This window comes from Melanerpes formicivorus, unplaced genomic scaffold (assembly GCF_026170545.1).
Source record: "Melanerpes formicivorus ecotype bairdi unplaced genomic scaffold, bMelFor1.0.p_v2 SCAF_26, whole genome shotgun sequence".
In the NCBI taxonomy this organism is placed as follows: domain Eukaryota; kingdom Metazoa; phylum Chordata; class Aves; order Piciformes; family Picidae; genus Melanerpes; species Melanerpes formicivorus.
In genome coordinates, this window is record NW_027142378.1 from 8,117,373 (window position 1) to 8,189,194 (window position 71,822).

The 71,822-nt window shown below is 47.6% G+C and overlaps 1 protein-coding gene across 1 annotated transcript; it reads right to left on the reverse strand.

Annotated features, from left to right (window-relative positions):
- Positions 1-18,918: 18,918 nt before the first annotated feature.
- Positions 18,919-52,216, reverse strand: DUSP10 (dual specificity phosphatase 10). The gene is made up of 4 exons (XM_068153524.1): positions 52,082-52,216; positions 49,645-50,490; positions 26,538-26,915; positions 18,919-21,498 (listed from the first exon to the last, which is right to left on the reverse strand). The coding sequence occupies exons 2-4, from the start codon at positions 50,444-50,446 to the stop codon at positions 21,233-21,235; spliced, it is 1,446 nt and encodes a 481-aa protein (XP_068009625.1). The 5' UTR covers positions 50,447-50,490; positions 52,082-52,216; the 3' UTR covers positions 18,919-21,232.
- Between the last annotated feature and the right edge of the window lie 19,606 nt (positions 52,217-71,822).

Below are 71,822 nucleotides of genomic sequence, written 5' to 3' on the forward strand. Positions count from 1 at the left end.
CTGGTTAATTCTATTCTATTCTAAAAGCAAATTAGTCTCTCTCTCCATCCTTGTGCCTCCCTCTCCTCCTGGAAAGACAGCAGTTGTTATCTCCTCTGTTTTTCCATCCTTCCTTCTGCCCACAAACACTTCAGAGGCATTGAGTAATTCAGTCACTGCTTTCTCACAGCTGCCTCCCTGCCCACTGTGGGAGTGTACTTTGAAAAAAGAACAAATAGTGAAAGGGTGCCCTTGAGGAGTTGAGGAAGCCTGAATGCACACGCTTCATACAGGCATGAAACCAGGCCTCATTCTCCCTGAGCACCTCAGCTCCTGAGGGAAAGCATTTGGAATGTCAGGTCTCTTGGAAAAATTCACCATGACTTTAGGATGAACTAGAACAGTTATCACAGTATTTGGAACAGGTATCTTCAGGTAAGGTGCCGATATCCCAGACCCAAGACTGTTTCCAAGCCCCTTAATTAAGCACTGCATAACAGTTGTATCAACGACCTTGATGAGGGGATGGGGTGTACCCACAGCAAGTTTGTTGATGACACAAAACTGGGAGGGGTGCTGCCATCCAGCATGACCTGAACAGGCTGAAGAGTTGGGCAGAGTAACCTTATGAAATTCAACAAGGGCAAGTGTAACATGCTGCACCTGGGGAGGAATAACTCCATGCATCAATATGAGTTGAGGGATGACCTGCTGGAAGGCAAGTGTGTGGAAAAAGACCTGGAAGTCTGTGTGGGCAATAAGAGGACCATAGCCTGCAATGTGCCATTGTGGCTAAGAAGGCCAGTGGAATCCTGGGATGCATCAGGAAGAGTGTGGCCAGCAGGTTGAAGGAAGTTCTCCCCCTCTACTCTGGTGAGTACTGGGTCCAGTTCTGGGCTCCCCGGTTCAGGAAGGACAGGGAACTGCTTGAGAGGGTACAGCAAAGGGATGCAAAGATGATTAGCTGACTAGAACATCTCTCTTATCAAGAAAGGCTGAGGGACTCAGGGCTTTTTAGCAGGACAAGAGAAGACTAGAGGGTTAACATATCAACATGTATAAATGCTTCAAGGGTGGGTACCAGAAGGATGGGGCCAGTCTTTTTTCAGTGGTGCCCAGTGACAGGACAAGAGGTCATTGGCACAAACTCTAAACATAGGAAGTTCCATCTAAACATAAGGAGGAACTTCTTCCCTTTGAGAGTGTTAAAACACTGGAACAGGCTGTCCAGAGAAATGATGGTGTTCCTGTCTCAGAGTCATTCAAAACCTGCCTGGATGTCGTCCTGTGCAAGCTGTTCTCGGTGAACCTGCTCTGGCAGGGGGGTTGGACTGGATGATCTTCAGAGGTCCTTCCCAACCTCTCATTGTGTGATTCTGTAATTTTCATCATTTCCTCTGATGGAAAAAAAAGTCTCATTCCTGACTCCTATTTGCACCCTTTCCAATCAGTCAGAAAAATGCTGCTTCTTGTGCAATCTCAGTCCTAACCTATGTCCTCCTAACCAACTACCCCCTTCATAATCAGCCAGGGACAGATGTGAGGAGAAGACCACGGTTCCATTTATTATCCAGAAAACTACTACTTTGAAAAATGTCCTTTGTTCAAGATATTTAATCCAACCCTCTCTCACTCTGTATTTTGTGCCACTCAGAAACACTCTTCAGCCCTGCCCACCAGCAATTAACCACGGCCCGAGTTTGTTCCAGGGTTTATGAAAAGGCTTCTATAGATCCTGGCAGCAGAATCTGTTTGTTATTTTTGTGTTAACATTCATAGACTGCAAGAGATGACTGAGGGCAACAGTGTTATTGCCAAAGAATTTCTCCCAGGTTGGCAGGAGCACAATATTACATTTAAAATAAATACCAGCTCAGTTTCCCTGCCCCTGCACCCAAGACCAAGAACAACAATGCCTTTAGATTAAAACTATGCAGATTGATACATCACTTAGTAAAGGGCTAAGACACTAAAAATAATCAATAAATAAGTAAAATGTGTCTATTTCAATAGACAACTACAGGTCCCAACTTACATTGGGGCTTTACCTGATACTGAAATCCATTCACAACCCACTGCCACCTTTCACATATGTCATTGGTATTTCTCATCTTTTCATAGAGTGGCTTGAATTGGAAGCAACCTTAAAGATCATCTAGTTCCAACCTCCCTGCCATGGGCAGGGACCCCTCCCACCAGACTGGGTTGCTCAAAGCTTCATCCAGCTTGGTCTTCAACACTTAGGTGTTCAAGAGGAGATTGGACGTGGCACTTGGTGCCATGGTCTAGTCATGAGGTCTGTGGTGACAGGTTGGACTCGATGATCCCCGAGGTCTCTTCCAACCTCAGCGATACTGTGATACTTTCAGGGATAAGGCATCCACAAGGATGATCAGAGGGCTGGAGCACCTCTCCTATGAGGACAGACTGAAGGAGTTGGGGCTGTTCAGTCTGCAGAAGAGAAGGCTCCGAGGTGACCTCATTGTGGCCTTCCAGTATCTGAAGGGGGCTACAGGAAGGCTGGGGAGGGACTTCTCAGGATCTCAGGTAATGATAGGACTAGGGGGAATGGAATGAAGCTGGAGGTGGGGAGATTCAGGCTGGATGTGAGGAGGAGGTTCTTCAGCATGAGAGTGGTGAGGCCCTGGAATGTGTTGTCCAGGGAGGTGGTCGAGGCCCCGTCCCTGGGGGTGTTTAAAAGCAGGCTGGATGAGGCTCTGTCCAGCCTGATCTAGTGTGGGGTGTCCCTGCCCATGGCAGGGGGGTTGGAACTAGATGATCCTTGTGGTCCCTTCCAACCCTGAATAAAACTATGAAACTTTCCTGGGCAATTTGTTCCAGTGTCTCACCACCCTCATAGTAAAGTTCTTCCCAAGGTCTAATCTATATCTACTCTGCTCTAGTTTAGAAGTGTTACCTCTTGTCCTGTCAACATAGGCCCTTGTAAAAAGTCCCTCCCCAGATTTCCTGTAAGCTCCCTTCAGCTACTGGAAGGCCACTACAAGGTCTCCCTGAAGTCTTCTCTTCTCCAGGCTTAACAGATGCCACTTGCACAGCCTGTCCTCACAGGAGAGGTACTCCAAGCCCACTGATCATCTTTGTGACGGTGATCTTTGTGACTGTGGTAGCTTTAGGCTCTGCCTCTCAATTTTTTTCACAGAGCTTGAGCAGAAGAGTAGTCAAATGTAAATAAATCACTACTGGATGTGAAAAGGAAAACAAAGATGATTCTCAAGAGTCCCATTGGAGAGATATCTACCATAAGATTGGTTGTACCAAAATAATTCCTCCTTCTCATCCTTTCTCTTCTCACTTAGTGGCTCTGAAGAGATACTAACTTGCTTCTGCTTGACCTTGGCTGCATTGTTTTGGTTAAGACTAACAGCAACTTTCTCTGCTCTCTCCCTCTCTCTCTCTCCTTTCTTTGGCCAGGGGAGTCTGGGTGGGCAGGGAGAGAGAAGCTGGTAGCTTCTTCTGGTTTCTGACCAGGGGAGCTCTCGTGCTGTTTGTTAATTGTCAATATCTGTAAACATTGTGTATTTTGTACGTATTCATTGCATTCCACTGTGGATTGTAGTTTTGCTTGTAAATACAGCTTTTTTGCTTCCAAATGAGCTGGTCTGACAAAGTGAATGTTGGGGGGGGAGGGGGAATTTCAACCCACCACAGTGACCCTCATCTAGACCTTCTCCCAACAGTCTGATTGTTTTGAGAGCTCCAGAGCTGGCCACAGTACTCCCAGTGGGGTCTCATAAGAGCAGAATAGAGCGGGGGGGGAGGGAAATCCCTTCCCCTGACTTGCTGGCCACATTTTGTTTGATACAGTTCAGGATAAGGAGGGATTTTTGGCTTTTGGAATCTAACTGGCTGGACTGGATTTGATAAGTGACCTGACAAAACAGTTTGACTTACCCCATCTCCCTTCTGCCGTGCCGCTTGATCACCAGAAGATACAGCAGTAACCCTCAGAGCCAAATTAGTTTGTTAAGACAGAAAGACTGCTTGCTGGGAAGGCAGGAGAGCTCAGGAACATGGTGCTTCAAAAAAAAATTGAATTTATCAGGTCAGAGCAGCTCCAGAAGCAAGCAAGGAGGCTTACTTCTTTCTGACTTAGAAGTTAATTCAAGTTATTCATCGACATGTCAAAAGCCAGCGTTGCTAACGGGACTGTAACGCAGGGAGGATTAAAACCACCCCAAACCCTCAGCATAATTAAGGTGAAAATATTTGTAAAGCACATTAATAAAATAATAACAGCATTCAATAATTACCCCTTTGTTTGCACCAGAAGAAAAAGAAAGCCTTTCAAGGCTTACTGAATGAGCTTGACACAAAATGAGTCAATCAGCCAGCTTTTGCATGTTGTTAAGACGACAGAAAGCAGGCTAGCTAATTGTGTGTGGAGGGTTATTTCTCTGGCATTCAGCCTCAAGGTCTCTTAAGGAGATGATGAAGGAGCAAAGCTAATCAAGAGCGAAATAAACAGCGCGAGCTACCACCAGTGGGGAAAATATGCTTGTTGTGGATTGAGAGGGGTCAAACTGTGTGCATGACCAGTTGGTCATCACCATCCATGGAGTCTGGGACTAAGCAAGCAAGTGATAAAAAGCTGGTGCTAAACATAAATCTAGGTGCTTAAGCCTTGCCATAAGTAGCCACTTTCCAATAGGTACATGGAGTTCGGGCTGAACTTCCAAAATGAGTGAGTAATTTAAAAAGCATGGGTACTGAGAGGCAGGCTCATGTTGTAATCACTCCAGCACTGTGGGCTTGATAACTAGACTGGAATTTGAACTTTCACTGATTTCTTTTCTGGGTTAGAGTGAGGATGATAAGGAAGGGGGGGGGGGAAATGATCACCTTTTCTGAGAAATATTGCATTCTGCCTGGAAGAGAGGAATTGAGTGATCAAAACATAATGTGTAGGAGTGGAGCAATCCAGAAAAGCCAAAAAGACAGACATATTTTTCTTTATAAATCATCTAAGTTTCCACAGTCAGGGCATGGGGAGAGAGGAGCAACAGGAACCAGGTGTGTAGAAGCAGCATCAAAGCCTCCAACTCCCTGAGCGCTTCAGCTTCAGGCAGCATTTGCAGGGCTTTTGAGATTGGTAGCTTGAGAAGATTTCAATTTGAAGGTGCTTAAAAGCTTTGAAGACTTTCAGCCCCAAGGCAGTAAAAAGGAAAAGAACATGCTTAAAAGGAGATCCATAAACTCATCTGTCACAAGCACAAGACTATCTCTAGCGAGATCATTTCCCACCACTGAATCTCACTGGGGTGAAAAATCATCTCTCTTGGACTACTGAGGATGCCCATGCTGCCTTTGTTGGGTCACCAGCCTGAGAGGTGGGACACCTTATCTGTATCTGTTTTCCTGGTCTCTGAACTGGTGTTATGGTCAATGGGATGGAGTCTAGTTGGAGACCTGTGTCTAGTGGAGTCCCTCAGGGTCAGTACTAGGACCAGTACTGTTCAATACATTCATTGATAAGATGGATGAGGGCACCGAGAGCACTGTCAGCAAGTGTGCTGCCCACACAAAGCTGGGTGGAGTGGCTGACACACCAGAAGGTTGTGCTGCCATTCAGTGAAACTTGGACAGGCTGGAGAGCTGGGCAGGCAGAAATTTGATGAAGTTCAATCAAGGGCAAGTGTAGAGTCTTGCACTTGGGAAGGAACAACTCCATGCACCAGCACAGGTTGGGGATAGAGCTGCTGGAGAGCAGTAAAGGGACCTGGGGATCCTGGTGGATGGAAGGATGACCACGAGCCAGCAGTGTGCTCTTGTGGCCAGGAAGGCCAATGCCATGCTGGGGTGGATTAGAAGGGGTGTGGTTAGTAGGTAGAGAAAGGTTCTCCTCCCCCCCTACCCTGCTCATGCCACATTTGGTATGCTGTGTCTAGTTCAGGGCCCCTCTGTTCAAGAAAGACAGTGAGCTGCTTGAGAGAGTCCAGGGCAGAGCCATGAAGATGATGAAGGGAGTGGAACATATTCCATATGAGGAGAGTCTGAGGGAGCTGAGGCTCTTTAGCTTGGAGGAGACCAAGGGATGACCTCATCAATGTTCATAAATATGTAAAGGGTGAGTGCCCAGGGGATGGAGCCAGACTCTGCTGGGTGATGCCCAATGACAGGACAAGGGGCAATGGGTGGAAGTTGAGGCAGAGGAAGTTCCATGGAAACATGAGGAAAGATTTTTTTCCCTGTGAGGGTGACAGAGCCCTGGAACAGGCTGCCCAGGGAGGTTGTGGAATTCTCCCTCGCTGGAGATATTCAAAACCTGCCTGGATGTGTTCCTGTGTGATCTGGTGTAGGTGATCCTGCTCTGGCCAGGGGGTTGGACTAGATGATCTCTTAAGGTCCCTTCCGGCCCCTGTGATTCCCTGATGCTTGAATATTTGGGCAAGTTTTAACCAGGATCTTCCAAGAAACCACGCACCTCTTTCCTGAGGACACTGTTCAAGTGCTCACATGTGGAAAACACCACAGCAATAAGACAGGCTCCAGCTTTCCCAAAACAAACCAACCAACCCTCAAACTGCTAATTGCAAGGATGCTTTTGAGGAAATCAGATTGCTGCTGGTGTGAGAACAGGTCTGCAAAGACCTCACTGGTGACTTCTGAAGGAAAATAAAGATGCTGTAAGCTTCTACAGAAGGATTCAGAGGCGGCAATCCTAGCCTCGTCCCCGCAGAATCAAAACTGTGCAAAGGAGACACAGAATTCTGACATTTGCATTTCAATGGGGGAATGGTGCTGTGGGATTATTGTAAATGATCCTTTTTACCTCATCAGTGCAATTATCTGCCTGAAACGGAGCAAAAGCCTCCTGGTAGCTGTCTTGGCAAACAATAAGCAGCAACTTTCAAAAGAAACAAGAGGCAAATTGCCAGCTAAGGAGGACGGATCTGTGTCACCAAGGTATTAAAACCTCTTTCTGCCTCAATTTGCTCGCTTCTAACTTGACCTTAGATGGCAGCTTCTTCACAGGACTGGTTTTAGCATCATTATGAACCATTTTGTTCTTTCCAGCACGTTTTCAGTTGGTTTGCTTGCATTGTACTGCAGGTCTTTAGCAGCTTTTACCGCTCGTGCTCTTTTATCACAGAGAAAACAATGCACTTCTTCCTTCCTTTTGCACTTTCTTGGCTATGTTAAACATCAAGTCTCCTTTAATTTAGCACTAACCATCCCCGGTGAATATTGCTGCATCTCTGACTGACCCAGGATAATTATGCACAAAGGCATAAGGGGTGGGGAGGGGAGTCATACAGCTGAAAAGAGAAGAGAATTCATCCTGTGGGGGAAAAGCCATTTCAGTGCTCTGCATTACAAAAGCCTTGTGTTGCCTTTATCTCTAGCCTGGTGTTCAGGCATACCTTGATTCCTCACTAGCATCTTGCAGAAGGAAAAATATGTTTCCCCTGGAGGTCAGATCAAGCAGAGCACAAGGCTTGTTGGCACAGCTGAGCGCTAGGGAAGTGGAGCTGAACAAGTCAGTCATGGGCAGAGTGAGGCCCTTGGCTTTCAAGCACACAAATTTTGCTACTCCCTACTTCTTGAACTGCTCTTTGGCAACTGAAAGCACTATATTGACTTTGGTTGCATAATACTGTTGCACAAGCACATTAATGTTCCTAACTCTCATTAAGAAGCGTTCCTACCACATTACCACATCCAGCATTGACTGAGTGCTCTTCAAGTGCTTGCAGGGCAAATCCAGAGAAGTTCATCAGTACTTGCTCCTTAGGGGCTATGGCTTCTCTTTGAGGAATAGAACAGAGTAAACCAGGTTGGAAGAGACCTTCAAGATCATAGAGTCCAACCTATCATCCAACACTATCTAATCAACTAAACCATGGCACCAAGCACCCCATCCAGTCTATTCCTAAACACCTCCAATGATGGTGTCTCCATCACCTCCCCAGGCAGCACATTCCAATGGCCAATCACTCTCTCTAGGAAGAATTTCTTTGTAACATCCAGTCTAAACCTCCCCTGGCACAGCTTGAGACTGTGTCCTCTTGTTCTGGTGCTGGTTGCCTGGGAGAAGAGACCAACCCTGGCCTGTCTATAAGCTCCCTCCAACCTAATTTCTTCCATTCACGTTTTCTGTGAGGAGGACTAGACTCCAAGACACAAGCCATTGCCTCCCCTTGTCTTACAGCTCAGAATGCTGGAGATGAGAATTAAGAGCACACTTCAGCACAGAAAGCTGACCAGAGAGACGACCAGAAACAAGGAAGCCTTCCCTAATGTTCCCTGAATGGAAGCATTCACTGACCAGAAGGCTGTGCTGCCAGTCAGCCAGACCTAGACAGGCTGGAGAGTTGGGTGGGAAGAAATCTAATTAAATGCTAGAAGGGCAAGCATAGAGTCTTGCATCTGGGGCAGAAGAACCCTTTGTACCAGTATAGGCTGAGGACTGATCTGCTGGAGAGCAGCATAGGGCAAATGGACCTGTGGGTCCTGATAGAAAGAAGGATAGTTGTGAGCCAGCAGTGTGTCCTTGTAACCAAGAAGGCCAAGGGCCTCCTGGGGTGTATTAGGAGGAGTGTGGTTAGTAGGTTGAGAGAGGTTTTCCTCCTCTTCTCTGCCCTAGTGAGGCCACATCCAATAGGTCCAGTTCTGGGCCTTTCAGTTCAACAAGGGCAGGGAAGGGAGTGGAATCACTGAGGGAGCTGGGTCTCTCTATCTTGGAGAGGAGGTGCAGAACAAATTGCCTGAAGACAATACAAACAGGACAGAGGAGCCTGTATTTGTTTTCTCTGTCCCACTGATACCAGGCTGGATCACACCACAAATGAACTCTTGGATTCAAACTGGAAGAGCAGCAGCCACATTTCAGCATGGCAGAACACTAATCTGCTATCATTGACAAATCTGGGCTGCACCATAACACAGGCAACGGAGGTCAGTTCTGAGCACCCATGGTCCCATCAGTGACCCTCACAGAACCTACACCAGCCCCTGGGAAGGTGCCTCCACAGCCTCAGGGTGCTTCAAAACCTGTGAAACAAATGTGGCATTCAGGAAAAGCTCTTCTCTCTACTACCATTGGTTGTTTGGAATTATTATCCACTGGGAAGTACTGGCATTCCTTATGGAAGAGCAACAGGAAATCACCTCAAGTTGTGCCAGGGGAGGCTTAGGTTGGATATTAGGAAATATTTCTTTCCTGAGAGAGTGGTCAGGCATTGAAACAGGCTGCCCAGGGAGGTGGTGGAGTCACTGTCCCTGGAGGTGTTAAAAACTTTGCACTGGAACTTTGGGACATGACTTAGTGGGCATGGTGGTGCTGGGTTGACAGTTGGACTTGATGACCTTCAAGGTCTTTTCCAACTGAAACAACTCTAGGATTTCAACATTTGCCCAGACTGAGACATTGAAGAATTGGTTCGTTTAGAGATGACCAAAAAGTTGTGATAAAAGTCAAAGCACTTCTTTCCAACAGCAACTTTATATATGCACCCAGAAGTCTTGTTTTTTTTGGGGGGGAGGGGGGTGTGTGTGTTAGAAATCAAACAATTTTATTGCTAAAAAGGTCAAAGTGACACAGCCTGACCTTATCAAAAGGGTTGACTTCCAATTCTTTCCTAAACAGATACCTTCTCAGGATTATGCATTCCAGGTGATGCCTTGCTGCTAATGAAATGAATCATTGACCTAATGAAAATCAAATCATTTTCATCTACCTAATGAATAAGATGCAAGCTGCTTATTCCAAAAACCCCTCATCAGTTCCAAGTGAAAAGAGAATTCCCTAAGAACACAATGGAAATAGACTAAGGAGGCTTCAAATGAAGTGCAGAGATGCTTAGCCTTCACATGCACCCAGCATGGAAAATTTTAGCCTCAAATAACACAAGTTCAGCAAAGCTTTAAGGAACTGAAACTTGAGCCTTCACATGGCAAGAGCAAGGAAACTTCAATGAGACTAACAGAGCCAGCAGAGTGATGACAAAGCGCACAAGAGCCCTCTCTGTGGCAACAAAACTGAACCTCCATGGAGAAAAGGTTGCTGGAAAGCCAAGAGGGTTTTCAGCTGGGCAAAGCTGCCAATAGGCTGGACATCCAGCCTCGTCTCCTAGCATTAGGATGCCAGTTGGCTTTCAAATGCCCAAATGGCTTTCAGTTACCAGGATGCAGCTAGTCCCAGGAATTCCTCTCTGGAATCCAGGAGGATATCAAAAACCTCAGATGAGCACACTGTCTCCACTGCCTTCTGCAGGTCTCCTCTCTCAACCCAACTCTCCCTGCTGCCTAGAGTGGAGGCTAAGGTGGACTTTTGGCCATGCAGAAACTCCCTTTCTATCTGTGTCACTGTTTCTATCTCTCTGAACCAGCCCAATGATATCAAAGAAATGCATGAAGAAAACTTCTTTTGATCTAGCCCAGCTTCTAGAAACCATTTCTTTCCCTGAGCAGCATCTTATCTTCAGAGGTCCAGCTACCAGAGGTGTTGTTCCTGATATTGCATCACTCAGAAGAGATCTGGCATGATCCCTCAAACCCAGATAAGGAAGGACTTCAGCACCCAGTCTTCCCTTTGTGTGTCATCCTCTGTGTCTTAGCAACTCCCACATGCAGTACTTTTCAGTATGAGCTTATGCCTTTTCCACTTGCCAGTCATTAAAAGCCTGATTTATCTTTTTTTTCCCACCTTAAAGCTGAAAAAAAGGAAGCAATCTCCAGCTGAAACAGGAAGGAGAATTTTAATAGGCAAACCATCATTAGTCTGTGGGTGCAGACCCTCTGCTTGGAGTGCTACTGAGGGCATCTGGCAGACAAACATAGGAGAGGTTAAAGAAGCAAAAGTTACAATGATGTATTTCCTTGGGATCTTAAGATGTCCCAGAAATCCTTTTGCCCAGTTTCTCCATACATGACCCTTACTCTGACAGACCACACTAAGTCCTGGTTCTTCTTGCTTGTGGACAATGAGCTGTCACCACAGCAAAAGCAAGGCAGAGGTAGCAGGAGTTTGTTTGCTTAATTCCCCAGTGCTTTATCTAGCTCTGTCCAGCCCAGTCATCCTGAGCATTCAGCTGGGAGGGTTGTTGGGTTCAGCATAGCCTGGATAGTATGACTATGACTTTCATACAATCTCCTGACTGGAGGAGATTGAAAGATCATCAAGTACAATCATCATCTAACATCTCCCTGTACACAACATTTCCCTGTGCTGCTCACCCAAAAGTCTTTTAAACACCTCCAGGGATGGTGACTACCATGTAGCTGGGCAGCCTGTCCCAGGGACCAATGACCCTTTCGGTGAAGAGATTTTTCCTACTATCCAACCTAAACCACCCCTGATGCAACCTGAGGCTGGTGCCATGGTTTAGTAGTCATGAGGTCTTGGGTGACAGGTTGGACTTGCTGATCTTTGAGGTCTTTTCCAACCTTATTGATTCTATGATTGAGGCTATTTCCTCTCATCCTATCACTTGTTACCTGGGAGAAGAGACCAATCCCCACCTTCCTACAACCTCCATTAAGGTAGCTGTAGAGAAGAATGGGGTCTTCCCTCAGCCTCCTCTTCTCCAGCTTTGCAAGGTGCTGAGTGGGAAAGGGCTCAGTCCTCAAAGTGGGGCAGCAGCACCACAGCAGTGGACTAGAAGAGGCTGCTGTCTAGCCATACAGTTTGCAATGCCAATAATGGAAAATACATGAAGAATCATAGCTAGCTTTCACCAGGCATTAGCCTGTCCCAACCCCAAATCTCCTGCCTTCACAACACAGGCAGCTGGATAGAAGACTAAATCCCCATTTAGCAGTCAAGACAGTGGTACTGTCACACCTGTGCTTGCCCTGTCACTATGGTCCCCATCTTTGCACAGCTTTCCTCCATCCTGTAGCACCAGGGAGGCAGCACTCTGCAGCTCATGATGCACCACACAGCCTCTGCCCTAAGTAGGAGCATTTCCTGAGTTTTATCAGCCCCCAGCTGTGGCTTTCTTGTCCCTTTAGTCCCAGACTCCAGGCTCCTACTGCAGGGATTTCAGGTTGATTGCAACTGAGTGCCCTTAAAGACTCAGGTTCAGTTTTCAAGGGTAGCTCAGGCCATTTCTTCAGAGAAAATTTCTGCAAACACAGCTTAGACCAAAGTCACCAAGGACAGCAAGAAAACAGTCTTGGTTTGCTAGCAGCACTTATCATACCCCTGAAAAAGCTTTGTGCAGGTGTCCAAGAAGGGGAAAAACAGAAGGCAGGAGGACAGTAGCACAGGCCCCCTACCTGTCTTTGATGAATTATGACTTTGATGACAAGGCTGTAAGCAGTTTAAAGCCATGCCAGCTGGGTCTGGTGAGGGAGTGTGGTTCCCACCACACAGGTACTTGTGCTGCACAGCTGATAGTCACCAGCACAGGCAGCAGCCCCACTCCTCCCTGACTGACAAGAGATGCTGGTGTGATGCTTCACTACTCACCAACACGACCCCCTGCACTGCAGGGCCTGATAAACCAGTGCTCTAGCTCAGCCTAAAGTTGGGGGTTCACAAACATCTGCATGCACTTTGGGAGCCTCTTACAGAATCAGAATTGTTTTGGTTGGAAAAGACCTCTAAGATCATTGAGTCCAATCATCAACCTAAGGCAACCATGGCCATTAAACCATGTTCCCAAGTGCCACGTCCACACATTCCTTGAACACCTCCAGGAACAGTGACTCCACCACCTCCCTGGGCTGCCTGTTCCAATGCCTGACCACTTTTTCAGTATTTTCCCCAATGTCCAGTTTAAACCTCTCCTAGCACAATCTCAGGCCATTTCCTCTCATTCTATTACCTGAACACTGCAAAGCCTCTCACAACCTAGGTCATCTGTGTTGTGGAGAGGCAGCCCAGCCAAGTGGAAGTCTCTTTGGGCCCGTGCTATCTTTTCCAAACACACTGAAAACTGAAAGCCAGGTTTGTTGAGATCAGAGCTATTCTGGTGCAGACAGGCTATGTGCTGCTGATGGGTAGGATTAATGAGCCAGGCTGCTCCTCCATTGCAATTAGACACAACACAGTGACTATTTTGGTGCCGTTTCTCTGCAGAGCACTCAGATGGCTTTATCAGCCCCTTCTGTATCCTCATGGAACTGTGGCTTTGTTAAACACCGGATGGTAAACTGCCAGAGATATGCACTGAGCTTCATTTGGAGCTAAGGTGCAGAGGACCATTTGTTAATGCCCATACAGCAGTAGAAAAGGGTTTAGTGAATGGCACTAATAAGACTTCAGTGTCGCTTCTTGGAAGCTAAAATTGCTCTGGCATTTCCAGCCCGTATAGGACAGCTGGACACAAGAAGGAACTAATTTGCTCTGCTTTCAAGAAGAGGAGCCTCAGCATCTGAAACTGTAGATAATCACCATGTTTATCAGCAACCAGCTGAAGTTTTGAGAGAACAGAATAGAATAGACCAGACCATGTTGGAAAAGACCTTTGAGATCATCGAGTCCAACCTATCACCCAACATCATCTAATCAACTAAACCATGGCACCAAGCACCCCATCCAGTCTCTCCCTAAACACCTCCAGTGATGGTGACTCCACCACCTCCCTGGGCAGCCCATTCCAATGGCCAATCACTCTTTCTATGAAGAACTTCTTCCTAACATCCAGCACCAACCTCCCCTGGCACAGCAGTATTGTGACTTTAGTAAAGCAAGAGTTCTAGCTCCTGGGCTCTGTTCCTCACTCTAGTCTGTGACCATGGACAGCCCTTTCATCCACCCCTGCTGCAAAAATGGGAAGGACATCATCCATAAAAAGGATGAGGTCTTGCCCCCTGCTTCCACAGTGTTTTATTACAAGCATGGAGGATACTCAGAAGCAGAGAAGACTCCTCAAGAAATCCAAGCCAATATACTATGTTTCATACAAACCCTACAGAGCTGTGAGCATTTTATCTGCCCAGGTTCCCTGACCAAGGTTGTGTGTTCATGAATCCAGAACTGCTGCCTATGCTTCTGACTAGATGTTTTGTATCTGCCCAAGAGCTGGACTGGAAAGAGCTCTTACAAATCTAGTGGCTCTCTCTATTCAGAGTCCCTGCATCACACCTCTGTCCATCCTTATAGCAACTTACCGCTCTGCTCTACAACGTGATCTTTAAACGCTCCACGGGCGGCTGCCAGAAGCGCAACTTGATATGAAGCCCACAAGTGCCAGACAGCTCCTTCATCTCTCCATGACAAATAACTCTTCAGCATAAAGCCATGCTCTCCAATGTCACCTCTTTATATAGACAATCAAAGAAGCTAAGGTACAGCAAGCAGAAGCGTGGAGACAAGGCATATGAATCAGATTACATTTAACCTCTGGCTTATTGCTTTTACCCATCAGAAGTAGTTGGTTACATGTTTTAATCTGGACTTGCTGATTCATGCTAGTGGGTTGGGGTGTTTTTTTTTCCCCTCAGTGTTTCTGTACTGTGCTGAACTCTTCCTCTCCCAGACACAGCAATTCTTACCCCCAGGAATAAAACTTCAGGTTATTTTTGCTTGTCACTGGAATGAACCCAGCCCTGAGGCAGGAGCTCACGGGCTCTGTGCTCGCTCTGACAAACTCGCCTCACAACCTGATACCACACTGAACAGATGGGCACCTCACGGTGGAGGATTTAAACCAGACTAGATCCAGCCAAATTTGACAGCAGCTCAGACAGCTTCGGAGGCAAAGGACCATATCTCTACATACTCCAGGATACTGGCTCCTTAAAGACAGAAAGGTCAGCTACTGAGCCACCACAGCAGGATTCTGGCTTCAAATGGTGTAAATTCTGATACAGCACACTGCACACCTGACAGGCCTCCTCACCCTGGGCAGCACCAACCAGAGACTGGCATGGCACTCAGCAGGTGTTTACAAGATGTAATTTTGTCATCCCAGCAATGTCCCTTGTTTCTAGCAACAGGCTGGTTGCAAGCTTGCAAGTAGGAATTGCTGCAGGAAAAGGTCTCAGGCTCTAGTTTCACTAGGAAAGATGCTGCCTCGATAATACTTAAATCAGCCTAGCAGCCCATCAGGGTGACTGTAAATATTCATCCCACTGCAGTACACCTTCAGAATGACTGGCTGTAAATCACTTTTCTCCAGTCTGAGGAATGACAGCATTGGAAAAGATGCAGAAGACAGCTAAAACAAGAGAATAAAGGAGACTGCTCCTTTATCTGATGCTTTACTGGGACAATGCACCTGCAGAAATTCAGAAAGTCAGGCGTGATGATATTTTGAGCAACCTGATTAGTTGGAGATGTCCCTGTTTACAGCAGGAGGTTGGACTAGATGAAGTCTAGAGGTCCCTTCCAACACAATGCATTCTGTGAATATAGGATAAAGGTCCAACAGAGAAAGAGGAGACAGAAGAAGAAAGCAACTCAGCAGAAGTAGCAATGGATTGTGAGGAGATAGTTAAGATTGCACCCAGCACCGGGAGGAAGCTGGGGTCTGGCAGCACCCAGGACTGCTCCTGGGAACATGGCACAGCTTGAATCACCTCCTTTTGCTGTCAGCAGCAGCATACACTGCCAGAAAACCAAGGGCTCTAATCATCAGATACAGATGTCAGGCTGTCCTCAAACCATTTGAAACCCGCTCACCAGTAATCTCCTGTGGTACCTACAGGAGCAGCAGGCAAACATGCCACAAGAAAGCAGTCTCTAATGAGACACCCATCAGCCACTTGTTATCTCTTCTTGATTAACTCAGCCAAGAGACTTAACTCAGTCAAGAGACAGCATGCTTTATTTTTGACTTCCCTACTGAAACAGCACCTTCAGCTCCCAGGAGACTTTCTACTGCTGGTACACTGCACATGCTGGGAGCCAGCTCCAGCACAGCTGAGCAGGACCCAAGGCAAAAAACACACTCCCAGTCTGTTCAGCACTTTCCCACACCCCTTGTGTCTGCTATCTCAGCCTCATCTGCCCCTGCATGTGCTTTTGAACATGCCTTCCTACATGGAATCCTTGGCACATCTTGTGACCAGAAGGTAACAACACTCTTCCTACGTGGCTGTTGCATCTTGAAAAACTCCTAGCCTATATCTGTCAAGTGGGTAGGAGAAGGACCTTCAATTCATCTTTCCCCAGAGGATGTTAGCACAACATTTGTGAAAGGCAAAGCTATAGGAAGCCTCAGAAAAATCAACTGCCAAGACAAAAAGAGGATTTAGTTTGGTCCCCAGTGTGATGCAGAAGAATGAAACACATGAGATACTTAGCATGGAAAGTTAATCTCTGGCCCATAAGAGTATGACCTTAAAATCAGGATAGCTTGCAAGAGCAATTAATTGAACAGTTTTAGTTTATAGCATGTCTTACCACTCACACACACCAACGATTCACCATTTGGTAGAACTGCTGTAAAGAGAAAGGGGATTCACAACCAGAATACAGAATTAACCAGGTTGGAAAAGACCTTCAAGATCATCAAGTCCAGCACTACTTAATCAACTAAACCAACTGCCTCCTCCAGTCTCCTTTTAAACACCTCCAGTGATGGTGACTCCACCACCTCCCTGGGCAGTACATTCCAATGGCCAATCTCTCTTCCTGGGAAGAATTTCTTCCTAACATCCAGCTTAAACCTCCCCTGGTGCAGCTTGAGACTGTGTCCTCTTGTTCTGGTGCTGGTTGCCTAGGAAAAAAGACCAACCCCCACCTGGCTACAACCTCCCTTCAGGTAGTTGTTGAGAGCAATAAGGTCTCCCCTGAGCCTCCTCTTCTCCTGGCTAAGCAACCCCAGCTCCCTCAGCCTCTCCTCATAGGGCTTGTGCTCCAAACCCCTCACCAGCTTTGTTGCCCTTCTCTGAACATGTTGCAGCAACTTAACATCTTTCCTAAACCAAGGGGCCCAGAACTGGACACAGGACTCAAGGTGTGTCCCAACCAGGTCCCTCTCTGCCTGGCTGCTCTCCAGCCACCCTGACCCCAGCCTGTAGCACTGCATGGGGTTGTTGTGGCCAATGTGTAGAACCCTGCACTTAGATGTGTTAAATCTCATGCCCTTGGACTCTGTCCATTTGCCCAGCCTGTCAAGGTCCTTCTGCAGAGGGACCAGAAGCAGCACTTGCTCCAAACACCTTGCCTGGCTTTGCAAGTCGGATTTCAGGGACCCACTCCCAAGACCTGGGTCTCAAGGGCAATGCCCTCAGAACAAGCGCTCAGGGATCTATCTCAAGCTCCTAAAGGGGGAAGAATGGAAAGTAAGTTCTGAGGTAACCAGTTTTCCAGGACAGCAGCTATTTTGGCACACCACACGCACAAGTACGCAATGCTGACGCTGAGCGGGGAAAAGCAGGTCCTCTCTCCTCGCTGATGCCCACACACATCAAAGGCCATCCAATTATTTCCCTGATTTGTATTTTGTTTCAGCTGTGCCCTGTCTCAGAGAGGCTGTAAATGTGCTACAGGAGCTTGCTGATCCAGCCAGAGACTCAAAATCAGAAATAAACCTTTCTGGAGATCTCTGTGGCAGGACACCACCAATGGCTCTTTAAACTGCCTCACAGTTGTGTCCCCCAGCCCTTGCTTCCTCCTCAAAATGAGGGCAAATCTCTCTCTCTCATTTTTTTTTCTGGGTAGGAGTGTATGGTGCTCAAAGGCCTTCTACTGATATGCAGGCTCATGTTTGCAGGGCAACATACTGGGAGCCAGAAAAGAGGCATCTCCTACACACGTGCACACAGACAGGACTCCCAGGTGCTCAAACACTCTGCAAACACTAATTGAATTTCTCCTGCCCCCAGGCACAAAGATATCATTTGCTGGCCTCAAGAAATTCTGCCTGACAAAAAAATTCAGCATTTATCCCCAGTCTGTCCCCTCTTGAAGTGGTTCCAAGGCTGCTATTTCCCAGCATTGCCTTCAGTGGAACATAAACCCCTAAGCTCCTCTCCTACAGCCCAGCTCCAGTCTCTTCTAAAGGAATGGGTCTGCACACAGGAGAGGTTTGATCCAGCCCATCCCTTCTACTGGCAGATCCACAGCAAACTCCACTCACAACCTTGCATCACCACAATCATTTCCAAGTTTACTGCAGTGGGGAGCAGTATCAGGCACTGCTTCTCCCCCATAATGACAACAGAGGCTTGGGAGGTTTCTTCAGCAGGGAGCAAGCATTCCAAACTCCATGTTCAAGCATGTAGCAGCAGCACTGCTCAGTCTCACCAAGGCAAATGCATCAGACTCTCTGCAGCCAGTACCTCACTGAGGGCTGCTCTTCAGCTAAAATAAATACCAAATGCAAGAACTTACACAGCTGAGAACTTGATCTTGATCCAAGCCAGCATGGAGCAGTTGAGGCAGAACCACAGAGGATGCCATGAGTCACATCAGCATGGCAGGCCCTTCCTTCCACTGGAGACATTCGCATCAGGCCATGTAGCACAGGAACAAGAAAACAGCAGTAGCAGAAAAGACCAATTTTGAACCAAGTCCTCCTTCCCCTCATGCTTAGGAGAGCTGTGTCACACTCAGGCAGCTCACACGCTCCCCTGCTGAGTGTTTCCCTGGCACAGCACTGGGACTAGGACAGAGGCTGCAAGGACCAACTTTCCAGCCAGCTCTTAGCCCTGCTGCACCTGCTTTAATTTCTCTGGCAAGAAACAAAGAGGTTTTATAACCCACTCCCTGCCATCAAACCACCTGCAGTTCATTGAGAACAGCTGGAAAAGATTGGGCCCAATCAAAAGGAAAGGGTGGGGTGCAGGGAAGGGCAGAGACCACCTTTGGTACAGCACCTCCTTCATTTTGGAGCAAGAAGGCTTCCAACCAGCAAACAGCAACTTCTCTATGCAGCTGCTCTCTCCTTAACCCCTAGGAGTGATCACAGTCTGAGGTTTGCCACCCGGGCAACGCTTGCTGCCAAGGGCACCTCAGCCAAAGGACCAAGACTGATCAAAGAATTAAAAATACAAAAACCAATAATAATTAAAAAAAATCAATTCCAGTAGAAAAATAATTTAATAAAGGGATGAGTTTCAAGAAAATATCTATATAGTAACAACATTTTAAGTCAAATGTCCACAAAAATATACATGTCTAATGTGATTATACATTAAGTTTTCTGACAGGTCCTGTTTAAACCTTGGTTCAGTCCATCTGGGTTTTCATCTAGGAAAAACCTTCACTGCCATCAGACTTTTGGGGATGCATCACTTTGCACAACAGAATCTTCCCAACTCCGTTTAGGCTCACAGAAGTATTTTAGAGTTGGTCACAGCCCAGGAGAGATCAGGTTATACCATACCATTGCAAATAAAGAGGAAATACAAACAAAGCAAGCAGAAGTCAGCCACCCTAAGGGACTCTGCCAAGCAGAAACATCAGCCCTACAAAATGCACCACACTGAACACTGACACAGCTGGAAGTGGAGGCAGATGAAGATGGGCAAGACAGAGGAACATCCTAGGAGGAGAAACTCCCAGGAACGGTGGAACTGCAAAAGGAGAGGGACTATAGAGGCCAGGGAACAGCACACACAGGACCAACGTATTTCTAGGAACCGGACAACTTGGGAAGATAGAAAAAGCTAATTGCAGGAAGAGGAGAAGGAATCAGTGGAGAATGTTTATTTCTTATTTTTCCAAAATGCCTACTGAGCTGCAGAACCCACAGGTCTGTCCCAGAGAGCCCTCGCCGCTAGCGCTGCTAGTTCAAACTGGACAGCTCCAAATCTGACCCAACTTGGAGGGGAGGAGACATCCGGTTACAGAAATTGAAGGATGCAAATGTACAGTAGAAAATAAAGGCAAAACATTCCACCAGCAAAGGACAGGAAGGAAACACTCAAGAGGAGATGCCAAAAGAAGTGATACCGCTTTTGTCGGGGCAGGAGGGGGGATAGAGGCGGGGGGAGAGAAGATATACACAGCAACGACACCAAAAAAAACCAACCCAAAAAGTACAGAATGGGAAAGAAAAACAAAACCCCAACCCCCAGAAAGAAAAAGGGGAAACACTGCTAAAGAAATAAAAAGGACACACATTCTCCAAAAGATTTTTCTGGTTTATAACAACAACTTTGTCTTTTTTCTTCCTTTTTTCTTGGCTGTTTTGTTTTTTTTTTACACAGACAACTGAAACACACCAACACTTTGTGCGAAAAAAGTCTTAAATAAACTTTGCTCGGTCTTGGGGTTGTTTGCTTGGGGTTTTTTTCGTGTGTGTGTGTGTGTTTGTGTGTGTACATTCTGACATACAGACGTAACAAGGTTCGTGGCGCTGTCACCAGGATCAAAACCATACAAAGGAACGAAGTAACCGCTGAACATTTAGCCTTCCCGAACCCAGCTGGCTGCTGTTGCACTATTAGCCGTGAAAAATTATCATCTTAGTAGTGGGCAGCCAGCTCTCTCTTAACAGAGCACTCCAAACAACCCCCAAATTATTATTGCACAAGAAGCCAGTGAAGGCATATGGCATAGAATGATCAAAGTCCCTTTACTGTTAAAACCTTACAGCCCCAAAATAGAAAAATAGAACTGGAACATGAAACACGCCAAATAAACTTTGTCTTTTCTTTTCTTTTCTCCTTTTTGTTTGCTTTCTTTTATTATTATTGTTATTATTATTTTATCTTCTTTAGTTTGAGTCAGGAGTGTGAAAAAGTGCCTTGCAGACTTCTGAAGCTGCTCTGATTTCCTCTGCATCGGTGAGCGTTAACTAGGTTATCTTTAGCAAAGCCTTTGCAGAACCAAGGCCCTTCTGTTTCAGGGAGTTTGGGGAGGGTTTGGGGTTGTTTTTTCTTTCCCCCCTGCTTTGTTTTGGCTGTTCGTGTTTCATTTATCAACTTAGGTTTCTTCAGTCTATGAACCTGCACAGACTACTTAGCCATAAACTCTACAAGTAGCTGGAGAGAGGAGGGGGGTGGGAAAAAAAATAAACATTTAAAAACCAAACAAAAGCCAAATATTTCTTCTTTTTCTTGTTTTGACTTTTTTAAAAGTACTCCTTTTTTGTTTTGCTCTGAAGCCTCCCTGCTCTGCCGGTGTCTGGGAAGGAACTCACAACAGCATCCCAAACACGGCGAAGTTCTTGGAGCTTTTAAAAACCTCTCCTCACCAAAAAACAAAGAAAAGAAAAAAGAGAGAGGTTTTTTTACACCAAAAAAAAGTTTGCCACAAAAACTCCCCCCCCTCCCCAACCTTGAAAGCTAAAAAGAAACCCCCCACGACCCACCCGTCGCTGCCCCACATCAGGTCGAAGAAGAGGTTAAACCCCTTTGGGGGGGGGAGCGTCTCCCGGCAGCTTCGCCGTCACACGACGGTCTCCACGCCGATCAGCTTTGGTGTGAGGATCCGAGGGGTGACGCCGTTGTTGAGGTCTTCTTCGAACTCCAATAACTGCCCCATGAAGTTAAGGTTAGGGGAAATGATTGGTCGTTTGCCTTTCACAAACTTGTAGGCATCCGTCATGGTCATGCGCGTGTGCTTCATTAGGTAGGCGATAACGATGGTGGCGGAGCGGGACACGCCGGCCTGGCAGTGGATGAGGAGACCTTTGCCACACTGATGAGCTTCCTCTGGAATGAAGAGAGACAGAAGGAAGTAAGACTTGTGTCAGCCTCTAAATCAGAAAGGAAGGGGGGGTAAATCAATACAATGAAGAGTAGAATAGAATAGAATAGACCTTCAAGGTCATCGCATCCAACCTATCAACCAATCCAACCCATCTAATCAACTAACCCATGGCACCAAGCACCCATCAAGTCCCCTCCTGAACACCTCCAATGATGGTGACTCCACCACCTCCACGGGCAGCCCATTCCAACAGGCAATCACTCTCTCTGTATAGAGCTTCTTTCTAACATCCAGCCTAAACCTCCCCTGGCACAGCCTGAGACTGTGTCCTCTTGTTATGGTGCTGGCTGCCTGGGAGAAGAGACCAACGTATCTTTATTTGATTAGAAGCACAGCAGTCTTTCATAGAATCCCAGAATTGTTCCAGTTGGAAAAGACCTCTAAGATCACTGAGTCCAATCATCAAGCTAAGATCACTGTGACCACTAAACCGTGTCCTGAAATGCCATGTTCACACGTTTCTTGAATTCCTCCAAGGGTGGTGACTCCATCACCTCCCTGGGCAGCCTCTTCCAGTGCCTGACTACTCTTGCAGTCAAGCAAATTGTCCTAATGTTCAACCTAAACCTCCCCTGACTCTATTTCAGGCTATTTCCTCCCATTCTATCTCCTGATACTAGGGAGAAGAGACCAACCCCTGCCTCACTACAATCTCATTTGATGTAGCTGTAGAGAGCAAGAAGGTTTCCCCTCAGCTTCTTCTCCAGACTAAACAACCCCAGTTTCCTCAGCCACTCCTCACCAGACCTATTCTTCAGACCCTTCACCAGCTTTGTTACCCTTCTCTAGACATACTCCAGCAACTTAACATCCTTCTTGTAGTGAGGGGCCCAAAACTGAACCCAGGATTCAAGTGTGGCCTCACCAGTGCTGAGTGTAGGGGCATGATCACTTCCCTCCTCCTGCTGGCCATGCTGTTCCTGATCCAGGCCAATTCCCACCCAGTCAACTCTCCTTTGGGGTTTCAGAGTTACTGAATGTGACACACAGAGGCCAAACTGACACAGAAAATCCTCATGTTTGCTTTTCCCTCCCTTTTAGACAAACTGCATATTGAGAGACAGTGCCACCCTGCTCCCTTGTGTGCCATCAGGGAGCATGTATTTGGGAGGTGAAAGCCCATGATGAAGCAGCTTGGGCTTCATCTCCACACCCCTGTCATAACACTGCTGCATGATGTCAGCATCTCAGCCACCCTGCCTTTCAAAGCAGGACACCATCCTCACAAAACCCAGGCATTTTCAGACACAATTCTAACAATACATCTGTTTCAAGTCCTCTACTTCTGCTGTTACTCTTGAAGCCAACAGGGCACTCTGCTATGGTATCTCTGCAAAAGCAGGAGCTGGGTCTGGTTTACACCTCAGCAAGACTTAAGAGCTGGTAAGATAACTCAGACTGATTCCAGCTCTCTGTGTTTTGCCTTGGTCACCTTCAGTGGTGTGAAAAAGGGATTTGCCATTCCTTCTGGAGAAGGGGAGGCTTAGGAGAGACCTTGTTGCTCTCAGCCTGAAAGCAGGTTGCAGTGAGGCGGGAGTTGGTCTCTTCTCCCAAGTAACCACTTGAAAGAAGAGGAAATGATCTCAAATTGCACCAGAAGGTGGCTCAGATTTTATATTTTAGGAAACATTTCTTTACTGCAAGAGTGGTCAGGCATTGGAATAGGCTGCCCAGGGAAGTGATGGAGCCACCATTCCTGGAGGTGTTGGGGAAAAAAAGCATGTAGACATGGCACTTCATGGTTTAGTGGGCACAGTGGTGTTGGGTTGATGATGGCATGTGATCTTAAGGGGTCTTTTTCAACCTTAACGATTCCATGGTTGTGACTCCTCATGATTTGAGCAAAGTACTGCATTCTGCTGAAAGCTGTCCCTCCAGAGCTTCCCTGCAAGCAGTGGGTGAAGGATGAGGTGGGCAGGGAAGCACACAAAGACACACATGCACTCAAAATTACACACTCACTTTCCATCAAGGTCTATCACTCAGAGGGGTGCAACCTGGGCAGGATTTAGGGAGGACAGAGCCCCTGGAACCACATGCTAATAGGACACAAAAAAAAGAGGAGAGTCACTAGTGCATCATCCTCACCTCCCACAGCCTGCTTTTAAAACAGGAGATAAAACTTTCAAGATGTTAACATTTACATCTATTTCTTCTATTTTAATCTACAGGAGCATGAATTTGCAAGTTTGGGCACGAATCCAAACCCACCAAGAGCAGGGTAAGATGAACCATACGTGTTCAACCTGTATTGTGAAAGCATGAATGAAGCCAGCTTCCCTCTAGACATATTTAGCCTGTTAGTATTTCCAAAAGCTGAACCTCTCTAGCTCATTTGGACACACTTTTCCAGAGAGTTTATGATGATTTCACTTCCTATGGCTTTAGTCTTAGCTAAACCTAGGTTTGGCTGTGGGGTTGTTTTTTTTCAGGGTGTATTTAAAGAAACACAGGGCAATGATTGACTGTTTAAGCATTTCCAAACCTTCTGAAATGCAATTTAAAGTTTACCCTGAGGAAGGGAAAGCTTTGACTAGTTCCTTTCCCAGCTGGCTAAATTTGCTATGGAGAAGAAACTCTCAATGGAGAAATATTTGTCTTTTCAAAATACAGACAGACCCTCAAGCTGTAATTATTAAAAAGGAAAAAGAAAATGGGGGTTGAAACATTTTCTAAGCCTTTTTCAGAGCAAGGCTATTTTCTCTGCCCTTGCTAAGGTCAGAAAGCAAACACTATCTTTCAGTGGTCTGGAGAGCTCTAATCCTGCAGTTCATTGGGATGCTGGGAGCAGAAGGCTCTCTCCCACTCCAGAAGGGCCTCAGCAGAGCTCTGCAGTTTCTTCATGTAAACTTAGCCTTATTGCATTTCCCCATCTTGTGGAATTCAACATTGAATGTTTTACTGGATTTCCTGCTCTAGTTTTATTTCCCAAAGAACAAAAGTGAGGTTACCTCTCCCTCGGAGAGGGCTTCTCTTCACTCAAAAAGGGGAGTCTGTGCTCCCATGCACAAAGTAATCAGCAGTTTGGGGTTGAGCTATGAACACTGGAGAAAATTTGGGTTTAAGTAGAGACCCTTTGGTTCTCTACACTGTAGAGAAGCCCAGGGCGCTCCCAGAAGGAGCTCTCACAGGTAAGACTCAAGCTTTAGCACTGCCCTCCATCTGAACTGCAGCATAAGCAGGCATTTGCCTGTTCACCTTCACTGGAGTAGCTGCATCAGCACACAGTGCCCCCCCACCAGCCGAAACACGGCCAGGTCAGGCTGATGAGCTGTCTGCTTCAGAGCAGCCTGCCCCTGCCCACGCATACCACCAGGGCAGATGGGCTCAGAAGAATATGCTGAGCTTGGACCTCCTGCTCTGGGACCCAGTCCCATGACAGCAGCCCAATCTTTGCTGGAGAGCTAGCACAAACCAGGTAGAGCTTCAGGAGCTGCAAACCCACTCCTCAAAGGCCATGAACACTGACAGTTTGAGGGCAGGGAGGAAGACAGCTCTGCACCCCACTTCAGCATGGGGTCGGCTAAGGACTTAAGATGTGACACAGCACACAAGCACATTTCCTTTGGCTAGTCCTCCACCACAGGACCTGAAGCCTTGGTAAAGAGATTAGCCCAACCTCAGCACAAGGAAATAGAACTCCATGTCAGTGGTTGCTGAAGACTACATGCCAGTGGTTCCTCCCAGCATATTTCACAAAACCTCTTGGGACACGCTCTTGTGCTGGGGAATCACAAGTGGACACTCACCATGCTGCCAAAGCTGTGTCCACAAAGACATAAAGGGACAAGGGAAAGTCCTCAAAAGCTTTCAGGATCAAGTACTTGAGTCCTTACTGGCAAGCCTGGCTTCAAGAGGCCACCTGGCTTTAGCCTAGATGACCAACCAGAGTGGAAGCTGCCACTAGACTTGGCTGAGGGCTGTGCTGCATGAATAGTAGCAGGGTGACATTGCTGTGTCATTTCTCCAGCAATCCCCTCAGCATGCTGCATGTCTGTGGTGAACTCTCACACAGCCTACAAGCTTTAGAGCCTTATTAATACAAGTTTTCATCACAATCCACTCACCCATGCATACACTCTGAAGTTATAAATCTGATGGCAGAACAAGTGAACCGTGAAGGTTTGTCAGCTCTCTCATGAAATTAAGCTAGGAAAGCCTCAGCCATCACTAAGGATAGTTACTATGAAAAGCTGGCTGGAAGCCACTGTGGAAACTGGGACTACAAATGCATCAAGGATAGAGGTCTCAGTTTCCTGGGGTTTCCTGAATTTGGAAGCTTGGAGGTAGGGATCACTATCAATGGATAAAAACTGTGCCCCCCAGGTTGCTCAGCTACATATGCCAGAGATGAGGAGGAGTAGAAACACGAGGTGCTCAGCCTTTCTGACAACCTAAACTAAAGTCAGTATGGCTTTCTGCAGCCTTTAGGGCAGCTAGCGAAGCATAAAATCCACTCTAGATTCTTACAACAGGTAGGAACACACAGGAGCATGCCCAGCCACACAGAATCACACAGGAGCATTCCCAGTCACACAGAATCACACAGGAGCATGCCCAGTCACACAGAATCAACCAGGCTGGAAGAGACCTCCAAGATCATCAAGTCCAACTGATCACCCAGCCCTAACTAACTAACTAGACCATGGCACTAAGTGCCTCATCCAGGCTTTCCTTAAGCACCTCCAGTGACGCTGACCCCACCACCTCCCTGGGCAGCCCATTCCAAGGGGCAATCTCTCTTTCTGTGAAGAACTTCCTTTTAAGATCAAGCCTAAACTTCCCCCTGCACAGCTTGAGACTGTGTCCTCTTGTTCTGTTGCTGGTTGCCTGGGAGAAGAGACCATCCCCCGCCAGGCTACAACCACCCTTTGGGTAGTTATAGACGGCAATAAGGTCTCCCCTGAGCCTCCTCTTCTCCAGGCTTGAACTGCTTGAGACCCACGAGTTCTCCAGAAACCTTGTGGGAAAGGGTAATTACCAATGAACTCAAAAGCCTCTTCGAAGTACTGCCTGAGGTTCTGCTTGTTGCTGTCGGTGGCGGGGAGCCGCTTGTAGTTGAACATGCCCTTCTCGTAGTGGTAGAGGGGCAGGTGGGTGGTCACGTTGATGACGTAGCCTATGTTCATCCTCTGCATTTTCTCCAAGTCCTGAGCATCGTGCTCGTTCCCAAGGAAGAGGAAGGGCAGGATGGGGGTGAGCTCAGCGTTCTCGATGTCCGGCGTGGTGGGGATGGACTGAGGTAGCGTGGGGGGCACGGCGGCCGCGCCGCCCCCTCCTCCCCCCTCCGGGCACTCTTGCAGCTGGAGGGAGTTGTCGCAGAGGTTTTCATGGTTCTGCTTGAAACCACTGAGTCCTCCTGGGAAGAAAGACCAAGCAGACACTTTGGTTAGGCACCCTGAGGTCAGTGGTGCTTTAGACTGGCCTTTCTTTGTGTGGTGGTTTGAGCCTTAACTGGGACTTAAGAGCTCAGATGGGGGCAAGCCTTGAGAATCCCTCTCCCGCTCCTCCCTCCTCCTTCCCAACAGAGAGGAAAAAGAAAGGGAAGGAGCAAATCCACCAAGAGATAATTTGGAGGCAGCTTGGAAGTAGAGAGGTAAATAACTTTCTTTAAACAATAGATATATATATAACAATAACAGGTAAGGTTCACAAGGGCAAGGAACAAGGACGGATGGGAGGAAGAAAGAAAAAACAAAAACAAGGATACAAAGCCAGTCTCTCTGAAGAGGCAAGGAGGTAGCAGGGAGAAGGATCAGGCCTGACCACATGGCAGAGAAGCAGGGAGCCACCAGCAGTCCTCATCCAAGCAAAGGCAGGGCCCAAGAGAGCTACTGGCTGCAGTGTCCTCCTCTTTATACCCTTGCTGGACAGGGGAGGGGGAGTGGAACAGATTAACTGTTTCCCAGGGTGAAAACGCCCTGCAGGGAGGGCAATGCTCTTACAAGCCTTCCTCCCCCTGCTTCCAGGACGGGCATTAACTCATCAAGCTTTGGAGGATATGCCAAGGCCACCAAGCGTGGAGCTGGCTCCAATGTCTCCACCACCATCCCCGAGACCAATGCTAGGCACAGTCACCAACAGCAAGGGTGGCATGAATCAGCAGCTCACACTTCTCCCCTCCACAAGGCTGACAGTGCCAAGGAAGAGGCTTGGAGGAAAAACACACCTCTGTGCAACATCAGTGTGCTGGGGCTGCCTCACCTACAAGGCCAAGGAAGGAAGCAAAGTCGGCAGGGTAAAGACAAAAGGCATTTTTCCAAGGAGGAAAGCCTCACCAAAATGATGACCAACCCTAAAGCAAAGCAGCCAGAGAGCCAGCATGGTATTTCAGCTGTCCACAGCAGATTCACCCTCCAGAAGCACCCCTGAGGGGCTTACCCCCATCCAATGCCCCCAACAGAGGGGTGGGTGCAGCTCATTGCTGTGCTCCAGGAAAGGGTTTGTACATATTCATGCAGCCAAACAAAAGACCACTCTTTGGGATCTGACAGCCACCGAGGTGCTCACTCAAGACATGGCAAACAGCTCTCCTTCTCCTGCCCTGCCCTGCCTGCAAATATCTAGCAAGTGTTATTTTTAGGATACTAATAGGGATTGGGAAATGGATCTGAGGGGGTAGGAGAAGAGCAGAAGTCACTTTTTCAGCTTGTGTGTCCCTTGGCTCTGTTGCATATCTTGCTGGGTTTTTCAAGCAGCATTTTCTCCCCCTATTTTTTTTCCTTCCCCCCCCTCAAGAGGGCAGTTCCACAGAACCGGGGCCAGCAAGCCAGGCCTCCTTTCTACACCTCATTCAGCAATTACATCAGCCCCAGGCTCCCCACCTGCCTGGTTTCCATAGCGATTACACAAAGCACACAATGACATCAGCTGGCATGACATCAGCTCTTTGAGCACAAACAATACAAGAAGAACTACTTTGTGTAAGGCCTTTGGTAGGAGGCAGCGGCGTTCCTGGGAGCCGCTGATGTAATGCTAACAGGTGGCTCCTCCAAAAGAAAAAAGGCAGAAAAAGAGGAGAAATGCAACCCTATAGCCCCCCCCTGCCTCGACCACAAAAGCACATGGTGATGGTCTATCAGGATACAGGCAGGCACTGCACTGAGTTGGGTCAAGTGTTCACACTCTACTGTACTTTCAGGCAAGCCAAAAGAAAACCACACCAAAAACAACACCCAAAAAATGAACAAACCAAAAAACCCCCAAACCCAACTCAGTACTAGAAGGAGCTTACACTAGCCACAGTAAAATACTGAATGTCACCATCCCAATAATGCTACCTAAAAAGAAAGAAAGAAAGTAAGAGGGGGAGGGAAAAAGTGGATTTGTTTGGGGATTTTTCTTCATGTTCTTTTACAGTGATCTAAGGGAAGGAAGATTTCAAACCAAAGCAAAACATGCTGCCACATGGCAAAGGACTTTGCTGCCTGTCCCTTGAGTGCTGCAGCTCCAAATGTCCACACACCTGTGCACAGGGTGGGACACACCCAGGGACCAGATCAACGGCCCATGGAGCACAGGTTGAGCACAAGGCACCCAGACTAGATTACAACCCTCTAATGTGTGTCCTTTTTAATGTCCAGACTTCTTCACACACTGCTGGTAACTCACTTTCCCATAAATCCTCGAATTGCCATAAAATTCTGACATTTCATAGCCTGAAATTGTGCCAGGGGAGGTTTAGGTTGGATATTCAGAACAATTTCTTTATTGAAAGCATGATCAGGCATTGGAACAGGCTGACCATGGAGGTGGCCAAGAAATGTGTGGACGTGGCACTCCGGGACATGGCTCAATGGCCATGGTGGTCTTAGGCTGATGGTTGGACTTGATGATCTTAAAGGTTTTTCTCCCCAAAACAGCTCTATGATTCTCTGAAAGGCAGAGCACTTCCCCTGCCTCAAAAGTATGCTTGTCTTCAGCTCTTTGCTCTTGTCCTGTAGACAGCAGAAAGAGACCTGCCTTAAAGATCTCTGCCTGTGAAGTTGTTACAACAGGGGAGCAGGGTGGAAAAAAAGAGCAAGAACAAAAATCTGAGCTTGGCTGCCAGCTGCACCACCTGCCCTTGACAGAGCCTGAAAAGTCTCAAGTCTATTCAAAAAAACAAGACTATGGTCCTCAGGCTGAAGATGTTTGAAGTCTCATCCAAACCAACATCCCCAGCCTGGGGTCTGGGCGAAAGGCTAAGCCCTAACTCACACTCCTGTCCTCCTGCATAGGAAATCAATCCATTCTGCTTCAACACTGCTCTTCAATCAACAGCCAGAGCATGCTGAGATTCCCTAGGAAACCCCTGGGGGAAAAAAAAAAAGTGACTTCAGTGACTCCAGAGCCAACACTTATTCTCCACATCCCCTGCTGCCTTCTGGGAGTAAGCAGACACAGGCAGAGGCAGGATTCCATTGCTTCATCACTCAAGTGCATACACACTGATGGTGTGGCAGACATCATCCTGCCTCATCAGCCGCCTTTAAAGATACAGTAGAGCTGCAGAGTCTAGAGCAAGCTCTTTACTCACCATCTATGTTCTCCTTGCAGAGCCTCTGCCTGCCCAGAAGTCACTGTGACTAACTTTTTCCTCAGTGTGAGCTTTGGCCCATAGACAAGAACAGGGTGAGGAGGACAAGAGACCACTGCATTGTGCAGAGCTCCTGTTATCACTGTACACAGAAGAGATCAAGAGGTGCAGGGCAACCAGCACCACTCCAACAGGAGCATCAGGCCAAATGATGGGAATACAACCCCAAATACACCACATGGAGGATGCCCAAACAAATGGAGCAGACATAGAGCAGCTTCATCCACAATTTCCTTCCTGACATTCATCAGTGAAGAGATCACCTTTCCTAATGTCAGTCCACATCCCTACTCATTCTCCTCCCTCATATGGGTGGTTAGAGAGTTAAAAAGTCAGCTCAAGCAATATGTAAAGTACCACAGCCAAGCAACCCTCAGAGCAAACATCCTTGAAACAACACCTTACTGGGGAGAGTATACCAACCTGGACTGGCTCAGATGTGAGCAGTGGGGGACTGGACACTCAGAAAGGATGCAGCAACATGCAGTCATGGAAGGAAGCTGAACTCTAAAGCCAGAAGTAGAAGCTTAGATTGGATCTGCACTGCCATACAAGTCATGCAGGTCCCAAACCACGATCCAGACACCTTAGGAACACTGTTCCTTTAATCCCCTCTTGCCACGTTCACCACACATGATCCTTACTCTGAGCTAATTTAGGAATCACTAGTGTCATTTAAGTGCTCATGCATGCATAACTCTCAGGTTTTTCTCCAGTTCAATAAGACTAATGTCCCCAAAAGGTCCAAGCAAAGTTCATTATGAGCAGCCAGAAAGAATTCAAGAGGGATGAACTTTCCACTTGAAAGTGAACAGAATGTACAGGGTATTCAAGTGCATCTGTATTCCTTTGTCGAGCAGTGGCCATTTCAGCACTTAAAGCCTTTGTGCAGCAGGAGACAGGAGTGTGACAGAAAAAGCTGTACCTGGAGAGGAGGCCAACACACAGCAAGCCTGGTCTAAGAGCTGATTCATTAAACTCAGCAAGGACCAAAACAGAGACTCACAGAATTGTTTCAATCGGAAAAGACCTCTAAGATCATCGAGTCCAATCATTAACCTAAGACCACCACGGCCATTAAACCATGTCCCAAACGCCATGTCTACACATTTCTTGAAGACCACCAGGGATGGTGACTCCACCACCTCCCTGGGCAACCTAATTCCAATGTTTGACCACCACCTATCACTGCTACTGACAGCAACTCCAGATCACAAGGAAGCTCAAGGCATGGATGCAGAGGCTCCACTGGTGGTTGTAAGAGAAGCTGGTTTGTGCTTAAGGCTGCTCAGGCACTTCCAAACTCAGGGCATGAAGGAAGTGTTAGAGAGCACTAACAGGAAACAGAGAAGAGAAGCACAGTCTGGCAGAATAGAATACAGAATTAACCTCTCACTAGCACAAAAATACAATGCATTTTAGAAGTAGCTTTTCAGCTCCTACTTGCAAAAAGCCTTAATCACACAGAGAGAGGCAACAGAATATGGCCACCTAGAAAGACCATTAGCATGCAGAGCAACATGCACCAGCAGTTCCAGCAACAGCCACGAAGCCTAGACTCAGCCCTGTAGCCATCTTCAATGACAAATCAAAATGCCAACAGCTAGATAAGCCACAAATGCTCCCCTCTACAGAATGTCATGCTTGTAACCTGTCTCTTCTAGCTTTAAACCCACCACACAGATTTAATCACTTATAGTACAGTGAAAAGCTTGAGCCACCCACAATGTTTGAGGCAGCTCAGGCAAGGATGTGGAAAACATCCCGAGGGCTCCAGGCAGCTGCCAGAGAGGCTTTCAGGGGAGCTGAACCTACCCCAGTCCAAATGAAGATGGACATAGAAGGGTGTCCAGCACACAGGGGAACCCAAGGTATTTCTTCTGTAATGGAATAAATCAATGAAGCAGGAGAGGCTGAGGGACCTGGGGCTTTTTAGTCTGGAGAAGAGAAGACTGAGAGGGCATTTAATAAATATTTATAAATACCTCAGGGCTGGATGTCAAGAGGGAAGGGACAGGCTCTGCTCACTTGCACCCTGTGACAGGACAAGGGGCAATGGATATAAACTCCAGCACAGGAGGTTCCACCTCAACACGAGGAGGAACTTCTTCACTGTGAGGGTCACAGAGCACTGGCACAGGCTCCCCAGAGAAGTTGTGGAGTCTCTTTCCCTGGAGACTTGCAAGTCTCATAGGGATACATCCAGATGGGTCCTGTGCTAGATTCCATGGTCCTGCTTTGCAAGGGGGAGTTGGACTCAATGACCTCCAGCATTCCCTTCCAACCCCTAACATCCTGTGACCCTTCACAGCAGATGGCCTTGCCTGCTATCTAGTGGAACACAACAGAAGACTGAGGGCTGTTGCTCACCACTGATGCAAAAGCCAGCTATTTTGGTTGGCAGTTATCAGTGTGACACATCTTTCAACATCCTGCCCTGACAGAACAGTTCGGGTGACAACAGACTTAGGATTGTCTGAGACCTCAAAACTGCTGGGAAGTTTCAAATCAGCATCATACATGCTCCAGCTCTCCACACGTTTCCTCAAGGTCTTTGCAACCATCTGCACATAAGCATCTTGCTTAGTGTTCTTCAAAACACCCTGCTGGGCAGCACCCAGGCAGCAGCTGCACACAGACTTCCCAGCCCCCACAGCCACCCAGGAGCCCAGGGCTTGCACCAGCACTATGAGGCCAGGTGAGCAGCTGGACAGAAGCCAGATCAGCCCTGAACAAATAAGAGACGACAAGCAGCGTGGTGCTTGCATGAAAAAATAACCATGCCAAGCATGGTGCCTGTCATTTGCTATCAGGAGAGGGCAAATAGGATGCAAAACAGGCACAATAGGTAAGGCAGGAACTAGGCAACCAACTCTTTCTTACAAGGGACTACGACCTTGCACTAGAAGCAATCATTTTCAGCCAACAGCAAGGCGGGGGTGGAAAAAAAGCCTTACCTCAAGCTATACACCTCTTATACAGGAGATGCTTGTTTGCTTCTTGTTTAGCTCTTAGATTGGTTTAGTTTGGGGATTGTGGTTGGGTGGGTTATTTGGGTTGGGTCAGTGTCTTTTTGGTGTGTGTATTTGTTGAGGTTTGTGTTTTGGGTGGGTTTTTGTTTGCTCGGTTTGGTGGTGGTGGTTTGAGTGATGGGTTTGGCTTTGTTTGGGTCTTGGTGAGGGTTTTTTTTGTGTGTGTGTGTAGTTTTTGCATTGTTTAAGGTGAGATTCAGAATTGAAATCCAAAGACTACAGTAACATGCCCTCCTTCTGTGTCATGTTTGGCACCGCTTTCAACCAACACTGCAGCTCCAAGGCTGGGTGCTACATGCAAACGAGGATGTGGGATTACAACATCTTTCAGTAAATTTGCAATACATTTCCTATCTGGAAACAGGATCTTACCTCCCAGTCAAGGGAGTAGGTGACCTTGTTGCCTCTACAGGGAGAGAGAGCTCAGAGAGGCAGCTGCCACGCAATACCCTCCCCCTACAGCAATACCTCGGCGTTACCTCAGCATCCTGGCCCTGCTTTGCTCTGAGCAGGGCAGGTACTGGGTGTTCCCACCACAACTACAAACAGCAGCACATTTTCAAAATCATGACAGACTGCAGATGTGGGTTCCACATTTAGAGAGGAACACGTGGTCCTGAGAGACAAACAGAGCTTTTATCCAGCTTTCAGAGCTGTGCAGGCAGATTTCTGGATCTGCTCATCCTTGATCACAACACCACCAAAAAACAACCCAACAACAAGAAACCCCCACTCAACATGAACCCACTCCCCCACCCCAACAAAACCAAAACCACCAAAACAGACATGCTTGAGAAGAGAAGTCATCCCAGGATGCTGTGAAGCTGGAGCACTTCTCCTATGAGGACATACTGAGAGAGTTGGAGCTATTCAGTCTGGAGAAGAGAAGGCTCCAAGACCACATTATTGTGGCCTTCCAGTGTCTGAAGGGGGCTACAAGAAAGCTGGGGAGGGACTTTTTAGGGGGTCAGGGAGTGATAGGACTAGGGGAAATGGAAAAAAAAAGATAGAGATGGGTAGATTCAGATTGGATGTTAGGAAGAAGTCGTTCCCCATGAGGGTGGTGAGACACTGGAACAGGTTGCCCAGGGAGGTGGTGGAAGCCTCATCCCTGGAGGTTTTTAAGGGCAGGCTGTGAGCAACCTGCTGTAGTGTGAGGTGTCCCGGCCTATAGCAGGGGGATTGGAACTAGATGATCCTTGAGGTCCCTTCCAAACCTAACAATTCTATGATCAGCAGAGGTGATGTTGAGTCTTTAACTTCCCCTTCTCTTGAGCTGCTGAGCTCTCAAGGGGAACAGCAGAGAACTTGGTGATACCTGGGTTCTGGCCACCTTTAACTTCACTCACTCAGGAATCAAACCAAATTTAAGAGCACCCATGCAGCATGTGCTCTCTGTCAGTACCAACATAGCAAACCAAGCCTCTGTGGCTGCATTTGAGTGTGTTGGAGGCTGAAAAGTTGCAGTGAGCATGTGGGGTGCAGGACAGAGGTACCCCAACAATCGGTGCCTGTTCAAGATGACGCTTTGAGTTTGTGCAAGTACAGCCTGTTCCTTTAAACCTGTGACCTCATTTATTTACATTACTGCAGGAAAGCACTGCCAGAAGCAACAGCTGATGACAGTCTCATGTATTTTTCCACTAAGACAACAATTAAACTGCTCCTGTGTTATTAATGAACAGATGACTTTGTGTCAAGTTAATTCAAACTGCAGGATGCCTCAAGGTTAAGCAAATGCAATTCCAGAATGTAAAAATAGAGACCAGGTACTGTCCAGATGCTTCCTTCATCCAGAGCTGTGTCCTGCCTTAGCCTGGCAGGATGGTCCAGGAACCATGCCTACCTACCCCCCTGCTAAGCCACCAACAGCACTCAGAGGGTGCAGGGTGGCATTGTTCTCCATTGCACCCGGTGACAGGACAAGGGGCAATGGAAACAAACTACAGCACCTCAACATGAGGAGGAACTACTGCACTGTGAGGATCACAGAGCCCTGAAACAGGCTCCCCAGTGAGGTTGTGGAATCTCCTTCTCTGGAGACTTTCAAGACCCATCTAGATGTGTTCCTGTGCAACCTGTGCTAGAGATTCTATGGTCCTGCTCTGGCAGGGGGGTTGGACTCGATCTTCAGAGGTCCCTCCCAACCCCCTAACATCCTGTGATTGCTTTAATGCAAGCACTCGGGCTGCTCCTGTACCATGGGCAGGACATGCTACAGACTGTAGCACCATGTTCAAGCAAGATGCACTTATCTTTAAGCATCACATTTGCCTTTTTAACTTTCTTTTTCTCCTTACTGTCACATATTGGGATTGTTCAGCCTGGAGAAGAGAGGGCTGAGGGGAGACCTCTTTGCTCTTTACAGCTCCCTGAAAGGAGGTTGTAGTGAGAATCATAGAATCAATAAGGTTGGAAAAGACCTCAAGGATCATCAAGTCCAACCTGTCACCCAACACCTCAGGACTACTAAACCATGGCACCAAGTGCCACGTCCAATCCCCTCTTGAACACCTCCAGGGATGGGGACTCCACCACCTCCCTGGGCAGCACATTCCAATGGCTAACAACTCTCTCTGGGAAGAACTACCTTATCTCCAGCACCACCAGATAACAGAGCAAAAGCAGGAGAAAACTACCTAACTGCCTATTTCTTCTGCAGTACTCCCTTAGCCTCAAGTAGGGGTAGGTCTACTGGGTACCAAAGGCACTAGTACAGAGGACATGCAGACAGTGAGGGTGCACATGACAAGCATGGGAGCTAAGACCAGCTTGCAGTGGAACATCTAGCAGTCACACTTCCCCACAGCTGTTGCTGGCATCATGTTAGCCATAGCAAAGATGGTTCACAGTGCACACGGGGCACTGTTCTCTCTTCACCCTGTGATGCTGAAAGGAGAGGTACTCAGATTTCCTGAGCAACAAGACAGACACTTTTCTTGTCCAAGCAGGGCTCTGCTCGCTGTGGTGAAGAAGTGCACTGCTCACACCAAGGAGATCATCATCCACCAAGACAGATGTCTGTCTCCTCAACACAGCTGCTGAGCAGTGCTCAGGACATGCCTTGACTTCTGCAGAAAGCTCAGTGTGGTTAAAAATATTGTATTTGGACCACATAGCAGGAAGCTGAGAAGGGCAACTCCCTTCTGTCAAAAGGGGTGGAGACCTATGAGACCACACTCACCCAGGTGACGTTAGGAGCTGTTCCTTTAATTTTAAGGAAACTGTGGTTTTGGGGGTATTGTTGTTTGTTCTTAAAACACTGGTGGGAGATTTATGTGAGGACAAGCCCACAACAGAAGGGAGCCCAGCCTTCTGCTATACAAAGAGATCAGAGTGACACCAGGACTGCTTTGCATATCACTGTCCCTGCTGTTAAAAGAACAGAGGGGAAATAAAAAAGTTATCATAGAATAGAACCATAGAATCAATAAGGTTGGAAGAGACCTCAAAGATCATCAAGTCCAGCTTGTCACCCAACACCTCCTGACTACTAAACCATGGCATCAAGTGCCACATCAATCCCCTCTTGAACACCTCCAGGGATGGGGACTCCACCACCTCCCTGGGCAGCACATTAACAACTCTCTCAGTGAAGAACTTTCTCCTCACCTCCAGCCTAAACCTCCCCTGGCACAGTTGAGACTGTGTCCTCTTGTTCTGGTGCTGGCTGCCTGGGAGAAGAGACCAACCCCCTCCTGGTTACAACCTCCCTTCAGGCAATTGTAGAGAGCAATGAGGTCACCCCTGAGCCTCCTCTTCTCCAGGCTAAACAATCCCAGCTCCCTCAGCATCTCCTCGCAGGGCTTGTGCTCGAGGCCTCTCCCCAGCCTCCACATTCACCTCAACCACCTACATTGCTCCTGTTTCCCCCAAATGAAAGGGCCTGACAAAGTTTTTCATCTTCTCCTGATCCTACCAATTGGAATAGGTCTATCTTCCTGGTCCTCCAAGCCTATTTCTCACCTGTCCACAGGAGGTTTCAAAGACCCACTGCAGGGTTTAATTTCCCTGTCACTCACACAACATCCAGCATCAGCCTTGCTGCAAAAGATTAAGCTTTGAGCAAACAACAAAAAAAAAAGCAAAAGCAAACATAGTTCACAAAGAACAGCTTCCACCTCGATGCACTCAATCTAATCTAGTTCCTCCCTCTAATCAAACTGCCAACAGGCCTTTAAAAAGGAAAAAAAAATAAAAGAAGTCAAACCCCTGCATTCTGGAGAACTTGCAAGGTCAGGTTTTTTCCATGTGGGAACTATCCCAAGAGCTCTGTTTGTACACAGCTCTGGCCTACAGGAGCTGCGAGCACATCCTTGACAACCGCTCTGAGGTCCCTTTAGAAGTCAAGAGCGTGATGAGGGATAAAGGGGAAAGGTTTCCCCCTCAGCACTGAGGAACCTGCAGGCATGTTTGCATTCTTCTAATTCCAGCTCACACCTCTGGCCACAGCACATCCTCTCCCACTGGCCTTTGCAGTCCCTGGTGTCATCTACAGGAGCAAGGAAGTCATCGTGCCCCTGTACTCAGCACTGGTTAGGTCACACCTTGAGTCCTGTGTCCAGTTCTGGGCCCCTCAATTTAAGAAGGACATTGAATGTGTCCAGAGAAGAGCAATGAGGCTGGGGAGATGCCTCGAGCACAAGCCCTATGAACCATAGAATCAACAAGGTTGGAAAAGACCTCAGAGACCATCAAGTCCAACCTATCAACCAACACCTCAAGACTACTAAACCATGGCTCCAAGTGCCACATCCAATTCCCTCTTGAACACCTCTGGGGACGGTGACTCCACCACCTCCCTGGGCAGCACATCCCAATGGCCAATCTCTCTTGCTAGGAAAAACTTTCTCCTCACCTCCAGCCTAAACCTCCCCTGGCACAGCTTGAGACTGAGGAGAGGCTGAGGGAGCTGGGGTTGTTTAGCTTGGAGAAGAGGCTCAGGGGAGACCTTCTTGCTGTCTACAACTACCTGAAGGGAGGTTGTAGCCAGGTGGGGGTCGGTCTCTTCTCCCAGGCAACCAGCACCAGAACAAGAGGCCACAGTCTCAAGCTGCACCAGGGGAGGTTTAGGCTGGATATTAGGAAGAAATTCTTCACAGAAAGAGTGATTGGCCATTGGAATGTGCTGCCCAGGGAGGTGGTGGAGTCACCATCACTGGAGGTGTTTAGGAAGAGACTGGATGGGGTGCTTGGTGCCATGGTTTAGTTGATTAGATAGTGTTGGATGATAGGTTTGACTATGACCTCAAAGGTCTTTTCCAACCTGGTTAATTCTATTCTAAGTTCTGTGTCCAGAACACCCACAAAAATCCCACAAGTCCCTTCCTTACCTTACTCACCTGCTCTTTCCAAGAGATGCCACTAACCCCTAGTCTACTCACCAGCACGCCCAGAAGCCCACTGTGTATGCTTATGGACCAGATCTCTGAATTCAAGACATTGAAGACAGTGGTTCCAGCTTGAAACTGGAAATCCCCCTAAGCTGAGTGAGTGCAGACTCTGCCCATGGAAAGAAGAAGTAGAAAAAGAGCATTGGCAGGAAAATCAACCACATGACAGCATCCTTCAAAGCATGACGGTATCCCTGGGGAGCAGTCGGGAAGGTGAAAGAGGAGAAGGCCTGCTCTCAATTTTGGTGCGAGGATTAAGCTACACAAGAACATAATTAGGAACAAGACAAGAAATCCCACATCCCAAACCCACTGTGGTGGTGACAATTCCTGCAGCCACAGCCGAGGATTGGTCTTAGCCTCCCTGGAGGGCAAGCGTTTAGAGCAGAAACTCAAAATCAGACATGTTACAACTTCTCATAGCAAAAGTATGTGTTCCCCTGGGGATCCAGCCTAACATGAAGCCCAATTAAATAATCACTGGAAATGTCAGTGTAAACCCTGAAGGAATACATACTTCTACTGTGAAATGCTCCCACTGGAAATCATATTAACAAAAAGGTCATCAAGAAATGCTAAAGCTATGTACAGAGGCAGGGGAAGTGGGGGGGGGAGGGAGGGAACAGAAACTATTTTAATGCAATAAAGAGACCACAAATAGTTTTATATTGACCAAGAGCTATGAGTGTTTGCACAGACAGAGGTAGAGCAAACCAGATTTGTCCAAAACACCCAGGATGGGTTTTAATCTGTTCCCAGTTCTATCCCTGATCATCACCATGCACATCCCTCCAGCAACTGGCCTGATTGGCCTGAAGACAGTGGGCAGCAGGTGGTGTGATGGCTCAAGGCACAAGCACAATACAGAGGCCTTTGGCTCAGCACATCTGAACAGGTAGAAGGTCATAGAATTGTTAGGATTGAAAGGCACCTCAAGGATCATCTAGTTCCAATCCCCCTGCCATGGGCAGGGACACCTCACGCTACAGCAGGTTGCTCACAGCCACATCCAACCTGGCCTTCAAAACCTCCAGGGATGAGGCTTCCACCACCTCCCTGGGCAACCTGTTCCAGTGTCTCACCACCCTCATGGGGAAGAGCTTCTTCCTAACATCCAATCTGAATCTACCATTTCTAGTTTTTTTCCATTTCCCCTAGTCCTATCACTCCCTGACCCCCTAAAAAGTCCCTCCCCAGCTTTCTTGTAGCCCCCTTCAGATACTGGAAGGCCACAAGAAGGTCTCCTCAAAGCCTTCTCTTCTCCAGACTGAATAGCCCAAACTTTCTCAGTTTGTCCTCATAAGAGAGGGGCTTCAGCCCTCTAATCATCCTTGTGGCCCTTCTCTGGGCACATTTCAGCACCTTCAGACCCTTCCTGTAATAGGGGCCCCAGAACTGAACACAGTACTCCAGGTGGGGTCTCACCAGAGCAGAGCAGAGCGGGAGAATCACCTCCCACAACCTAATAAATAATAATGATAAATTAAAAATAGCAATAATGACATCTGGCTCTAATTTGACACTTTCCAGCAAGTTATTTCAAAGGCACACAAAGAAAACCCAGAGCAAATAAAAGGTGCTATCTCAACATAACCTAGTGCCAAACCTAAAAGCAACAAACTACTGGAATTAGCACGGTGCACACCAGCCCCACTCTGACCCAACTTTCAGGGCCAGCCCTGCTGGAACTTAAATCCCAATCTTTGTGCTCAGGGAGGGAAGGCTAGGCCCTAAAAACACCCAAGGGGCAAAAGAAAGCCCAAGAGAAAGCCACTTTGCATCCCTATGTTCCAAACTCAAGGAAAGAAAATAAGAAAACCCAAAAGACATTTACAGAATCCAGAGCTAAACAGCAATCAGGCAAAGAAATCTCTTCAGCAAGATCAAAACCAACTCAGGTCTCTCTGTCTCCACAGGTGAGCAAACAGCAATGTTTCCCAGGAAGCACAAGCCCTGCGTTATCTATCCCTCAACAGATGTCGTGCTGCCTTGCAGGACTGCCACCTAGGAGCCTTAGATTAACCTCAAGTTAAATGATCATATTAAGTGGTTTTGTAGCTAAAAGATGCCTGCAAAGTCTATGCAGAGAGGGGGGTGGGGTGGTGGAAAAGGCTTATTCTTAGTTTCCATCAGCTGAACAAACAGACTCACATCATCAAGAAGAATTAGAGCTCATTATTACCAACACAGCACTGGTCAACTGCTCTAACAGATTTTGCTTTAAAACATTAGTCAAGTGCTTGCATAAGGCTTAATAGCACACTTTGACATAATAACCTGGAGAACAGAATAGAATAAACCAGGTTGGAAGAGACCTTCAAGATCATCGCATCCAACCTATCACCCAACACCACCTAACCCATGCAACCAAGCACCCTGTCAAGTCTCCTCCTGAACACCTCCAGTGACGGCGACTCCACCACCTCCCCGGGCAGCTCATTCCAATGGGCAATCACTCTCTCTGTGTAAAACTTCCTCCTAACCTCCAGCCTGAACTTCCCCTGGCACAGCCTGAGACTGTGTCCTCTTGTTCTGGTGCTGGCTGCCTGGGAGAAGAGACCAACCTCTGCCTGTTTACAAGCCCCCTTCAGGTAGTTGTAGAGAGCAATAAGGTCACCCCTGAGTCTCCTCCTCTCCAGGCTAAGCAGCCCCAGCTCCCTCAGCCTCTCCTCATAGGGCTTGTGCTCCAAGCCCCTCACCAACTTTGTTGCCCTTCTCTGGACTCGTTCCAGCAAGCCAACCTCCTTCCTAAACTGAGAGGCCCAGAACTGGACACAGGACTCGAGGTGTGGCCTAACCAGTGCAGTGTACAGAGGCACAATGACCTCCCTGCTCCTGCTGGCCACACTGTTCTTAATGCAGGCCAGGATGCCATTGGCCCTCCTGGCCACCTGGGCACACTGCAGGCTCATGTTCATCCTACCATCAACCAGCACCCCCAGGTCCCTCTCTGCCTGGCTGCTCTCCAGCCACTCTGACCCCAGCCTGTAGCACTGCATGGGGTTGTTGTGGCCAATGTGCAGAACCCGGCACTTGGATGTGTTAAATCTCATGCCCTTGGACTCTGCTAACTTGACTGATAGAAGGCAACTTGCAAACTTTTGTCCTATTTTCTGCATCTCTTTAAATCCTTGTTTAAAAAAAAAATAATCATGCATGGACAAGGAGCAACATTTTTGATACCTTTAATTAGCAGTGGTTCTTCTCTGTTGCAGGGGAATCAAGCAGGAATTAACCTGCTTGTCAGATTTTTCAAGCTAGAGGACAGCAAATGAGCTGGAAATCAACGTGTTCACATCACTTCATTATATTCTCTTAAGTTATTTTTTCCAGTTTCCTCCTTTGAAGTCATTCTCTTGGAAACAGAGCAAGGGATATGTGCAAAGCAGCATCTAACCCTAGGGGAAGCAGTCCCAAGTCCTGCCACACACTGAGCACATTCATGTCCCCCCAGCAGCAGGTGATGACAGATTTACAGTCACCCTGACTGTGCTAACCCCAGACCCCTTTGGCAGGGACAGACTACTGCAGCGACACATGGGCTGGCTGCTCCTCAGCCAAAGGAGCAGTGGATGTAGCTGAGCTAGACAAGACTAATGTTGCCCCAGGCAGCAGCAACCAGACTCACTCCTTTGGGACAAGAGGTGACACTCAGACCTACACGGTCTCAGCTGCTCCCCATAAACTTGCTGGCTCAGATCTATCTGCACACACTACTCTGGACATGCTGTTGGGGGCACTACTAAGAATGAGTGCCAGGAGATCCTGATCTAGTATGAAGTATCCCCGCCCATGGCAGGGGGTTTGGAACTGGATGATCTTTGAGGTCCCTTCCAACCCTGACATTTCTGTGAGATCATAAGCTTGTGCCCCTCTTGGATCCTGGCCTTTCCAGTGGGAGTGGAGCTTTCCTTTAAGGAGGAGGTAAATCTGCTCACCCAAGCAGAGAAACAAGTGGAAACAAATCTCAGATTTGTAAAAGAACAAAAACTACCTAGAGGCAAACCAGAGCCTAGAGTTTACCCCTGTTCAGGGAAGAGGGGAAGGGGGTGCTCCTAGGCCTCTCTCCTGCCTTCTGCACATCAGCTGTGCTGTTTCAGGACATCACCATAACAGCAGATGAACCTAGTTCAACCACACTTAACACTGATGGCAAGAGATATGAGCTCAGTGTTCCGAAAGGTGTAAAGGACAGGGGAAAAAAAAACTAACCACAACTCAAAAAACAACCAGGCAGATTAAAACTATTTGTCCAAGGCCTTGGACCAAGTCTTTTGTGCATGCTTAGTCACAAAGTAGAAGAATAACCACTGCACAGTCTTGGTCAGGGCTCCTCTGGCCCAAGGCTGTCCCTCTATCTAGGCACTGAATCATCTCTCTACCAAGCTGACCCTCTTTCTGTACCACATTGGAGAGAGACTTCTCCTATCTCCCTCCCTCTTCTTCAAGCTCTAAAATGCTGCTGTGCAAGTCCAGAATCAGGTCAGAGACCACATTCTGGAATGACACAAGGTCCTGAAGAACCAACACCTTTCAGAGCAGGGGAGGACATTAAAATTAACCTCTAGTGATCTGAGATGCTTCCAGACCTAAGGTTGCCTTAATGCAGATATTAAAGCAAAAAGTTTCCTGTACTAAAAAGTCACAGGGCATTAAAAAACCCCAACCCCACAGCTTCACTTATGAAGCTACTGGAGTACAGAGCATCGGATCAGCCACCCCACACACACAGACCACAAGCACCCTGGGACTTTCCAGCTGCTGAAATAATCATGCTGAACCCCACCATGCCTCCTTCCCACAGCAGTCCCTTGTTCTGTCTGCACACAGGGTGAGCTGAGAGACATGGCAAAGACTGGTGATTGAATCCAAAGACACTGGTACACCTTCATATACCATGTCTCATATAAGCTTCACCACCATAACCATCAACATCCACTGGATCAAGATCAGGAAGCACTTCTACCCAGCCTCCTCTCAGAAGGATTCTGCCCCAACTCTGACTTAGGTGAGGAAGTGAAAGGTGACATCCATGGGTTGTCTTTAAGCCCCAGCATACCAAACACACCTTCATGATTATGAGAACCTCAAAAACAACAAAAAGTTTTACATTACAGAGGTGTTTGAAAAAAAAAATCAAAACCAAACCACTGAAGACAGATTCAGGTGAGGATCCAGAAACAAAGCTCCAGGCAAACAACTGCTCATGATAATCCAGGTCAGCCTTGTGATTTCTGTAGGCAGCGCACTCTCATGCCCACCAGAGACTTCCCAACAAGGCCAAGGCACCACACAATCTTATCTTGCATTCAAAGGGACAATGCATTAGGTCATCTTCATAGATTACCATTATCTGCTTGTTTAAACAGCATGACTTCTATAGCCTTGCAAGCCCGTGATGAATGTTTGACAAACATTTCTGTTTGGGCTGGCTGGCAAACACGCACAAACAAACAAACACTAAGAGTGTGGCCATGCTGCTCCTATTTATGGCATTTCTTCACTTCAGAGTTACTTACAAAAATAAAACTGGGGAAAAAAAACAAGCCCAAACCTAATTATAACGTGGCCTTTCACCAGGAGTGAAAAGGGAGAGAGTCATAACCTAAAGGTAAGTGGCCGATCCTCCACTTCAAATGCATCACAAAGCCAAGGTAATCTCACTACAGAGTTTTGTGCTTCTAAGCACGGCAAACAAAGCTTGGCTGCTGCTGCTTTGGAAGGAAGTGCATTTGTTAACATCCAGAAGACACCACTCAAACCTCAAATACAAATCTCTTTCACCCTGAGCCTCTCAAAAAAGCTGCTCACCTTAAGAGCAAAGAGCCAGAAAACGCACCAGCAAAATTTTACCAGCACAGTGTCTCACCTTAAGCAGCATAAGGGTAAAGGCAGCACAGGAGGCGTTCAGCTAATTATAGCCCAAGATCTACCCAGCAGGAACACTGCAGGGGATATCCCTTCAGTTTAAACAGAGTTGGAGTTAAAGTTCTCCTTACAAGCATCAGAGATACTTGCCTAGTGCAACAGTTTCCTTTTTCACAGAATCACCAAGGTTGGAAGAGACCTCAAAGATCATCAAGTCCAACCTGTCACCTCAGACCTCATGTCTAAACCATGGCACCAAGTGCCACGTCCAAACCCTCTTGAACACCTCCAGGGACGGTGACTCCACCACCTCCCTGGGCAGCCCATTTCAGTGCCTAACAACTCTCTCAGTGAAGAACTTTGTCCTCACCTCAAGCCTAAACTTCCCCTGGTGCAGCTCAAGACTGTGTCTTCTTGTTCTGGTTGCCTGGGAGAAGAGACCAACCCCCTCCTGGCTACAACCACCCTTCAGGTAGTTAACTCTAAAGTTTAGTTTTCACAGATATGAGAAGTTAGAACACTAAAAAACCCAAATCACTCAATCTCCTTCCTGTTCCTCTTTCCAAGGCACCATCATTGCTCTCTTCCCCACCAAGGGCTGTTAAAATGTGACCGGCACTGTGCAAACCAGTGCTTCGAGCTCAGATGCCATCGTCTGGGAAGACAAGCTACACTTTGGGTTCCTGCTGAATAGGCTAAGTCTAGAGGTACACTCCTCTGCAGAAGGATCCCCTCAAACAAACCAAGCAAACAAAAGTCTCCAACCACACTATTGCCCCAATTGATCTATGTAGAAAAGCCATACAAACACACAGAGCCAATTTTTAAGTGTTATGGCCAATACCTCTTCCATATTTTTTTAAGCTCCAGCAGGATGAGTCTGAAAAATGAAGGTTAAATCTCAGCCCTAAAAGAACCAGCAGTTTCTCTGTTTGGGTTTTTTTCCCCCCCCCCAGTGACTGATGGGGCAGATTTCTCCTGCAGCACTGAGGGAACACACTTCAGTTTTAAACACATTGGAAGCTTCACACGCATTACTTCACGCTTAAAAATACACATTCCCTTATTACAACCATGACCTAATAATTATTCAGTGGAGATCTCTGGTGGAAATAAGTGCCAGGCACGTGGTTTGCTGGTCAGCTGGATATGTGGACCATTGTGTTAAGTTTCACTCTCAGATACATTTGTGCAGTGTAATCCAACCAGGGCTTAAAGTAACAGACACTGATAAATTATATAATTAATAATAATAAATGTATGGGCAGCAGATGATGACCAAGGCAGCTGATCACACAAAGACAGGACGACGAAGAACAGGTACTTATTCCTTTTATAGGTGTCTCAGCCCCTCTGTAGCTGTTTCAGCTTCGCTGATATGCGACTTCAGTGCAGCAAGAGATCTGAAGCTATTCTTAGACAGTGGCAGAGAGCACGAAGTGGTTTGCTGGCGGGTCTTATACTCCCTGCTATAATGAGAGCAAGTCACTTCATTTATTTCCCTATTAGCTAAGCAATGAGAAGACTGAAAGCCAAAGCATAAATAACCTGCTCAGACCAGGAACAAGGACGGAGAAGCAACCAGTTGTTATCACCACCAGCTGGCTCCTCCCCATCCCCCTTGAAGCAGTCTGGCCACCAGTTCTCAGAGCACAGGGAGGAAAATAAAAGGTATTATTTGCCCAATTACATTTTGCACCTCTCCTTTCAAATCAGGTGTTTTCCTGCAAGCAAACACAGAAGCTTTTAAAAATTAAGCACAAGAACCTCCATGGGTTCATGAAGCTCCCACTGCTGGGGCTCAAAGGCAGAGGAGGAAGGGCAGGATGAAGACAATACCACTGGCCAGGGAGACAAAGACAACTCCTGTGTTAAGAGCTGTTGAAATGCACTGGTACAGTTGCTTCAGGTTTTGTTTTCCTTAAATTTAATTTAACTTGGAAATAAATGTTTAGGTTTAGAACTGATCATCTCAATTCTGGGTAAAAAAAACCACTTTTCATCCGAATGCAAATGAATTTCCTATTTCCTGTGTCTGAGTGCCAGTACCAAACTCAAGCACACAAACCCCCAAGACTCCAGAGCACTTTCACTATAAGCTGAGATGCTCAGGGAAGGCAGAGATGCTGCAGTGCTGGGTTTGCAAGAGGGGAAGGGGCCCAACTGCACCAAGCAGGGCCAGGGCTGCTGACAACCAGCCTAGGGCTGCACTCACCACGCTCTACCTCCCCAAATTCAACAACAGCTTTGCTATCAGCCTGAAGCAGAAGGGACACCAGGCTCACACTGCTGCTTCCCCCCCCTCATCTCTTTCCCAGTGGTAATAAAACAATAAAAAGCATCCACAAAAAAAGGAAGCCCTTAGGTTTCACCAAGCATGCAGCACCACAGTCTAGTACAAAGCTGCGGGGGAACAGAATAATTTAGGTTGGAAAAGACCTTTAACATCATCAAGTCTAACCTATTTCCTCTGTGGTACCCAAACAGACTAAGCAGCATCTCCTCAAGCCCTGCCAGCTTAGGCTGCTAGAGGCCATGCAGCAGCACTGTGAAATACTTGATTATTCTTTTTTTATTCAATTTAAATAGAGGGATTATGCCTGTCTCAAGTGCTCTTGTGCCTTGTGAACAAAGAAATAAGCAAATCTTTGCTTCTGAAGAGCTTAAATCATACCTATGCAAACGTTCCCTGTTAAATGAAGCAGCAAAGCAAGGTAGGGATAGGAAGGAAGGAACAGAGGTCTTAATATCCACCCATACACAGCATGAACAAAATCCCAATGCTCTCTTACCACACTGATGGCTTACATATTGGTCTGTTGTTTTAAATCAGGCCACCTCCTTTTAACTTAAATCTAAGAGGGTGCCCCACACATACATTGATCTATAGATCACAGAGCGGCCTTTGGAAACAGCACAAAGTTCCTCTGTCACTTAAAGCAGATTTGGGCACCTAAAACCTAAATGCATGTAGAGCCACGTTGTTACCCACCCCCCACCCCAGCACGCTGTAAGCCAAAGCTGTAACTCAAGCCTCGGCTCTGCCGATCAGATTTGCCCCACAACACGACACCGCGCCACAAAAACGGCAACGGGGCCACGGGCTGACAGGCAGCACCAAACATGGAGGTGGTGGCACCAGATCAGGGGGACATAAACTTGGACAGCCAGGCTAGCAACCAGTGTTTGCAAACACAACACAGGGGATCAGATGGGCCAGCAATAAATTAGGACTGGATTGCAGCGAGCAGGAGAAATCGCTCAAAATAACAGAGGCAAAGAGGGCTCCCCAGCTACTCCCTGCTCATTTCAGCGCTTGAACTCAGCAGCATGCACAGGCCAGCTCCTGACCTGCTGAAGCATGATGGAAAAAACACTCTCTGACATGGGAAACTAAGTAACAGGGGCTTACAGCTCCACTCCTGCAGCTCAGAGACCTAGCCATGGTCACCTTAAACGCTGCTTTATCCTATGCTCAACTCCAACTGACCGCAGTTTGAGCCTTACCTCAGAGGGGAGATGAATTAAGGTGATATGGGGGAGCTCCTCACTACAAACTTCTCCATGTGAGACCTGCTCTGGCCCAGCTCATCATGACATTGAAAAAGCAAAGCATTTGGGCTTCCTCTGCCTTTTAGCACACTTTCAGATCTGCTGGCTGAACAGTTTAGGGAGGGGATTTCTGCTAAGCAGGTCTGCGAGACAGATGCTAACCTTTCTCAGTGGTTGAAAACCAAAAGTGGCCCAAGCACTCAGTTAAACCAAGCACAGCACACAGGGGCAGCAACCATCATGGAAAGGTGAGAGAAGGGGCTGCCCATAACCTTCCCAGCACCATCTCAGTCGGAATCTTAAGTCAGGTACTGAAAAACTGCCAGTCTACCATCCACAGAAGCTTTGGCATTTTCAGAGACAGGAAAAACACCCTCAGCATCCCACTTTTCTAAAGATAGGAAGGCTTCTAGACTACAACCACACATCTTGTTGCAAGGGCTGTACAATGGAGTAACACCAGAAATGCAGGACTTCAGCAGTGACCTCACTCCACAAAGCACCTCTCCTCCCTCTTTTACAGGTGAAGGGCACCACCATGACCCAAGAGAATCAATAAAAGCATACTGGAAGCCCGCAGCAAGCATCAAAGCAAGTTCAGCATGACCATACACTTGCTGGGAGCAAGCAGAAGTTCAGTGCAGTTTCAAGCTTCCACAAGATACAGCTCTTTAGGAGCCTTAGTGATGAAGCTAAACAGAAAGGGGATAAACTACCAATCCAATCCGTTCTCCTGCCATCCTGTAAGCTGTATAGGAAAATTTAGTTGATTAAGCGCATACAGTATGAGCTAAGCAACAAATCCTTCCATAGCTTCTCCATGTAATGGCCAGTGTCTGCCAGCCATGCCTCTGAATGGTATAAACACACAGTGGAAAAGGAAATTCAATCTAGAGAGCAGCACTGTTATAAATAGGGGCTATAGAATAAAGTCAAGAAAGGGAAGTGTCCTTGAATGCTGCCTTAATTGATGGAGCTCTTTTCACCCCAAAGCATAAAGGGATAGAGCAAACAACCCATTAAAACAGGAGTCCTTATAGGAAAACCATATACCTTTATCAGCACACACACCACAAACACAACACTTTCACACCACGTTTTAGATCAAGCATCTCCCTCTGTCCAGTGTGTTGACCCCATACCACCAAATCAAGGCTTGATTGCTCCCCAAGTTTTGCTGACTGGTCCATGATGCAATGCCTCAGACCAAGTGGCCTCCCTAATCTTTCCTCCTCACTTCTACTCTTCTACTGCCCCTCTCCAGCACCTATGAGTTCACTTTTATATGGACTAAAATAAGACTGCTAAGTAAAGGTCAGTCTGAGAACCTAAAAGAGAAGCGTATCCTCCCGGACCTCTGCCCCTCGAGCTATAAATACTTAGAGCAAGCACTGGGGGAAATTCTTTGTCTGCACAGACAGATACCAGGAAGCACATTTCCTCCTCTTTCTAGTTCCCACTCCCTCTAACACAAACGAACAAGCAGGAATCTCCCTGCTACTGGCTCCAGGATTTGTTCATAGAAGACACTCACTTTGACACTGGTGACTTGAGGCATGCAGGCCTCTATATATAAACAGGCACTTTCAAAGTTCAGCCATGAGGCTGACACTGGAGTACAACCACTGTAAAGTGAATCATGAGACTGTGGGCAAAGGAGATTACCTTTTAGGACTAGAGGTTCCTTGCCTTCTCGCTTGAGTGACTCCAACACTATGTGGAGTGGCTGGGAAGGCATTACTCTGCTTGGCTCATTGGTGTTCTCATCATAAACTACAATTTCTTTGGAAAAGATTCTCTTGAAGGAGTCCTTGCCTTCACGGCAGGAGATCAAGTCCAAGACCGTGATCTTGCCCTGCTGGAGCCTTCTCCGGCTGATCTTGTCGGAACAGTTAATGTGGACAGCCCCTTGAATGTGGCTCTTATTATACTCCATGAACGGCCTGCAGTCAATGATGACAGGCCCCTGGTTCTGTTGGTGGCTCTTACTGCATTTGGTCATCTTCTTTGCCAGATCATTGGGGTAAATGATTTTGATGCTAGCGAGTTGCTTGGTGGTGCCTGAGACCGGACTCCCCACTCCGCCCAGCGGGCTCAAGCTGGCAGCGTTCTCATTGCTGTTGACCATTTGGTTGGCAGGGCACGCGGTGGAGGCTCCGGCGTTGGTGCTGCTGGTGCTCACTTGAGTTTGGGCCTGAGTGTCCTTGTCGTACGTTGCCACAGTGCAGCAACTGGCACTGCTGCATCCACAACTCAGGGAGCGTGCAGAGCTGTTAGATGAGGGCATATACGTGAGATTAGCAGTCTTTAGGGACACGATAGCTGTGCTGAGCAGGCTGGAGTGGCTCCCACTGGCAGAAGAGGCAGATTCAAGATAACTAGAGTCTAAACAAAGGTTGAGATCCTGAGGTCTCACCGGCCTCGAAAGTGCCACTACTACCCTGTCGTCTAAAGGAGATGGAGGCATGAGGAGGCTGAGCACTAGCAAGTTATGAAGAACTCAAGATCACCCTGCAAAAGTTAAAAAAAGGAAAGGGAATGAAAAGAAGAAAGAGGTCATAAAAACAGATGATGAAATCACATAAGCCCACAGATACAGTAACTCACTTCTCTGACACCTATCTTCCACAGGTAACAACCTAACAAACCCTCTGCAGTTATCAGCTCGCAGTAGTTCCCCAAAAACCTCTTCCAATCCCACAGCAAATACTTCAGCTATCTGCACGTGCACACATGGCACGCTGGATACACGCGACCGGCCTGGACTGTGCAGCTACACCCGGGAGGAGGCATTTCTCCACATGCAGATGGTGCTGAGCTATTCTGAAACCCAGGCTGCAAGGCATGCAACTGATAATGACAGAGTGGCACGTTCTCTTGATCCCGTTGCTTACTGCAAGGGAAGCAGTCACTGAGCAGACTCTACTAACTGGGAGGAACACACAAGAGCTCAATGTGTCAGTGGTGATATCCAACTTTTCCAGCAAGCTGGAATAAAATTAGCTTGTGAATAAGTTCTCTGAGACAGTTACAAACTCGAATGTGTAAAGCTAAGCAAAAATCACCCAGGAGAAAACAGGGAAATTTAAGTTCTGGAGACCTTTCAAAAAGAAAAAAAAAAAGCCATGTGCCTTTTTGCCTCTGTCTCCCACTTGGGTTAATTTAATTCAGCCCCAGTTAAGCCCCCAACTCCAGCCCCAGAGGCAGAATTTTCCACCTTCCCCAACGCATTTCACAGCTTTCAGAAACTGGGGTCCCCTCCACCCCAGACAAGGTAACAGCCAGCTCAACCTTTGCTAGGCATCTGCCAATGGACAGCACACGGGATTAGAAACTGCCCCTTTCCCCTCGGGAGAGATGGAAGACAGCACTACAACTTAAGAAAGCCCAGACAACGCCTCCCCTTCCCCAGCAGCTCCGTGAGCAGCCGAGGCACTGGCTAGAGAACACATCCTACCAGCAACTTCACCAACTCCACCAAAAGCGCTCTCAGCACCGGTTCGGCTCCCCATCCAGCGCTGCACCGGACCCGTTGATAAGCATGGAGATGCCCTATAGCAAATAGTAGCATCGTCTCCCAGGGCGGCCCGGAGGACACAGCCACCCCCCTAACCCGCCCCCCATCCTGCGGAGCCAGGAAAGATGCTACGACCTACTTGCCCGAGGGACAGCGGAGGTCCCGCGGCCGGGCGGAGCAGCCCCGGCGACAGCGGCTCCTCGGAGCCGGAGGTTTTGCAGCCCATTTTTGTTTTCCCAAACCTCCCCTCGTCCTTTTCGCTGTTTGGAAAAGGAAAGATAAAGAAGCCCTGAGCATCTTCGCCTCATGCAACCAAAAGCGAGAGGAATAGCCCACCTCCCCTAGCCAGAGACGGGCGAAACACGGAGAAAAAAAGCAGCACAAGAAGAGCGGGAAAGTGAAGTTTTACCCCTGAGCGCAGAGAAACGGGGCTGCTGCCACCGGCACGGCGGGATGAGCCGGGCCAAAGCAAACCGAGCCGAGCCGAGCCGAGCCAGGGCTTCCTGCCGCGGCAGCCCTAAGCGGGCTCCCGTTCTCCCGGCGTCCCGAACGGCACCGCTTCGTTACCCGCCTTTCCCCACTCACCGGCGCGGCGCGTCCCGGTACGGTGCCTGGCGGCGATGGCCGCTGCGTGTCGTATTCGCTGCTGCTGTCGCCGCCGTTTCTGCCCCGCCGCTGGCCGCTCGCCCGCACCGCTCGCACCATCCTCCTTACTTTCTCTTTTCGCTACCGCGTAAATGTACGGCCGGGCGCGGGGCGGGACGCGCGCCGGCGGGCCGACCCCAGACTGGCCAATGGGGCAGCGGCGATGGGCGGAGGGGCGGGGAAAGAGGCGTGGCCATCCAGCGGGGCACCGGGGCCGTGATGTCATCAACAGCCAATCGGGAAGGCGCGGCGCCGGCACACGCCGCGGGGCCTGCAGCTGCTCCCCAGTTGACAAGGCGGAGGCGGGGAGGGCGGAGAGGGCGGAGAGGGTAGGCTGTGCCAGCCAACTCTCCCCTCTCCCTCCCTTTTTCTCCCCCCCTCCCCCCCGGAGCACAGCGCCCCCTGCAGAACGGGGTTGAGCGCTTGGCGGACCCAGTGCCACTGCGGGCGCCTGGATAAGGATCTGGCTGATCCTGCTGGTGCTGCCCGCCTGCGGAAACAAAAGTCAGAGAATCACAGAATGGTAGGGGTTGGAAGGGTCCAAGCGCCCTGCCAGAGCAGGTTCACCTAGAGCAGGTTGTACAAGAACATGTCCGGGTTGGTTTTGAATTACTCCAAAGATGAAGATTCCACGACTTCTCTGGGCAACCTGTTCCATGGCTCTGCACTCTCGAAATAAAGAAGTTCCTATTCATGTTTAGATAGGGCTTCCCCTGTTCCAGTTTCCGGATGTTACTTCTTGTCCTGTCTATCACTGGGCACCACTGAAAAAAGACTAGCCCCATCCTTCTGACTCCCACCCTTTAAATATTTATAAGCATTGACAAGGTCCCCTCTCAATGTTTTCTAAGCTAAAAAGACACAGGTCCCTCAGCCTTTCATAGAATCATAGCATCAGTAAGGTTGGAAAAGACCTCAAGGATCATCAAGTCCAACCTGTCACCCAACACCTCATGACTACTAAACCATGGCACAAATCCCCTCTTGAACACCTCCAGGGATGGTGACTCCACCACCTCCCTGGGCAGCACATTCCAACGGCTAACAACTCCCTCTGTGAAGAACTTTCTCCTCACCTCCAGCCTAAACTTCCCCTGGCACAGCTTGAGAAGATGTTCCAGTCCCCTCATTATCGCTGTAGCCCTTTGCTGCACCCTTTCAAGCAGATCCCTGTCCTTGAACAAGGGAGTCTATAGTTAGTCCCAAGTCAGTCCTTCCAGCAGGAAAAGCCACAAACACCCCAGTAACCCCTGTCCTGCCACCTCTTGAGCCACACCACTGGGTCAGGGAGGTGCACCTCAGAGGGGTGTGCTGCCTCCCCATCACCATCACCACCACCACCCCCCCACAAAATGCCTTTCAAAGCATGGTTTCCTTAGGCAAAGCTGTTCATACAAGCTGTGGCAAGATCACCAACCATCCTTAAAGCAGGACACTTTCCTTTCGTGCTCCTGGAGTTTTGGGGAGTGTTAAGTGTTAAGGAGTGTTAAAAATTAATCACAGAATCATGGAATTCTTTTGTTGAAAAGGGCCTTTAAATGTCTTCTAGGCCAACTCCCCTGCAATAAGCAGGGACACCTTCAACTACATCAGGTTGCTTAGAGCCTCATCCAACCTGACCTTGAATGTTTCCAGGGATGGGGCATCTACCACTTCTCTGGACAATATGTATCAGTATTTCACTACCTTCACTGTGAAACTTCTTTTCTTTATACCTAGTTTAAACCTTTCCTCTTTTAGTTTAAAACCTCTTGTCCTGCTGCAATAGGCCCTGATAAAAAGATTGTCCCCATCTTTCTTATAGACCCCCTTTTAGTACTAAAAAGACACAGTAAGGTCTCCCTGGAGCCTTCTCTTCTCCAGTTTGAGCAACCCCAACTCTCTCAGCCTTGTCTTTGTAACAGAAGCATTCCAGCTACTGAGAGGGATGGATCCAGTTGGTCCATGTTGTGCAAATTCAAATCAAATCCTTGTCCAGCAACAATCTGGAGCCTTCAGATTAGGCTGGACCCTCTCAGTGTAAAAAGGAAACTAAGAGAAGCTCGAGGATGAGATTTTAAGGAGGAGTTGCAAGGACAATTATAAATCACTTTCATCCTTTCCATCAAACCTTGACATGAGTGCAATAACAAGCTCTCACCCTTGCTGCAGGTGCAATGCAAGGCAAAAGTCGGAAGCTTATTTTCAAGCCATATGGATCAACTTGGCATGAGATTTCTGCACCCTTTCCTTTCCCGCTGTGCAATCCATTTTCACATTTCCTGGTTCAGCACCTGCATCTCATCATGTATAAGACCACCAGGCCAGAGACAGGGAAAGTGGTATCACCATTATGATGCACTCTACTGTCACCTCCTGATGGAGAGTTTCACCTACAATCGGGAGTGCAAACCCTTGGAGCTAGAGGAGGAAGGGTGAAGTTAGAGCAGATAAAGGTGCTGTCAGCATGATGTATCACTGAATCTATATTATCTCCCAGAGATTTTGGTTCTGAGGTGTATTTGGATAATTCCTTTTTTCAACTGAGATTTTTTTCAAGCTGTGACTAACAATCCAACTGGAACTGTTACAAAATATAATGTAAAATGCAGTAACACCAGCATTCAGCAGCTCACAGTAAAACAAAATCTCACAAAAAACAGGTAGCAAGAGTTCAGAAGCACTGAACACTTGAATTTTTTTGATCAATAGTTCTAACATAAACAGCAAGTCAGGTCTTTCTCCTCACAGCCATCCATTAACCAATCAGTTGCTTTTCCCTAAATGTTCCTCACAGGACTGTGACTCATCCTGCACAAACTCAGGCTTTCAGGTTCCAGTATTGTGATGCCACAGTGAGGCACCGGTTCTCCTGCATGCTGGAGGGGAAAGGGGATCCAAGGGAAGGGTTTTGCATACAACAGCTTCACCTTCCGCAATCTGCTCCCACTGAGAGGCAATATGTGGGCAAAGCCTTTGAGTCAGTCAGTCATGGATTGGCTTCATCTTCATACTGGCAAAGAAAACCGGAGGCATCACCCGAAGACCAGAGGTGTCACCTTCTGAAGGTTTATAGAATGCAAGTCACCCAGCATAAGGGCCAGTCAGGCTTATAATACCTGGGTGCAATTGCTGAATTAACAGTTGCCCTCTCCAGCAAGATGGCAAACAGATCAGTGGAGACATGCACTGGTCCCAGACCCTCTCCATCATCGTGGTTCCACAAAAGCTCCAGCATGAGACACCAGGCAGCGTTCTCATACTCTCTATTCCTCTTTGTCTGTGGCTTGCTGAGGTTGGTGTTGGGCTCACTGTAGATGTGAGGGTTAGCTCATGCTTCCCACCAAACTGTGCTTTCAAGCCATGCTCAGGCTTGGAGAAGGAGCTCTTCATGGGCTTGCAATCAATTCACTGCCTGAAATGGTTTTTCCAACCAGGGGAGCTGGACACCACGTTTCTGTGTTCAGGCATCTTCACAAAGCTAAACATTTCTAAAGCAAGTTTACTAGAAAACACTTGGAATCCTTGACTTAGCTATCTTTTACTGTCTGACCAAATTTCTCAGTACTAACAAGGTGTGCCACGGAAATGCTTCATGACTTGTTCATGGAGGAGCTCAGAAGAAGCAAGCAGAGCTTACCCATGGCAAGCAGGGCTCCCTTCTGAAGGATACTCAGCATTGCCAGGTTTTTTTTACAGTACAAAGAGAGGTCAAATGTACTTTTATCTCAAATTTGACTTAACTCTGTATTTTTCACAGAATGGGGCTGGAAGGGCCCTCACAAGATCATCTAGTCCAACCCCCCTGCCAGAGCAGGATCAGCTATACCAGATCACACAGGAAAGCATCCAGGTGGGGTTTGTATATCTCCAGAGAAGGAGACCCCACAGCCCCCCTGGGCAGCCTGTTCCATCACCCTCATTTTTCTAAGAATGTTGATTATAAATTGCTCTTTGTCCCTGGTTTCAGAGGATTTAGAATCATAGAATCAACAAGGTTGGAAAAGACCTCAAAGATCATCAAGTCCAACCTGTCACCCAACACCTCATGACTACTAGCCCGTGGCTCCAAGGGGATCCAGTCCCCTCTTCAACACCTCCAGGGACAGTGACTCCACCACCTCCCTGGGCAGCACATTCCAATTCCTACACAACTTTTACTGACTTCATCCTTTAATATATTGTATTAGCCTATGACATAAGGTTGGCCTTTTTCCTGCTCTTAGAAACCAAAATCCACTGTGATTTTTTTCCCCCCTTTATTCTTTTTTTTCCCCCTGGGCACATTTATTGAACAGCTTTCTAAACACATTTGCTTTCTGTAGCTTCACACCCATAAGAGACATGAATTATCTACCCCTTAACAACTAAACTTGTTTTCTGAAAAGCAGACAAAAATTCCTACTATGAAAGCTGGCAGACCTGAGCTAAATTCCCACTTCCAGCAGTAGTGGCACTTGGGACTTTGGCAGTCACTTTCCTCTTAATGCTTTTGCCATCAGGGTGCAGTTGCTCGTGGATTTGTAGAAAACCACCAGCAGACAAAGAGAAATCATCTCAGGATTGAAGCAGATACTCACAAGCTCTCATGGTATACCAACTGCATACAATCCAATCAAATCTGTTCAACCTCACAAAAAAAGAGTAAAGATTGCTGGAAACGCACACGGAATATTTAACAGGCGTGGGGAAAAAAGCCATCAGAATTCTTGCCAATAACACAGACATCCCTTAAGTGCTCTCAAACTAAAGAGTCCCTTGGTATTGAAAGATTTGTTCCATGCCAACCATCAGAATAGAATAGAATAGAATAGAATAGAATAGAATAGAATAGAATAGAATAGAATAGAATAGAATAGAATAGAATAGAATAAACCAGGTTGGAAAAGACCTTCAAGATCATCAAATCCAACCTATCACCTATCTAATAAACTAAACCATGGCACTAAGTGCCCCATCCACTCTCTTCTTAAACACCTCCAGTGATGGGTGACTCCACCACCTCCCTGGGCAGCACATTCCAATGGTAAATTACTCTTTCTGTGAAGAATTTCTTCCTAACATCCAGCCTAAACCTCCCCTGGCACAGCTTGAGACTGTGTCCTCTTGTTCTGTCACAGGTTGCCTGGGAGAGGAGACCAACCCCCACCTGGCTACAGCTTCCCTTCAGGTAGTTGTAGACAGCAATAAGGTCTCCCCTGAGCATCCTCTTCTCCAGGCTAAACAAACCCAGCTCCCTCAGCTGTGTTCCAAACCCCTTCCCAGCTTTGCTGCCCTTGTCTGGACACATTCAAGCAACTCAACATCTTTCCTAAACTGAGAGGCCCAGAACTGCAGTTACTGACCTCCCCAGGGTATGCACCAACAGGCACAGGAAGTTTTGAGATGTGCTCCTGGTGCACCCTCCCCACCAGAATTTCAACAGGAAGGGACATGCAGCACATCTGTGCCTCACAGGAGGGGACATGAGGGCCAGGAGGGCAGGAGTGAGAGAGTGTGAAGAGAGAAAGGGAGCTGCTTTCTGCAGGTCATTATTTATAAGCTGTGTTCAGGCCAGACACAGGCTTACTTTTCATAGAGACTGAGTGAGATCCCTTGCTTTGTCTCTCCTTAGGAGAGTCTAAGTGGAAGATACTGTTGATGGAGAGCAGGGCAAGAGGACTGGAGAAAGTCCAGCTGGAGTCACACCTACAGCTCTGTTCAGCAGTTTGAGGTCATAAAGGCTAAGGCCCTTCTGGCTTGCAAAAGAGATCAGGGAAGGTGAATTATTCAAATCAGCTGTATTGGAAAATAAGTGCAGAGTAGCTGCTGCCCTGACAGCAACTGTGAGCTGAGAAAGCTGCAGTGCTATTGACAGCCAGCTGGGCCAGCCACTGCTCTCCACCGCATGCAAACCAACCTATCGATCCCGTGAGAGCAAATGCTGCCTCTCTGTGCACTGGCACAAGGTCTCCTTCCCAGGGGCAAATATCTGATTGTCCTGTCTGGGAACTGCAGATGGACGTGTGAAGGTGAGGGCACACTGCAGCTGATGCCATGGGACAGGGGGCTTCTGAGGGTCCTTCAAAGCCCTTGGCTGAGAGGTGGTGTAGGTGTGTTCCTGGGCAAACCTGAGTCCTGGCATCTCTTTGCAAAGTGGGTAAGGCCAAGCCATTTCCTCCTCTCCTTGTGTCCAGAGCAGGGCAACAAAGCTGGGGAGGAGTCTGGAGCACAAGCCCTGTGAGGAGAGGCTGAGGGAGCTGGGGTTGCTTAAGCCTGGAGAAGAGGAGGCTCAGGGGAGACCTTCTTGCTCTCTACAACTGCCTGAAGGGAGGTTGTAGACAGGTGGGGTTGATCTCTTCTCCCAGGCAACCACCACCAGAACAAGAGGACACAGTCTCAAGCTGCACCAGGGGAGGTTTAGGCTGGATGTTAGGATGAAATTCTTCCCAGAAAGAGAGAATGGCCATTGGAATGTGCTGCCCAGGGAGGTGGTGGAGTCACCATCACTGGAGGTGTTTAAGAAGAGAGTGGATGGGGCACTTAGTGCCATGGTTTAGTTGATTAGATGGTGTTGGGTGATAGGTTGGACTTGATGATCTCGAAGGTCTTTTCCAACCTGGTTAATTCTGTATGCTGTATACCAGGGAGGATGTCTGCTTCTGCAGGACAGAAGTGACAGCTCTTGCTTTCTTTGTGCTCTCCCTCCTGGTTTTTCTTTCACTGGCTAATGCAGCTCCTCCCTCCTGAGCCATGAGAGTGAAAATACTCTGTCTTGCATATTTCTGCCTCCACCCCCATAAACAGAAGGGGAAGCAGGACAGGAATATGACCTTTATGGCTTATCTGCACTTGGAAGCATACCAGAACAGATCTTCAAAGATGCTGGTTCCAACTGCTGCTATAGCTGCTTCAGCAGTGGCCTTGTGCAGCAGAAGGGCAGATCCTGTCTTACGTGAGAAGGTTCTCATCTTCTCGAACAGGCTTCCACATCAGACCTTCCACCCAGACTGCAGTTTTGGTCCTGCTTAGCTGCAGACACCAGGCAGGTTCTGAAGGTTGAGGCTGTGAAAAAGCATGATGCTGCATGGCCACATGAAGCCCCACTAGACAGCAGATGTTTATCTATAGCAGAGCTGTGCTGTTACCAGTCTCTCACTGCCATGAGCAACCTCACTACCAAGGATCAAATCCAAGTGCAGATAACCAGCTCTAGCAGTCATGGTTTGCAGGCATCTTTTTAACACATTGCTAAAAGTGCAGCAATTTTTTGCCTGCCTCACCTCTACTGCTGCTCCTTGCCCTGTGCTGGCCTGTGCATGCGTGCAGACATGTGGAGCTCACACTGCTGAGAAAGCAGTTAGCAGAGGCATGGATCTCCCTTCCTCTACCTCTCCTCCACCTGATGAGTGCTTGAATTTGCAGCAGCACTTGTGCCAAATGAGCAGGACAGCAGCAAGAAGCCAGAAGGGTGGGCACCTATGCTCCTTCTCAGGGGTACAGAGCACAAGAACTTCACTAGCAAAGCATTACCCATGTGGAGAAACCATCTTTCCTCCTTTGCTCAAAGGCCACCAGACTTTCTCAAGAGCATGAATGATGCAGCTCAGTTGCCCACTTAGCCAGTGAGAAGGACCTCGGGCTCTCAGCCCTCCCTCAAGCCCAGGGGAGATGGAGGACATACAGAGGCAGGCTGTGGGGTAAAGCCCATCAGTCAGCCCTCAGCAATGCTGCACTTTGGCAGTTTGCAGGTGTTTCAGAGGAAACTAATTGAGCCATCATAAAACCATCCAAATGTTTGTCCTGAGAGAACATCCTAACTAATTTGTTTATCACAGAGGCTTTGTATTATAAGCTGCTGCTCATTTAGATTAGCATTCAGTGCTACTTTCCACCCCACTCATTTCCATTTGTATTAGGGCTGTCAGTCTCTCACCTCCAATGAGAACAGCATCAATATTCCTCGGCAGCAGACAGGGGAGGCTCTCCTAGAACCAGACTTTTAGCAGTTTAATGGATGTGCACACTTGCAAACCTGGAAATTTTTGCTTGGTCAGACTAGATGGTTCAGTCCAAACCACCACCACCACCCCCTCTGCCATAGCTGCCACTGGAAGGGAAGGAGAACAGGACCACTTCTGGTTGGTGATCACTGGATGGGAACAGCTTCTGAGCTGCATGGACCCTCTCCATGGACCAGAGACTCCTTTCTCAAAATTTGGCTTTGAGTGACTCCTCTCCTCCTAGCCCAGGCTTCAAGCAACTTCCCCTCCATGGGACAAATGGTTCTTCCTCAGCTTGATTACAGCAGTCCTAAAATCGGAACTGGAAAGTTAACAGGAAGTAAAAGCTGGGATCTTATTGAGATCAACTCTTTTCAGTCATGTTGACTGAAACAGGCAGTTGACCTTGTTCTCCTTATGACTACCACAGCACAAGCCACATCTTGCTTTATGACTGGCATGGGGTGAGCAGGTAGAGCAGAGGCTCCTCAGCACCCTGTTTCACAAACCCCCATGCCTCCCACCACGGCCAAGCAACCAGCAGTCACCCCTGTGCAGCCAAAGTGAGTCAACAAGGAAAGTGGAATTCATACCAATGGGCTCAAGATTTTCATCTCATTAGTCAAGGAGCAAAGTGCTCTGGGTCATTGGGCAAGATTGTCTCACTCCTCCTCTGGGTCCCTGAGGCAGTGAGCAATAATTGCTCTCACCATCTTCCTTAGGCTGATAGAACAAACCAGTTCAACTGCAAGGGTGCTTCCCTTGCCAATCTGTTGTACCAAAGGCCAGAGAGCCCCATGTAGATTTATGCAGCTTTCACTGTAAGAGGTTTTTCATGGTTTAATTAAAAGCAACTCCTGCTTCTACAAAGCCTCCCTCCCACCAGAAATCTACTCCTTGATTCCTTTTACTCTCACAGCTGCCAGCTGTGTCCCACAACACACTCGAGATCCCCTTAATTTCACCCCATCCACCAAGATCCTGCCAGGGGCTGCCAGGACTTTCCAGAATGGGTGCAGGAAGCCAAACTCTTGCTAAACCCTGCAGTGGAGGTGAGGCAATGGGGGATACCAGCATGCAAGTTCCTGGTGCCAAGTTCTTTACTCAGGAGGTCACCACCATTTTTTTCTTGGCACAATGCACTGTGAGCCTCTGAAAAGGACATTGTTCCAAGGGGAAGAGCATGTTCTTTCACCATGGTGCAGGTGTCCTCTCTTCCTTTGTGAGGTGAATATATTAAAGCCACTGGGAGATGAGGGAAGGACACTGAGGATTAAAAATGGTAGAAGAAAACTAGAGATCAATTTGGCTGTGACTAGGTGAGCCTGTCTCTGTGGTTCTTGCTTGTGACCTAACTTTAAGCAGGCAAACTCTCTTCCTTTGTGAGGTGAATATATTAAAGCCACTGGGAGATGAGGGAAGGACACTGAGGATTAAAAATGGTAGAAGAAAACTAGAGATCAGTTTGGCTGTGACTAGGTGAGCCTGTCTCTGTGGTTCTTGCTTGTGACCTAACTTTAAGCAGGCAAACTACACTCCCACTACATAAATCACCAACAGAGCAGTGGGCAGGAAAATTCACTGATCAGTGTAATCAATGTTTGAAAGTGATAAAAAATTTAAGGCAAATCCTGCTCAGCTGACTTGTGATTGAGGGACTTCCTAAGGGACTTCTACCACTCTCAGCAGAAGGAAAACAACATGATGTAATCAAGGGAGAAAAGGAAGCTGGCTCCCTCGTGCCCATTTGCAAGCCCACAGCCAGCAGCAGTTGGCTGTAAACAGATATCTCGTGCAGAAGGCTTAGAAGGCTTCTTGCTTAGAAGGTGGTTTGCCCACACTTGGCTTGGGCTGGCTGCCCACCACAGGAGATCACAGCACCCTTCTCATGTACAGCAAGGTACACAAAATAAACCCAAGTTTATTTAGGGTCAGGATTAATGTTCCAGGCACTTCTTACGACTTCTGTTTTCCCACGCTGGTGATCCCACAGCTGACAGATTGTGAAACCACAGTGCAGGGACTCACACAAGAGATTGTCAGCAGTGGAGATTACACACTATGGGCTTGCTTTCCCAGCCCACTGAGGATTATCACCACACCTACCATCTACTTAGATACCTCCTTGAGAGATTAATTTGTTGGTTGGACCAATAATCATTTTCACCCCTGCTACCTGCTGAAAGCAACTTGGCACGCAGTCAGCAGCTGGCCAGTCTTTTTTCTTGCTCTAGTTCAATTCCTGTAGTTGTTGTGACCTCTAATGAGCTCCTTCAGGCTTTGTAAGTATGCTGTTCTCACTAGGCAGCCACATGGACGCTCCTGAGCTGGCTATAACATCCCCATCAGCAAGCAGTGTCCCTGGCTCCAGATCCCAGGAGCATTTAGCTCTCCAGCGAGGCACAATGTCTTGGAAAGGCTTCTCTTAGTGAGATGTTTAGGCCATAATTGTGCATTATGGAATCATAGAATTGTTTCAGTTGGAAAAGACCTCTAAGATCATCAAATCCAACCATCAACCTAAGACTACCATGGCCATTGAACCATGTCCCAAAGTACCATGTCCACATGCTTCTTGAGCACCTCCAGGAACGGTGGCTCCCTGGACAACCTGTTCCAAAGTAGCTCCTATGATAGTCTTTCAAGAAGCACAGCTGTAGCTTCAGTGTCTGATGATGGTTTTGGGCAGCTCAACCTTTGTTTCTCTGTTCAGCAGCAAACTGCCAGTATTAGGAACTGGATGGGCAAGCTTTAATCACAGCCCCTTTTGTTTTCCCAAAGCAGCACCTGAACTGGTGGTGCATGTGGTATTCAGAGAGGTCTGAAACTGGCTGTCACTACTACAAGGCTTGTTAGCATGCAACACTCCATCACTTCATTATGGTGGCCTTTTGCAGGTGATCTCTGTCATGAGTCATCCTTTGAGATCTGGTCGCAGAGAGAGTCACTGTAGTTGAAAACAGTGGTAGTGCCAGACCTCCTCAGCTACGTGTTGCCCATGCCACCCACATGGCAACAACCACATCAACCCCCAGGCTGGATTCCTTCCTCACCACTTAAGAGCAGTTTACAGTGAGCTCATAACTAATGGACCTTGTACACCCTCAAAGTATTGTCAGCATGTTGACCATGACACCTGTGTAAGACAAGGAAAAGAGGACCTGGCACTTTGCAAGCTACACACACGGTGCCGTACTCCACTAGTGGTCCCACAATCTCCAGAGTACCTGAGGGATCAGATTCTGTCCAAACAGGTGTCACTGGTGGCTTAGAGATCCCAGGTGACTTAAACCAGACTGCTTAGGATATGAAAGTGTGAGAAGCAGTTCCAGAAGGAAGAATCCAGGGTAGATGTCTTTCTGTCCCAAGATCAAACCAGTAAGAGAGTGCCAGGACATGCATCAGAATTTTAGTCCTGTTTGAACTCTGTATCAGCAGCAAGACACTAAGACAGGCTGATGACAAACAAAACCTGATAGGTTTTCACTATTGTTTCCAAGTTCTGCTCATCTTCCTAAATTACTGCTCAATTTTGCTTGAAGAACCTTGCTTCCCCTCCTTCCTCCTCCCCCTTCCCTGAATAAGGCCATTAATTACAGAGATCCAATAACAAAGACACAGTAAACTTCTAGAATTCCCTGTTATTTATGAGGTGGTGAGTCAGACTTAAAATGCTGTGGAAGCCAATGCCAATGGCTGTAACCCAGCAGGAGAGAAAGGTTTTGATAACAAAGGAAAGCAGAACAATCATCTGTACACCGGGACAGGGCACTGTGCAAATATCATATAGAATGTTAGGGATTGGAAGGGACCTGCCAAAACAGGATCACCTAGGGCAGGCCACACAGGAACCCATCCAGATAGGTTCTGAAAGTCCTCACAGAAGGAGACTCCACAATCTCTCTGGGCAGCCTGTTCCAGTGCTCCATCACTCCCAGAGTAAAGAATCATAGACTCATAGAATCATAGAATCAACCAGGTTGGAAAAGACCTCAGAGATCATCAAGTCCAACCTATTACCCAATACCCAGCACCTCCTGACAACCAAATCTTCTTCAGGAAGGAAGGGGCAGAAGGGGGACCATGTCTGCACACCTTAATGTCTGTCTGGGTTTGTGCTGGGGCTGCTTGGCCCTACCATGATACTCCACCCCATGACCCTATGGGACATCAGCTCTCTGTGGAAAGAGGAACAGCCAAGCCCTCCTGGATGGGAAGGTATTCACTGAGACTACTGGAACTCATCAGGACATGAAGTTTCTCCTCATGTTGAAGTGGAACTTCCTGTGTTCCAGCTTATTCCTGCTGTTCCTTGTCCTGTTCCTGGGCACCACCAAGGTATTTCTGAGCTGTGCCAATCATTTCTGCTGCATCAGGCAAATCAGGCAGAGTTCCTCAAAAATGAAAAGGCTTTTTGTCCTTAGCTGAATGAGTTAGTTTACTATTAGTGTGATATTATTTACTATTATTATTTATTATTATTATTATATTTACTACTATTATGTTATATTATTTACTATTATTTATTATTAGTTTGATTTACTATCAGTTTGATATTATTAGTTTGATACTGTTAGTAGTTCTCAAGTATGACTAATCCCATCTGGCCAACAAAGAAGTCACATGCAGCAATACTACAGTAAACACTGTCACTCTGGTTCTCATCTCTGGGCCCCTCAATTTAAGAAGGACATTGAGACTCTTGAACATGTCCAGAGAAGGGCAACGAGGCTGGGGAGAGGCCACGAGCACAAGCCCTACGAGGAGAGGCTGAGGGAGCTGGGGCTGTTTAGCCTGGAGAAGAGGAGGCTCAGAGGTGACCTCATTGCTCTCTACAACTACCTGAAAGGTGGTTGTAGCCAGGAAGGGGTTGGTCTCTTCTCCCAGGCAAACAGTACCATAACAAGAGGACAAAGTCTCAAGCTGCACCAGGGGAAGTTTAGGCTGGAGGTGAATAGAAAGTTCTTCACAGAGAGAGTTGTTAGCCATTGGAATGTGCTGCCCAGGGAGGTGCTGGAGTCACCATCCCTGGAGATGTTCAAAAAGGGATTGGATGTGGCACTTGGTGTCATGGTTTAGTAGTCATGAGGGTGACAGGTTGGACTTGATGATCTCTGAGGTCTTTTCCAACCTTATTGATTCTATGATACTTCTACAATACTATGCTCTGACTCCTGCCGAGGGATTTTAATTCAGGATTTTAGCCCTTTTCCTTTCTAGGCATCCATGCCATCCTGCTGAGGCACCCAAACCACCCAGAGGAGGCACCCGACCACCGCTGCCTGAATTAGACGCCGCCCCCGGTTCACTCCAGTGCTCTGAGTCACCTCCCTGTCCGCTGCTTATCGCAGGAAATCTGAGAGGCGATGCCAAAGTCAACAGTGCGAGTAATTACTCACGGCTTTAATCGAAGGAGGGTACAAATAAAAAGTGATGATATAATGAAGTGAAAGATTCTTTCTTGGTGAGTGTTAATTAAGTCATGGACACACGGCCCCTGTGGGAGCTGCGAGTACATTATGGTCTTCAGGTGGGGCAGCAGACGTAAGGTCTGTTGAGCCTATGGCCACTATAGGATTAGTGTTTAGCAAAGAGCCATTCCTGCACTCATCCTGCAAGAGAAAAATTCTCTCTTGCCACCTCCCTGATCCCTTTTGGCTCTTCCACTTCCCAAAGAAGGGCTTACATTCTTCATAGGAGTAGGGGGAATGGAATGACGCTGGAGATGGGGAGATTCAGGCTAGATGTGAGGAGGAGGTTCTTCACCATGAGAGTGGTGAAACCCTGGAATGGGTTGTCCAGGGAGGTGGTCGAGGCCCCGTCCCTGGGGGTGTTCAAGACCAGGCTGGATGAGGCTCTGGCCAGGCTGATCTAGTGTGGGGTGTCCCTGCCCATGGCAGGGGGGTTGGAACTAGATGATCCCTGTGGTCCCTTCCAACCCTGAATGATACTATGATACTATGATACTATGATCTGGTGTAAGACATACGTAGTTTCTTTCTATCTTCCCCCCCCCATTCTCTTTCAGTGAAGAAAGGTTTCCTGATATCCAACCTAAACCTTCCCTGGCACAATTTCAGGCTGTTTCCTCCCCTTCTGTCACCTGATACTAGCAAGAAGAGACTGCCCCCCCACCTCGACACAACCTCCTTTCAGGGAGTTAAGAGCAAAGTAGTCTCCCCTCAGCCTCCTCTTCTTTAGACTAAGTGACCCCAGTTCCCTCACCCGCTCCTCATAAGACTTGTTCTAATGGCTCCCCTCCACATCCCAGCTTTTGCTGCTTGGCCAGGGAAAACCCACCCAACAAGCAGTGGTCAGACACACGTGGTGTTTCGGAAACAACACAGAAAGTCACTAAGGAAGAACACTTTTTCCAAGAGCTATTTCCAGAAGTATCACAGCAGACATATGCTTTGACAACAACAGCTACGAGATCCTCTCGTGTCTGTACTGGCACAACACATGTTCAGGAAGATTTATCTGCTCCATTTCTTTACTTCCTGCAGTGTGGAGTGATCTCTTCAGAAATAAGCACACCAAAGGGACTTTTCCCATTCCAATACTGAAGATGGACTTCCTTGCCCACATGGACAGCCTTACATCACAATTCAGCAAGTATTAGCAGCAGCAGTACTGCACAAGGGCTGTTGGAGGACAGAAAGGAATTGTTTCAGTTGGAAAAGACCTCAAAGATCATTGAGTCCAACCACAGTGGCCTCAAACTATGTCCTGACATGCCATGTCCCTCATCCTATCCCTGCAGGCCTTTGTAAACAGCCTCTCTCCAGCCTTCAGGTATTGGAAGGTTGTTACTAGGTCTCCCTGGAGCCTTCTCTTCTCCAGGCTGAATAACCCCAGCTCCCTCAGCCTGTCCTTGTAGCAGAAGTGCTCCACCTTCCTGATCATTTTTGTGACCCTCCTCTGGACCTACTCCATCAGGTTCATGCCCTTCCTGTACTGAGGGCTTGAGCGCTGGATGCAGTGCTCCAGGTGAGGTCACACCGGAGCAAAGTGGCCAGAATCACTTCCCTACAGGTTTTTGCCAAGAATGGGGAATGCAGCTATAAAACCCATGCTTTGCTTGTGTTCAGGGTTAGAGATGAGCAACTCAATGCCAGCTTTGAGCTCCAAACTAATTTTAATGGCGGAACCATAAGCACTCGGAACAACACAGTAATGGAAATCGTCACAAGCCCTTATCTGAAGCAGCTCTGCCAGCTGCTGCTCTGATTCTGTTTCTCACTTCTAATATTACTTTCTTCCTTTTTTTTTTTTCTCTCCTCCAAAGAGTCTTTGCCTGTCGCCTAGTTATCTGTGGGATGAGCAGAGCAGGGATTGAGAAATGTGCAGCAAAATTGTTTCAGACCCATGGAGGCTCTGATAATGAATCACCAAAGCTTTCCCTGCCAGGGAATACATTTCTAATCCCAAGCACAGCCTGAGCGCTGCCTCTCCTCTGCCCTCATCCTCCCGCTGCTCTCTCATCAGGGTGTCAAGACCAGAAGAGGAGAGGAGTCCTGCAGTTCCCAGGCATCTCATTTTTTGTTCTGTCTACTGACTGGCCTACTCCAGACTCCCAGACCACACCTTCATTCCCAGGAGGGCCTGGGATAGCACAGAATGCCCGTGACAGCACAGAATGCCCGTGACAAGGATAAGTGGAGGAGACAGGAATGGTCCCACCTATAGGTTTAACAAAATCAGCACCTCTGTGGCTTTTGATTTAGATACCACCTACTTCTGACTACACTGCCTGTGTTAAGCACTAATTGTAAATGCCAGGGAAGTGAGCAATGTTCTCTGTGTTGAACAGGCAGCAAACACAAACAATTAGCGCTCGATATGCAAATAAGGCATTGCTTCATCAGGCAGAGGATGCATGCAACTGCCACGATGGATGATGAACAACAAGGCTCTTCATCTCTTCCATTTGTCACTGCAAATATCAGTCATCTCCCATTCACAGCATTTGTCAAAAGACTCCATTGTACTCTGAAAGTATACATCCTTTCGAAACAGATGAAACAGAAACTCAGGAGGACAGTTGGGTGATCTTATGGATATTTCATTCATGACTAAAGGTTTTCTGGCAACCTTTGTGTAAATAAAACTTCAGCTTGGGCTCAGGAGCCTGATGGGAGCGTCCAAGCATTCTGTCATCCTGGCTGGATCAACCTGCTGCAGCCTGGCCTGATGGGGAATAGCACAGCCCTTGAGCCACTGCTCAGAGGACATAGGGACACAGACATTCCAAAGAGATGCAAATATCAGGAAGGCCTCATAAATTTTAGTTTAAACTGCAAACTTTGGTGTGAGGATCTTACAGAGTGCACATTTGGGGAGGGAGCAGCAAGAAGAAGGGGAAAGTATCACACACAGAGAATTACAGAATGGTTTGGTTCAGGAGGGACCTTAAAATCATCTAGTTCCAACCCCACCACCATGCTCAGGGATACCTCCTACTAGACCAGGATGCTCAAGGCCCCAGCCAACCTGTCTTTGAAGACTTCCAGGACTGGAGCCTCCACAACTCTGGGCAACCTATTCCAGTGCCTCACCACCCTCGCAGAGCAGAATTTCTTCCTAATGTCTCATCTAAATCCAGCTTCTTCCATCCTGCCACCACATACCTTTATAAAAAGACCCTCTCCAGCTATCCTGCAGGCATCTGCAAATGCTGGAAGGCATAAAGTCTCCTTGGAGCCTTCTCTTCTCCAGGCTGAACAAGCTGAGTCATAGTTTCATAGTTTCATTCAGGGTTGGAAGGGACCACAAGAATCATCTAGTTCCAACCCCCCTGCCATGGGCAGGGACACCCTACACTAGATCAGGCTGGCCAGAGCCTCATTCAGCCTGCTCTTAAACACCTCCAGGGATGGGGCCTCGACCACCTCCCTGGACAACCCATTCCAGGGTTTCACCACTCTCATGGGGAAGAACTTCCTCCTCACATCTAGCCTGAATCTCCCCACCTCCAGCTTCATTCCATTCCCCCTAGTCCTATCACTACCTGAGATCCTGAGAAGTCCTTCCCCAGCCTTCCTGTAGGCCCCTTCAGATACTGGAAGTCCTCTCAGTCTGTCTTCACAGCAGAGGTGCTCCAGCTCTCTGATCAAAAGGAGGTTGTTTTAACCTCGCTGGCTGTTCAGCCCATTGTAAAACAAAAATGTTTTGCAATATTGAAGCCTAGCTCAATGCAGGCTTTGGGAACATGCATGGGTAAGCAACTGGGAAGCTTTGTTTTGATTTTTTTTCCCCTTGACATTGCTATCTCCACTGCTACAGTTGCTGAAGTCAGTATATAAATTGGAGCCTGCAAGGAAAAGATGATAAACACAGCTTTTCTTCCTCACAATTGCATGACTTCAGACTTAGGAGCCATAAAACCTAGGGAGGTTTGAATAACTGTGCATGTTAAACAGCTTCAATGTACATAGTGTGCAGAGGTAAATTTCCACCTACCCACACAATGCTTTCAGTGCTTCCCTCTGTGCTACACAAACAAACTGGTGCTGTGAGAATCCCAGTGACCTACCTACTCTGATTCTGAGCCTCCAAAAGCAAAGAGACTCAGCAAAAGATTGAATGGATCCCTCAGTGAACAACCAAGGAACAGCTACAATATCCAAGCCCTGTCAAATGCTCCTGAAGGTGAGACTCCATAGCACTTTCGATTCCTTCTCACTGAGTCATTAGGAGCAGTCTCATTAGCCCTCGAAGTGTTCTGTCCAGTCTCTTAATCCCACTTGTCTCTTGACCTCCAGACTCTCTGTGAAAGGAATTCCCATGCATTAATTATACCCTGTGTAAAGCAGAGTGTTATTACTCCTCATACATTTGCTGCCTCCTAATTTTTCTGGGATGCTCCCACACTGCGAGAAGAGCCATACAACGCGGTGATCTAACTTCCCCAGGTCACGTGCCAGTTAGGTGAGGTTTTGCTGAGCCCTTCCCTCAGTTTTGGTTTGGACTTTCCCATTGAGGGAGCCTGGCTGCTCCTCTGTGACTTTATTTCCCTGCTAATGAAAAAATGCCTGGGAGAAGAGTCACGTTTGGGCCCGATGAGCTCACTCGTCTTCATCGAGGGACAAGGTTACACAATTTGCAATCATTCACAATGGCACTGACTGGAGCTGATCAGTCATGGTCAGATGTTCACAGTACAGGAAATACTTTAAGGGAAAAATATTTGTTATCAAGCTATGGAAAAGGGAAACAGAAAGATGATTCATGGGCTTTAACCATTTAGAAATCAAACCTAACACAGAGGTGGCAGTGAGACTGCAAAGGCAGCACAGCATATGAAAAAGAGAAATGAACGCTTGCAGTGACTACCCTCCGACCTGCATGCAGCTCACACCCTGCCAGGTAGCAGAGAGAGAATGGAATGGAATGGAATGGAATGGAATGGAATGGAATGGAATGGAATGGAATGGAATGGAATGGAATGGAATAGAATAGAATAGAATAGAATAGAATAGAATAGAATAGAATAGAATAGAATAGAATAGAATAGAATAGAATAGAATAGAATAGACCAGGTTGGAAAAGACCATTGAGGTCATCGAGTCCAACCTATCACCCAACACTATCTAACGAACTAAACCATGGCACCAAGCACCCCATCCACTCTCTTCCTAAACACCTCCAGGGATGGTGACTCCGCCACCTCCCTGGGCAGCCCATTCCAATGGGCAATTGCTCTCTCTATGAAGAACTTTTTCCTCACACTTCCTTGTTGGCAGAAAAACAATAGGTTCATATATTTTTCCTGTGCTGCTGGATTTTTTCTGGGCTTGCAGGCTGTCAGAAGTGGACAGATCCTACAGAACAGTTGCCACTAGGGGCCTAAAGCCAAGCACTGGTATTCCATGTCCTTCTGAGTCAGAGGAGCAGGAGAACCCATCAGTAATGTACCACTGTACAGTATGAAGACCAGGGACATTAGTCCTTGGGATAGCTGTGGGCAGATGTTGCCCAATGTGTCAGACTGCTCCTTTCTGCACAGACATCAGGAGCTAAGTGTTATAGAACTATAGACCTGTTTTGGTTGGGAAAAACCTCCAAGATCATCTAATCCAGCTGCCAGCCTAAGACTACCATGGCCATTAAACAATGTTCTGCAGTGTATAGTGTATTTAAAAGCCTTTTTGACTCCCAGTTCCTTTGGCACCTCATTTGCCATCATCTCATGGGACATTACATCCAATTCTATATAGCTGCCAGCAAACTGGTAAGCACTATCAGCTGTCTGACAGGTGGTGTGATGTTACAAGGAGACACCTCTGTATGTAGCAAAATACTCATCCTCCTCCAATATATATACACTGTTCATAAATCAGAACATTGCAAATAGAAACTCATGTTGGCATGATGAACTGTGTTAGACTCATCTAACCCAGCTTAGTCACCACACATATCCCATCTGAAAAAGTGATGTGAGTAATTCTGAGTGGAAACCTGAAAAAATGAGTAACCAAGGCCAATGGGAACAATGAGACCAATGTCCCTTGTCACATTGGGCAGAAGAGTTCTAGTGCCTTTTTAGGCCAGTTGAGGCTCATGCCCTTAAAGGGGTAGTGGAAGCTATCAAGAAATCCCTCTGCTAATCCCAGGGAGGGGCAGATGTTTTCCCGTTGCTACCAGACCCTTTAGTAACAACCTGCCGATTGCAGGCTTTGCTCCAGGCAGGCACATGCCCCAAGCATTTCTGATGGACC

Excerpts from the sequence above, each read along its gene's own strand:
- DUSP10 (XM_068153524.1), bottom strand. The coding sequence starts at position 50,446 with ATGCCTCCATCTCCTTTAGACGACAGGGTAGTAGTGGCACTTTCGAGG. Across the intron at positions 26,916-49,644 it reads GGAACCTCTAGTCCTAAAAG|GAGGACTCAGTGGTTTCAAG; the intron begins GTAATCTCCTTT and ends CTTTCTTCCCAG. Across the intron at positions 21,499-26,537 it reads AGAGGCTTTTGAGTTCATTG|AGGAAGCTCATCAGTGTGGC; the intron begins GTAATTACCCTT and ends TCTTCATTCCAG.